This window comes from Temnothorax curvispinosus, unplaced genomic scaffold (genome assembly GCF_003070985.1).
Source record: "Temnothorax curvispinosus isolate PA1 unplaced genomic scaffold, ASM307098v1 QBEX01001628.1, whole genome shotgun sequence".
NCBI lineage: Eukaryota > Metazoa > Arthropoda > Insecta > Hymenoptera > Formicidae > Temnothorax > Temnothorax curvispinosus.
This window is the reverse complement of record NW_020211408.1, coordinates 167416-239504: the sequence shown is the minus strand read 5'-3', so window position 1 is coordinate 239504 and position 72089 is coordinate 167416. Positions and strand designations below refer to the sequence as shown.

The 72089-nt window shown below is 38.4% G+C and overlaps 3 protein-coding genes across 13 annotated transcripts; 1 reads left to right on the top strand and 2 right to left on the bottom strand.

The window, feature by feature from the left end:
• Window positions 1–768: 768 nt before the first annotated feature.
• LOC112466991 lies at window positions 769–8730 on the bottom strand. Its single transcript, XM_025035395.1, has 5 exons — window positions 8565–8730; window positions 3804–3958; window positions 3472–3597; window positions 2380–2483; window positions 769–2347 (listed from the first exon to the last, which is right to left on the bottom strand). Exons 2-5 carry the CDS (start codon window positions 3915–3917, stop codon window positions 1222–1224), a joined length of 1470 nt encoding a protein of 489 aa, XP_024891163.1. The 5' UTR covers window positions 3918–3958; window positions 8565–8730; the 3' UTR covers window positions 769–1221.
• A 3207-nt stretch (window positions 8731–11937) lies between these two features.
• Window positions 11938–47156, bottom strand: LOC112466925 (phosphatidylinositol 4-phosphate 5-kinase type-1 alpha). 11 transcript variants are annotated; one of them, XM_025035340.1, is made up of 19 exons: window positions 46375–47155; window positions 41294–41328; window positions 39738–39866; window positions 39068–39316; window positions 38820–38972; window positions 38564–38728; window positions 38261–38476; window positions 37938–38164; window positions 37717–37849; window positions 37481–37568; window positions 34217–34279; window positions 32062–32139; window positions 30484–30537; window positions 29327–29701; window positions 25317–25524; window positions 24925–24936; window positions 24619–24833; window positions 22735–22835; window positions 11938–14790 (listed from the first exon to the last, which is right to left on the bottom strand). In XM_025035340.1, the coding sequence occupies exons 1-19, from the start codon at window positions 46490–46492 to the stop codon at window positions 14779–14781; spliced, it is 2631 nt and encodes an 876-aa protein (XP_024891108.1). In that variant the 5' UTR covers window positions 46493–47155; the 3' UTR covers window positions 11938–14778. The 11 variants fall into 11 exon arrangements, with proteins under 11 accessions (XP_024891108.1, XP_024891057.1, XP_024891062.1 ...); XM_025035289.1 differs by having other exon boundaries at window positions 11950–17057; XM_025035294.1 differs by having other exon boundaries at window positions 11950–17057; window positions 29327–29698.
• Window positions 47157–50719: 3563 nt separating this feature from the next.
• On the top strand, window positions 50720–58873 carry LOC112466985 (synaptic vesicle glycoprotein 2B-like). The gene is made up of 12 exons (XM_025035383.1): window positions 50720–50837; window positions 52558–52753; window positions 53177–53401; window positions 53564–53726; window positions 53942–54063; window positions 54191–54435; window positions 54539–54714; window positions 56827–56992; window positions 57142–57256; window positions 57364–57523; window positions 57614–57741; window positions 57967–58873. Exons 2-12 carry the CDS (start codon window positions 52690–52692, stop codon window positions 58017–58019), a joined length of 1617 nt encoding a protein of 538 aa, XP_024891151.1. The 5' UTR covers window positions 50720–50837; window positions 52558–52689; the 3' UTR covers window positions 58020–58873.
• Window positions 58874–72089: the final 13216 nt, after the last annotated feature.

Here is a 72089-nt window from a genome sequence, read left to right as displayed (position 1 = left end):
TCAGACCGTTGATAGCTCGATAATTAAGGCTCAACAGAAGTGTTTAAAACTTTTTAATTTTTTTATACAAACCTGCGCAAGTTGGTAATCAGTTCTGGTTGTTAGAACCGTGAAAGAAAACAGTTATGTTACGTGAAAATAATAACGGATGTTATTAGACACACGTAAAGATAATCTATCAGTTTAACGTGATGTAAACTGATGTATTCTTGAAAATCTACATATATCAAACAATTCAGTAAGATCGCGCAATTATATAAATCTTTGCTCGGTACTTAATATCAAAAGCCGACTCGAGTTCATATCCTTCACGAGTGAAAATGACCGCGACGATTCTCGCGTGATTTTAATTGCAAATAAACGCCTATTGCACTCAATAACGCAACGAGCATGAAGTCCGTCCGTCTTTTTTTCTTCATTTAACGATCATGATATCGATTGATCGTCTGAAAAACGTGCGTTACACCAAGTGGTATCGATTGTCGTTAAAAGCTATTTTCTGATAATACGAAATTCGAGGTATCATCCAATCGTACGTATCTCCCGCGAATTTTCGGTGTCACATGCGATCTTGGTAATTCGTGCTACGTGTAATTTTTATTATTGCAACTAGAAGTGTGTACGTACACGTCATAGATAAGAAAAAATGAACTATAAAGTCAAAAGAGTTTTATTAGTGCTTATTACTTTTCAAGTCAACCAATCAATTTTAGAACCAAGCTTGAAATAATTTTGGATAACAGATTCATGTTACATTCTTGCGATATTTGAGTTATTAGAATCAGATAATAATTATTTCTTCCTATATCATGCAAGTCATTAATTTTGCAGCAACGTAATGCGCTAGTAATGTTTCGAGATGTTATCGCTATATAGAAATGGATAGCCCGATAACATTCAACATATACTACATCGATTATCGACTTCACTTTGAAGGCAATGATCTTAAAATATTACCGAGCATTATACAGGGTGTACCAGAAAGATGAGTACCCCGAATTAACTTGAACGGATGACATTTTTGAAAAAAATGTTAAATACAAAAGTTTTAGGGTTTGTAAATGGACATCTGGTGGTAAACATAAACCTTGATCTAGATTCAGGACCTAGGAGAGAAGGATGACCAAAACGTCCCATCTTTCCGGTACACCCTGTATACCGCTTTCATTCACGCTTCATTAACGTCGGTTCTTTGACTCGTTCATGAGTAATGCAATTTTATCAAATACTCAAGGATATCGTCATCGTTTTTCTCAATACCAAAAGTATCGAGGGAAGAAAACGCAAGTATTCAAAGAGTTGTGAGTTTAATAATTTCGTCGAGCCCGACGAAATAGCAGACGACCCCGAGGACCTCTTGACCGGCGCGGCGCGGCCCGGCGCCGGCGGCGTTATCAAGGTCTCGACGACCTTGAGACTGGACAGAGACCCGTCGCGAGTTTTACTTATCGCGGCCGCTATTTCGGCGGCGCGCGCGATACTAACCCGCTTCAGCTGATTGCCCATGATATTCTGGAGTTCGTTCTTTATCAGACTGAACTTCATCATCGTGTCGCTGGAGAATATGGAGCAGCCGAAGGCGAGACCGGGATAGTCGGCGCATCTCTTCCGTCTGCGGGCCTCCCGCTCGGCCTGGACCTCCGTGCGCTCGCTGGGGCAACGTAGCTTGGCGAGCTCCGCCAGCTCCGGGTCCTCCTCGACGTTGGCGGACTCGTCGTCGGAGTTGCCGTCGCCGCGGGCCCTCGCGACCGCGTGCTCGGGCTCGGGCGAGTTGCTCCCGCTCCGCGGATCGCTCTCGTCGCGATCCGCCGGAGTGCTCTTCCCACGTGGACTGGATCGGGGGGATCTCCTCTTCCTGCCCGCCCGATCCTGCGTCCCGCCGCGCTCGGCGGCGATGTCCTTACCATCGCCGAGAGCGGGAACGTCCGGGCTACACTGCGCGAGCCTTTGTCGGACGTCGTCGTCCCTATGGTCCCCCTCCGCCTCCGTCATCTCTTTCTTCTCCTCGAGAACCTGAGTTCTCGAGGAGGCCTTCGTCTCGATCATCTGGCTGATCCTCGTTGGCCATCTCGCGCCGAGTGTCACCTGCGGCACGGACGGACGCGGCTCCGTCGGGTCAAGTCGTTCGTCGACGGCCACGCTGGCGGGCAATGACGTCTCGTCGCCGGTGAACGTGGTGTTATTGTTCCTGACGGTGTCAGCAGGGCCACACTGCGCGGGTCCTCTGCTGGAGGCGTCGAGACGTCGTCGCGTGGTGTGCCGCGGATGGTGCTGGTGACCGCGGCGTCTCGCCGCCGCCGAGAACGTCCGCTCCATGTCACGTCCAGCTGTTGTCGCGTTGTCCAGGCTCCAGGGCTCTCTCTCGCCAGCGACCGTAACACCTCCCCTCCCCCCTGCGTTGGCGAACGCGCGCGTGACGCGGCGACCCGTGCGATATGCACCCGCGCTCTACTACCACTGCACCAGGCACTCCGCCATCTTGTCTGTCACTGATCGCGCGACGCACGTTTTCTCCCCCGCGCCAACGTCGTACTGTCCACCGGCTGTGTTGCACCGTCACACACACGCCGCGCCGCAGCCCGCGTATACGCGACGCGATACGGTGGTGGCGCGCGTACACAAAGAACAAAACCGCCGCCGTTCTGCGCCGTGCGCTGGGCACGCTGCGTCTGTCTCGCTCGCGCATACGGCGAGCGAGAGCGACATCCCCACCACGCGGTCGTGCGAAGCGCGAGTGGGGGCAGAGCCGAAGATACCCGAGCGAACAACGCGGAATACCGCGAAAGATACGCGTGTCGCGGACGCGCTGTTTGCGACTTTGCAAGTTCGCAGTGAACGGCGAACGAACGGACGCGCCGTTTGGCGGTACAGATTGCGCCTGCGCGAGCGAGTGGCGCCATCGATCGGCGCGCGCTCACGTCGCGCGCTGTCGGTAACTCGCACCGCCGCATTTCTTTGCGAATCTAATCAAGAGGTCCTCGGTTATGTCAAAATTTTCTTTGGCATTCGATTTATAAATTATCTGATACGAATGAAATTTAAATAATTCTGTAATGAAAAACCTTAGGACTTTTCTTTTTGTCTATATCAATATACACAAAAATTGCATATCATACTCATTGTTTCTATTGCGCGAATAAATGAGAAACACGAAAATCAAAATATTTTTTTTTTCACAATTTCGGATTTGGAACCCTTTGAATACTTTTCATTTTCGAATTTCGTATTTCGCTGAGTTGGCAGAGTTCGTTGGAGGCAATCGAAGTTCTGTATAGGTATGGAAAGCTTTTGAATGCTGCAGAAAATAAGGGGATAGGCGAACCAGTGTCCACAAAATACATAAATATTTGATCTTATTGATCAAACAATAAGTCAATATAATTACTAAATAAAAGTTCATTTCCCGCTTGATCGGGCAATAATGCTGAATACTTGGTTCGTCGAACAATAAAAAATATTTGCTTGACTTACGTTTTGCAGAGCCTTGTCTTTCTCCTCCAATTTTGCGTTGACCTGCATAAGAGCTTCCTGAGTTTGGTCAAGCTCGTTCTCGATGGTCTGGATCTTCTTTTGGAGAGCGCGAGCTTCTTCCTCAGCCTATTTAGATCGAGAAACGTCTCATTAGTTCTTCTTCAAAAACTATTTAGAAATGCATTATCATATAATTTAACTTAATACTTTTAACGCTATTTCGAAAGATAAATAAATTGTCATATGAGTTCAATCGTTTTTAAGTTCGTGATTATAAAATTCTTACATATTTCTGCGTAAACAATTATGATCGATGTCAGAAATTTTTATACCTTTTCAGCTCGCGCATTCGCGTCACGAGCTTGCTGTTCGCAGAGCAACGCGCGGTCCATCGCGTTGTCCTTCTCCAGCTTCATTCCCTGCATCTTCTTCTTGATCGCGTCCATGGTGGTGTTTTTATCTCCTCACTCGTCCAATGAAAGAAAACCTGCGACATCGAACAGGAATGCGATTAGAGACTGACATAAAAAATTCGCAGACGTCGATTAGGGAAACGTTCCGCTTTAATCTCCCCTTTCGTAACCAAATGAGATGAAATAATATGACGAAATAATATATCTTTCGTGTGTTTATGCAGGTCTAAATAAAAATATTTAGTATATTTCGATTGTATATTTCCTTGTCCGATCATAACTAGTTAAACGATGATCTGTGTATATAAAAATTGTAAAGAAAAAAAACTAAAGTATTGTTATAATTGCGATACACCGACTCGAAAAACGCGTTGTTGAGAATTATCAAAATTATGCGGGCGATCACAAAAACTAATGTTACAAATAATAATTTACTAATTTCTACCCGACAGCGATTGTCAGCCGCGAAAAATTCTCGTCAGTTAATTTACCGTGGCACAAAGCCGTTCAATTAGCGTCGAGGCTTTTTGCTTTCCCCGCTTTTTTTTTACGCTTTCGCTAACCGAATCCTAAATCGCTCCGTTGAGCAATTAATTATGCCCCGTTTTTTCTCCTCGCGCGCACAGCAATTTTCTTTGTTCGAGAAGGAATGCGCGGGCCTCTACAGCCTCCTCGCAACAATATAGGGTGGAAATAGCGTGTACCACACGATCGTTCGCGCGGTCGGTCCGTTATCCTTCCGCGGCAACTTACGACGTTTCAAGGATAAGAGGGAGGAGGAAAGGAAGAAACCCGTCGCGGCGCGGAAATGAGATTCTCCCGCGGCGCTCTCTCGAAAGCGAGAAAATTCCAGGCTGCTTTTGCGCGGATTAGCCATTCGGCGAACGGGCGTGCATAGGTGTATAATTAGCGAGCGACCGGATATTCCTATTTATAGAGCCGGCTCCTCCGCTGAGGAGAGGGCCCGGGCCGCGGAGGCAAGCGCGCGCGATATCAAACGTTCGCGCTTCGCTGCCTCTTTTCGTCTCGTGACGTCATGCCGCTCAGGTATGCGATTCCCGTGCATGCAGGGGGGGGGGCGATGGGGAGACAAAAATTCGTCGCGGCTGCATCCGCGGCCGTTTGTGCGAATCGTTCCTGAATCGACCGGACATTTCTACGGCGCGATCGAGGGGACGAAAACGTCCCAGGGACGCGCGCGCGGGGGGGGAGGTCGCCTCCCTCGTCGAAATCATCTTACGGGCAGCGAATGACTTTAAAGCGACTCCGTTTCCAGACGGTATCGCGCGACGTGTTGTGAAATTCAATGACGAGACTCGACTCGACATCGCGACGCGTCTCCCTCGCGTGTAAGGACAATAAATGACTTGGCTTTATCGATATCGCGATATAAGCTGAAGACTAAACCACGCGCTTTATTACGTGAAGAGCCGGCTGATGACGCTAATCACCGCAGAAACACGCTGCAATAATTTGATTTTATTTAACTTTTTTTGCAGAAATTGTTATTATTAGCCCTATATCGTTATATATTTTACATACAAATGTATTCGTGACTTCTAACTTGTTTTTTCCTCGCTCTTTTCTTTCGCTCATCAGAGACACGACAGCGTCTCGCGCGCCAAGTATATTTTTCGCGAGTTGGTAAGTTTTATACATTCTTCGCCAAGAAAAACGTACGATCTGCCAGGGTGTAAATCTGAAATTCGCAATTCGCCACTTGCGTTATTGAATATCCTGTTTAAAGGTCCTGGAAGAATCTTATGCCTGCGCCACTGCAATTGTACGGTGGTGGAACCGCGTTTCTGCCACAGCTTCCACCGAGCGAATATACGCGCGGATTCCAAGCTCGCCGGTAATCAGAGATGCCTGGTAAGCAGACTAGCGTTGAACGAAAGGGAAATGGAGTTTGCGCGATGTTCGTAGAAGTAAAAACATTAGCCGAAAGATTCTGCGAAGTTAGACGCGGCATATAATGCGCGGCGTGTGTGGCCCCCCGTCAGTCTCATAAACATTTCTGCATAATCCCGGCGAAACGGAATCGGTTTCTTCGTGTCGAGTAGGAAGTGGGAATGTTCCAGGCGCAAAGACTCCAAAGATCGCGGAGGGTGCGACGACAAAAATTATAGCTGCTATAATAAAATGGAATCTCGCGAGGGGAGGGGGGGGGGGAAAGTGCTATCGCACGAAATTCAATTTCGTCGGGGCGCGCGCGTTTCATCTCGGATCCAAAAACGCGCGTATCGCGACGGACGGGTTATTTTTACGCGTCAACGGGGGAGAGAGGGCGGCGAGAATGGTTGCCGCCTGGCCGAGCCATTTCGGGTTACGCATAGCGAACATCGCGCGCTGACTCCCAAACGCCACCGACCGAGTGACTTAACTCAGCGGTGTCCTGTTACGCGCACGGGAGGAAAACCAATTGCGAGAGAACCGTGTCGTCGGCTATCGTTTCTCACACCCACGAGATCGAGAATCGTTCACTTCTGCGATTGTAAAACGCGCGAAACAGGGAGAAAATAGAAATTCCGTGTCGTTAAATACGTATTAGCACGCGCGTAAATAATCTTTTTACGGAAAAAAATAACTGCCTTATTTCTCTTCCCATCAAAGTTCGTTGTACACTTCTTAAGAGATCGAAGAGGTATTTTCTGAAATTTTACTTCGACTATTAAATGCTATGGATAATTCTTCGTTAGATCACATATAACACGGAAATTATTTTTTATATTCCTACGTTTAAAGAATCTTAAACATTTTTCGAGTTACTCGATATATAGTTACTGAATACTACAACATAATTCTATATATATGTAATTTTAAAGTGGCATAACGCTGTTTCTTTTCTGCACGTTAGCATAAATCGTCGGTAACGTTAGCTTATTTTCCGAGCGAAGCGTGCTTAATTCAACGACTTGATGGAACGCGTGAAAGAAATTTGTCCCCGTACTACGAAAAGATCGGAAGTCCGTGCGATGTTTTTTTTTGTCACAGTGGTTACGCGCGAACGCAAAAAAAATCTATGTGAGTCATTGCACTCCGGAAGGTAGCGACCACTTTTTGTGACAACCCGTTATCGTGATGCACTTCTGTGAAATTCTTTCATTTTCGTCGATTACCGAAGCTGTTGGATTATTAAATATCACTTTATTAAATATAATATAAATTATAATAAATTGGAGCATTTCTTGGAGATTTAATATAATCATTCTTTTTATAGTAAATCTTTTTACTTTCGATATTTAAATAATTTAGCTCAATAAAATAGAGAAGATAAAACTGCGAGATTACAAACAGTTTATTTCCTAAGAATTTCTTCAAAATTCTTGTAATTTTTATTTTATATAGCTTTAAATTTGCCGATTGTGGCAATCTCGTTCGGCTTCTCCAAGATGAGAACTACGTAATCCTAATCGACGTCGACGTAACAATTGAGTTACTTCACTTTTTGCCATAGACACACGTCACTCATTGTTCAATGCCGATTAAATCATCTTCCTGGACATAATCGTTTACGTTATATCTATACGATATCTATACGACATAAAAAAGCATCATAAAACTGGACGATATCAGTTCTTCGAACGACATCGTAAAACGTTGCAAGCCTTCAATGTTCCAAATGTCCTTGCTAAAAGGTGCGGTTCCCAAATCGTCTTATCAGTTATCTTTGTAAAGAAAATCAGATTTGCAATCAACGCGATTTTGACGCGAGAATCTCATTTCTTTTTTATTTTTATTTTACATCTGTCTTAGAATTAATATGTCATAATTTTTAGTTTAAGATTATATTCTCAGCTTAAAATATTTCAGACGTTATTGCTTTATAGATTCGCCTAGCACACAGTACTGTTCCCGTCTTGAATAATTTTGGAAACTTACTCGCTCGATAGATCGTTTAAGCTCGATCTGTACAAAATATTATCAATTTAACTTTAAATAATATGATTTTTATTAACGTATATCAAATAGTTATCGAAACGACAATTATAAGACGACTGCTTTTCGAGAAATATACCGGAATATAGATTCCTAAAGGTAACAATCCTCAAAAATAAACAACAGTCGCACATTCCACATCGAATCAAAACGTTTATTCCTATGTGCACTGAAATTGAACCCGGTCAAGTTGAAGATTCACGTCCGTTTTTCATCGGCGACCAATCTCGTCGTACGTGGAATTCTTTTCGCGGAGAGAGAACAGTAATCTCCCCGTATAATACAAAGTCGAGAGCTATGTCTCCTCATATCGCGGAATCGCGAGGACCGGCCTCGCGACTCTCGTCCTTGACGAGCGTATTTACTCAAGTTCGTCGGAATTCGCTGAAACGAGGATGTGCGAGAATGCGTGTATGTGGGTAAATGACAAGTAAATGACATTTACATAAGGACCGGGCTATTTGTCGCGGCAAACAAACCGCGCGGGTCCTTGCGAAAGTGTCACTCGTCACTATTTACACGCAGACACACCACACTTCTTTTTTTTTCTTTTTCCATCTAGGAGAGAACTTCTTTCCTTTCTAGAGTGCAGGACGCACGATCGCGGGTGTCCTCGCGGATCCTCGTCGGCGACGTCGCGGGGTGCCGCGCTTCGGAGGACGGCCTCCCCTCGGAGGCTTTCCCTTGGCCTTCATATACGCACAGGGTGTACCACATGGTACTCGCGCGCAAAGTACTCACGTTCGTATCGGTCTGTCCGGGATGCGTCCGACCTGCGGGCTAAGTCACGACTGGGCGACGGAGAGGCACTCAGGGGCTCGCTTCGCCGTGGCTCCCACCTTCTCGCGATGCTCCTCGAGATCGTCGAGGACGACGTAGGCCGCCTGCGACCCCCTACCACGCGTGTGTGCCACACGCGCGGCGCTTTACTCCCCGTCCGGATCTTCTACGTACGGATCTGTGAAAACGTACACCGGCCGCCGCCCGCGGATTATCTTTAGATCGCGGACACGCGAACGACGGACGTGTACCTACGTGCGTGCTGAACGCTCTATTTCGACGACGGCTGACGACGGGGGAGGACCTCGTGCCGTCGCGAAAAACGGGGCGAGAGAAAAAAAAGCCTTCAAGCTCTGGGCGTCGCTCGGTTCGAAACTTGAGCAAAGTCAAAGTCACATCGCGATCTCCGAAGTGAGGCCTGTGCGCTTGCAAAGAAACCGTTCTTCGACGATTCCGACAAATCCGCTGAAAAATAGACCAGCGTAAGAAACGCGTATCTCTTTCAGCGAATCGTATAAAAAAGTACCGTATTTTTTTAATGGTACCCTGTTAAATATTAAAGGATGAAATTTAAATCAATACCTTGAGTTGAATAACTTTTTGTTACTTTTAACTACCATGTGTATGTCGCAATTATCATTTGAACACAAAACAGTATTATTTTAACTCCATTGGTTTAGTTAAATTAACAACATTTTGAGTAGGAGTCGTGGTGACCTATAAAAATGGTTAAGTATGACTCAACATGAGTTTGATTTGACGCTACGAATCAAGAGACACGGTAGTGTCTCGCGCCAAGTACTTACATGCACGCGGAGCGAGACCGACCGTGACTCTTTTTAACAGTACACCAAGACTTGCATCTGTATATTCTGTGACAACTTTGGAATCAATCTTTAAATAAGAGATTTATAAAACGTTATCACATATCGTGAGTTTTTACTGAGACAAAGTCCGGATAAACCTAATTGAAGAATTAGGTTCTTTATTTATATTCGCGCTCGCACTGGATTTAACTCATAACATCTGGCAAAAAAGTAACAGGACAAACATGAGATAATAATGAATAGACTTTTCCACTTTTTTATTAATACACTTTAACATATCTTTGTTAACACATCACTATTATTATTATCTTGATTTGCTGGTTTCAATTGTCAGGCGCGATCGATTATCTTGTGAGTCACTCGTTTGAGGAAGATTGTAGCGGCCACGAGAGTGACATTTGAAACGATCGTTCCGGGATTTGTCTATAAACGGAGTGAGAGTACAATAACGAGAGAGAAGGTTGACGTGGGACCGTCGAAAAACAACAACCTGTCCGTTTTCAATAAAAAAGCGCTAGGAATCAACCGCGCTGATAATTTTGGCATTGGGGTCAACGTATAGCCACCTCACCCGATCTCCTTGAGAGATCAACTCGTGTCACGGTCGGTCCGTTATGACTCGGATGGCGCTCTCAGTTTTTCCTCTCAGCTCGAAATAAACTCATAAGTAACGATAATTCGATCTACCTAGGGCCAATCGCCAGTTCGATTCCTCTCGAAATCGAGCGTTGTAAAAGCGTCAAGACTCAAGACGTTGCCTTATCGGGATAATTTTTTCTCGATAATCGACAGAATTGCGTAACGGAGGTCGCGCGTCAATAAATCAAATGTCCACGTGAAATTTGGACGAATTTCTGGTGGAAAAATCGTTACGCGCGCTTTGCGTAAGAGATCGGCCGTTATATCTCATCAGTTACAGTCATCGGTCCGTTTCAGTACCATATAAGGAAGAAGTAGGTAAGGGTCCCTCGGCAGCCTTGACTTATATACGGCCGGGTCTCTCCGAGAGCACTTGCTCGAGTATGCTCGCCCGAGTATATACGCTTTTTAAACACCGATCTCGTCCGAGATGGTCGATAAATACGACGCGTGCAGGCGTCCGCCTGTCGCGCTCGTCGAGGCGACCTAAACGCGGTGCATCGACACATTATTTTAATATATAAACTATATTTAAACTTTCACAGCTATAGGCGTCTTTCACTTAAAAGTAGGTAGGTAGCACCAAGCGATATCTCTTTTCTCGTTTTTGCTATCTATTTAAGCGATCGTACATAGCTTCGTAAATTCTTTATCCTTTATTTAAAATAAATACGATGGAAAAGCGTTCCAAACCGTTAGTCACAAATTTGTTACGCCGAATTTATTGCTTCCTTGTCAAAGAATCAGTCTATTTATATCTTCTTACATAACTCTTCGAGTTTTAAAACGTTTTTGGAGCTTGTCGTTTTGTAGCCACTGTGTATCGCTAGATTATAAGGCGAAACTAGCGCGAGCAGTTTGAGAAAGTACGCGATTACGGTCCGTTACAAATTAGGAAAACGCGATCGTCGTCTCGCTTGGCACAGAAAAAAACCGCTTACCTGTTACAATTCTGATAATTACTGATTCTAATTGGAGAATTATTCCTGGACAAAACTAATTAGTCACTTCCCAGATGCATCGCTTAATATCCACGTGTGAAACTCGAGAAGTGGGTCTTTCAGAATTTCCGAAGATACGTTTGACTGAGCGCTGCATAAATAACATAAGCAGTTATCTGAAATATCTCGAGCGAAAGGTAAGCCACTCGGTACAAATGTTTTAAATACCTCGAGCGTGATTGACCTCTTGCAAATCAACAGCCTCATCGAGATTTGTTTATGGATTAGCGTACGTATATTGCAAAATAACACTTACCGTATGCAGAATATGTTGCAGCCAGCCAGCCAGCAAGATAGAGGCCTAATTCGACCTCATCGACGCGAAGTCTTTATAGGGTAAGTTGAGTCACCGTCTCGTTAGCCCCTGCTTCGTCGTGCTTTGTCAATTTCGCCGACAGCTTCTTCTTCGACGTCGTTACATAGGATTATTCTAATTGAGATAATAGCAATAATGACCCGCGATGAAAATTGAAATTTGTCGGCTTTACACGGAATATTTAATGACGTAGATTATTAATTGCACTATTATCTTTTGAATAGACATAGATTTTAAGAAGCAAGTTGTGCCGGTGCGTTAGAACGTGAGTTGCATGACATAAATTTTTGTGTTCATGCGTTTGATCGTTTTAACGTGTCACTTCACATACTCACCTTCTTTTCCGGATAGTGACATTTTCACGTTACAATCTTTCGAGAGTAATCTGCGGCTGAGGATATCCATCGGTAGATACAATAAAAATAAATAGCGTAGGATTAGAAATGTTCATAAATAACGCTATATAAATTTATAATATAACAGCATTTTGTGACGGGACAGATTCGGGATTCTTCGATCACCAAGATCGAACGGAGAACATGTGAAATCAATTCCGTTATAAATAAATAGGACGCAACAATAATTTATTCTTCATTATCGTACATCAATACAGGCTGGACCAACGTATCCGCCTAATGAGGTATCGAGACATCGCGATGATGTCGCAAAAGAAAAAAAAAAAGAAATAAAATGCAAGACACCGCGCGCGATTGCGTGGCGTGTAAAGAGTGCTCGATAATAAGCATGTCTGTGATGAATCGAATGATACTTTATCGGAAATCAAAATCGCCGCAGATCTTTCGTTTTCTTAACTCGCTTACGACTAAAAGGATTGACACATCGACGCTTTCGTCAAGAAAGATCATTCCATTTTTCGATGAGGAATATTGTTCTGTTCACAAAGTACGCTAGTGTCGCCGAATATCCTGCCTGATATATCTACGTCTGAGTAAGTGCGCCATTTATATGTAATGTACATATATAAATACATATTTTTCATATCTCCAAATAATATCTTTCTGTGAATATGTACAGAACGAACGTCGAACGCGACACTTGAACGCGACTTCAAGCGTGCCGAGTCCTCACAATATAATATCACCCATATCGCAGAGATTACATTTTAACGATATGTGAAATCGTAATGAGATTCTTTGATATCCCCTATTATCTAATTTTTTATTAATATTTTACTATTATTTATTACTATTAAATTCGCTATATATATAATGCGCACAATTATTAACTTCTACATATTTTACACTCGCCTGTCATGCTGCTAATTGAACAATTAAGGCATCAGCATTGAATTCTTGAAATAACTTTCTAATTTTTATTCCATTTGTGAAGAAGGCTTCACGATATAATTTATAATTTATGTATTATTTTAATAAATATATATAAATATTTAATATTAATATTAATATAATGTACAATAGTATATTCTTTGTCATGTGTCGAATTAGTTTACTTGTTTGCGATTTCATGATTGTCTTCCTAGTCTTTAACTCATTATATTAGAGTATTTCAAATATAATTAACAGTAAATCAGAGGCGAAGGAAAATCATAGAAAGATCAGCATGACGCTATTAAGAAGTCAATAACCGTTCTCCGTTTATTTCTCTCGATTATTGCATTATGCTTATGCCTTAAGCGAGTTCATCTCTTTTTCCTATAATTCAAATCTATTTATTCAAACTATCTCCAAATTATTTTTGGAGATTTATTGCTGCCGCTGTCCTGAATTACATTACATTCGCACGGTCGCTTCTTGTTCCTCGAAAAAAAAAACATCTATTTTTAATACTGTACAAGAAACACGAAAGAACCGTATTCGGTTCCGACGAAAACCCGAATTGGAAAATCGGAACGTGCGAGATCGTAAGTGCGAAAAAGGAATGTTTTCCAAATTGATCTCTTTCGAGAATGTTGTTATTAATACTAGATTAGCGTATACGACACTTCGCTAAATTGCAAATGATTTAGGTAAGGTCGAAGCTGCTCAGATTTATGCGAGAATGTGTCTTCCGAGAAAGCATATTTACACATGTGGAATGATAACGCGATTATCGCGGCGAATTCGTTAGTTTCATTGGCAGATAAACGCAACGGAAACTTGTGCCTGTTATGACAATTAACTCGTGGGCAATTGAGGCAAGTTTCGCATTAAAATATCTATGCCAGGATCTATTGAGGTAATTGCTGGTTACCGCTAATATCTTTCAGTGCAATTTGTATCTCGGCACTCACGATCTCGGTTCGTCCACGTTTCGCGGATAAATAGCTTCCGGAAAACGCGCATTTATACACCAGACGTGTTAATCACGTCTAAATGTATCTAAATGCGCACGCTATCGAATGACACGACTATCTTCAGCAATCATAAAATCCGTGCCCTGATAAAATCGATCTGCGTATAAGTAAAACACCGCTGACCTCGACAGTTTATGCACACAATTGTACTCGAAAAGTGTAAAAGATCTAAAAGAGAGATTTTTGGGTGGAAGGTTCGTTAGAGGATCTACTCTCTAAGGTTGAATAAAAATGTGAAAGCAGTCTTCATGAATAGACTTCCGGAAGTGATGCTCGTTGCGTGTACTCGACTTAGCCACATAAGAATTCCTTAAATAGATATGTAAGGCAGCGCACGGTAGCAAAAAAAATAATAAATAACTTAAAAGTAGCGTACTCGTTGCCGAAAGCAGACCGAGGCGATCGACTCGAAAAACGTGTTTACGATTTTTTCCAGTCGACCGGTTCCCAGAAAAATCCAGAGAATTATTATGAACAAATGTAATTGCCTTAATTTTTATGCATTATTATGAAATTATGTGTGATATACACATATTTCCAGAAACATCTTCTGGACCATTTTTGAAAAATCTAAGATTTCTACTATGTTCATTCATTCATAATCTATGATATAATTCCACTAAACGATTAATATAAAAATCGACAGTTTCGAATAAATGAAGGTCTTCTCGGGGTTTTCACGTACAACAAATATAACAGAAGACACCGAGAGGAAAATATTTCTTCTCCAGCAAATAATCTACAATGATTCATCATTACCCAAGTTTAAAAAATATGATTTGTTTTTCATTTTAATTTCGTACCTTCTAACTGTCTTGTAAAAATTCTAAATGGAATCTAATTGCACTAATTTTTCTCTCGGTATAAAGGGATACATCGGGCGACATCCCATACAGTTCTGAGTACACTTGCTTATTACTATATATTTGGACTTACATTAATAATCCTAATGCCTTTTTCACACTAATTCCAGAGATTTCTAAATGCACCAACTGCCCGTCAGGCCAGTCATGTTCCGTAATCATTTCTGTCTCGCTCTTTTTTCACTTTTTTAACAATTATCCCCGTGTTCGCTTGTCTACAGGTGAGTCTGAAAGGGAGCAAATAAAGAAACCAGGATAAGAAACTCTCGATAAAATAAAACAAAAATAAAGCGTGGGCCGAGGGAGGATCATAAAAATACTACAGATAGTAATTCTTTTAAGACGATCGATTTAATATTTCATAACGATAAAATGTTTCAACAGTTTAGGCTTCTGCGTATCTAGCAGAGAGAGTTATTTTTGTTGATAATGCAATGTTTTTGCAATGGTTTAATGTCGAAAAACATGCGATTTCTTAGCAAAGAAAGAACATCGGTAATGAATATAACGATGTGCGAAGGGCCAATATTGTAAATTATTCGACGACGATAACAGCAGCAATCATAAGAATAATAATAATTACTTTATTTAAATAATATCAGTAATAATATATACGTATATTTATATATTGCCGAACATCTCGATCAAGTGACAATTCAATTCGTGACAACACAATTGAACGATCGCTCTGTTACTGAAATTAACTAATTATTATTAAGTAGTAATACCGGGCACAGAGATAGAAATGGACTAGGCGTCGTGAATTCGGTCGACAATATACTCCTTCTAACAACATTGACGTCGAAGATTATTTAACAATTAAGAGGGAAAAGCATCGAATATCTCGTTTAAATCTAATGCATGAGGTGTCAAGCTTTAAAGTCTGTACAGCTAGTCCATCGCTATCGATTGCCGTACGCACGTTTCTCAACCCAACCTTTCATCTCAAATTCTCCAAGTATAATACATGCTGTGTACATAACTTTATCTGGATATCTAACGAATGATTTTAGTTCGCAATGCGAACTGGTATCCCGGGGTAAATAATAAAAAAAATAGTAGAAAATACAAGAAACTTATACAAGGAACTACAGTTCCTACGACATTTTGTAGACATTAGAAACCCACAGACATAATAAATTATTATACAGAATAATACATTATTTTCGTTCGACAACAAGAGTTTCGTGAGTTTCGTGATGAAAACCAATTGGCTACTTTTTGTAAGTAATTTAGTCGGAAGGAGTAATATTAACCAATTGTGTGTAGAAACATAGAATTAAATTAAATTAAATTATAAAAAGAAATCTTATCAATAATCATTAAATACTACCACGAATTAAGTTCAAGCATCTCTATAGAGTTATATTATAGGAAAGTGATTGAGGAAAGTGGTAGTACTTAATGCTTGATTAAATTTCATTAATATGTTAATAAGTTAATTAAATGTATTACTGCTTTGTGACATAATTCAAGATAATACTAAAAAGTATCTTACTGAAACGATACAACATAACGAACAAATGCAGAAATGGAAGAGAGCGCGTGGATTAATAGATCATGAACAGACACGCGTCTACATCGAATCGTTTGCCTTTTGTCAAATTCTTGGCACATTTGCACAGTTAAAAACATCATGCATGTCTGCAACATAAATTTCTATTTGATTTTGATTCTCAGCGAGATTATCGTTCCTTCACCGATAAAATACATATAATTACAGCGCGCATTATTACGTATTGCACAGGATTATGCGAACTATACATGCGTGCAATGTTAGCCATAACTTTTTTTTTAAGCTGAGTATTTCGTTCATTAATTTTACATTATTATTGTTATTAAATTTACAAAGTACGTTAATATTAAATCACCAACCACAGAATATACAAACATCTTAAATATATAGATCTTTAATTTGTTTCTTGAATTTTGCTTCATTGAAATGCATTAATTGTATTATTGTTATTATACTTATTTACAAAAGAGCAATTAAAACAAACATAATTGTAAATTCCTCGTACATAATTGTTCAAAATATTTCATCTTTATATCACATTATTAAAGACATTATTGAAATATTCAGTTAATGTTCTTATCAATCGATATTGCGTTTTGCATTTAGAATTGTTTTCATCTAATCAGCTTTATGATAAAATTATCGATAATTCATTTTCAACGTCATGTGATTTGGCATAATCCGACCATATTTCAGATCCAAAGTTTTAAAAAGACTTGCTCGATTATGTGCATTTTATATGCTGTAGCGTCATCAGTTTCGCAAAATTTCAGACGGTTGCAAAGAAACAATTTAAATTTATTCTGATGGACTCTGCGTGCGTCATGGTGCCCGACGAATGTTTAATGCCCTTTGCATGTTCCTCATGATCGCGACGTGGTTCACGCTACCGCGCTTCAAGCTCGTCCTGATATGACGATATAACGAAAAGGTTGTGCTTTGCTCCAATTGATGCTGCCCGCCTTCGCTGGTTCGTCTCTGAATGATTCGAACACAGAAAGATACAGCTGTATCACTATTGTCTGCCCACATGTATAACAGTTCTCGAGTTCTCAAATAAGTTTTCAAAAACTTTATGCAATTTTATGCAATAAAATGCAATTAAATCGTATTAAAAATAACATGTAGAGATAATATCTTCGATCATTATTAGGAGTGATTTCTGTTGGAATCATAAAAAAAAACTAAGATTTACATATAGTACAGTTTGAGATACACACATTACTACTTTTGTGATTGTATCTGCTTGATATATAAAGCACGTAAAATCGCAAAAAGTGGTAATTGTATAAGTGTGCATTGGGGGGTCAATTAGGAGACGAGCCATAACCATGAGTCGCCAATAACGGCAAAAATATTGATATATCATAATCTTGCTATGGAAATAAAAATTAAGTGGGCATAAACTTTCAAACACTTTTATTATTGTCGTAAATTATGAGGAACGGCCCATAACGTATAATACGAATGTAACAGAAGACTGAATCGGAAGGTATAAGAGGAATGTAACGCAATATCATGCATATATGGCGTGTTAACTGGGCACAATTGGGTAGGCTTGGACAATTACGGGTAATAATAACAAAGAGACTGCTAAACCTGTAACTTGACAAAGCATTGATCTGTTTTGAATAATATGGTTGAAAAGTTACAGATGTTATTTCACGAGCGGCATCAATGTCAGTTTTGTGTAAGCACACACGAAACACACAGAGAAACATCTGCGTCCAACACAGGGCGCTTTGAAAGCGGGAAAGATTTATATTAATCGAGAAGGAACGTGCACACACATCACGATATACTTGAGCAATCGCTGAAAATCACATTAAAATGAAAAACTTTAAAGCGGAAAACAATTTCCTCTATCAATTTTTTTTTACAAAAGAGAGAAAATATGGACATACATTATGTTAGGACAATATCTCAGTTTCATAAGCGACACAGCAACCTTTTTCGCGCACGCATTGCATACTATTACGATGATTCTCATCCTCCCTGAATTTTCCGCGCGATTTAATAAGAATTATATACTTTGCGCCAACGTCAATCCGGATTCCAATATTTAAATTCCCGAGGATATGTTAAAAAAATATCACACTTTCGAAATTGCCAACGCTGTTAGTGGTACGTTCGCGCGGGGATCGGGATCCTAACAATTATTAGCAATACCCGCGAAGGGGTATTGATTTAACAAAGCTACCTGTGTGTCATGAAGCTATCTCGGCAGTAAAATCTGCATCCACGGTAAAACTTTAATAACTCTCGTGGATTCTCCGTCGATTCTCGACTTCGCTCGGTAAGGTGCAGTCGAGCTAGACCATAAAAATATCTGCAACACTAATACTCTCATTCGTCGTTGTACGCGTTCTGCTAAAAGACACAAATGAAAATTTCTCTCGCATTGCGGGAATGCGTCTCGAGGTGCCTCGGCAAAAATCCGGTTGAATGCTTCTTCAATTGGATAATACATCGTGGAAACACGTGACGGAATGTGCCGATGTACGAAATAAAAGGTAGGATACGTTAATAAAACGATGTCTCGAGATGATACTTTTAAAGATCCGTTACCGAGATGCGGTGAGATTTTACCGCCAATCATAAATGTGTTACACCGACATGTTCAGAAGCGTTTTATAATGATAATACGTTATAATTGAACAACATTCTGGCGTCTTCAAAACGTTCGCGATAAATCTCACGTACTATTATAGCAACGCGATTACATATCTGAATGCTCTGCTACTACGAAGTATTGTACGTACACGGCACTATAAGTCCTTCTTTCTTTCCTCGCCAAAATCGCATTGCGTCATATTATTTTATATTATACAGCATCGGCAAGAGGCAACATTTTCTTTTTCGTATATTCCGATTCTGATGAACGTCGGATACGTTGCGGAAAATTTTCAAGTAAGTCTATCTTTATTGCAGATTTGATCTATCTTCTACTGCGAATTCGCTATGTCTCTACAGTATTCGACACTTCTGTTAAATAGAATATGTATCTTTCTCTCGATCCTTCTCTCCCTCATCAGAAGATATCGTTTATTATCGTCTTTAATTTACTTTTACATTTTTTTAATTTCAAAATGTACACATTTTGTTAATTTCTATCCACAACTTTGATGTTTATCAGATAAACATATAATTTTATCTATACGTCGAAAAAAAGTTTCGGCAACATTATCGTGTTATGAAAAATTTAAAAAACTGTTACGTGGGAATAAATTTGACTTTAGGCGCTTTTGAGAAAGAGAAAACAGAGAAGGGATGATGTTTTGCAAAATATTAAATATTATTTCGTTTGAATCATCCTCTGATATGTTGCGGTCGATACGACCGTTGAAATACGCCGAGTATATTACAAGGGTATAACATCATACCCGCGGCGAAGATTTGACATATAAAAAATATGTCTCTTGTTTTCTCAGGCTGTTTTTAGCACGATCCGAGGCTCATCAGAATTCAGGAGGGAACAACTCGATACGTGTTACCTTTGCGAGTATACACAAGCACGTTGTATTTATAATATGTATACACGGTAATACACGCACACGGTTTATTGAGCGCGCGTATATGTATGTATTAGGTACATACAAAGACAGACAGAACGTGAGACACATATAGATACATAACACTAACTATATACCTCGCAATAAAACGAAAAATCGCGCGGGCTTTCTGCTAGCCGAACTATGCGCAAGCACACTTTATTTACAAAGCTCCCCCGTTCGCCGTGCGTCAATTACACGTCGACAACACCTGTCCCATGTTCGCACGGCCCCTCGGCGTGTTAGTGGAACCTACGGTATTAGTTTAGTCGACGGCGACGACTCGATTAGGAAAAAGAATTATGGACAGTGGGAACGCTTGAAAACGTCCGGAAGTAGACGAAATGCCATTTTGACAGCGCCTCATCCCTTAAGAAGGGATGTCGCCAACTCGCTACACAATCCTTGACACAATTCTCGTGATTATCTCTAAAATTCTTTTTCGACGCATTTACATTTATGTGTGTTCTATTGCCTTCTTATTTTCCTATGTTTCAAAATAAGCTTTCAGCTTTGAAAGATTATAAAAATATTTTATCTTTCTGACGTTGATTTTTGTAAAAATTAAAAAAAAAGGTATACAAAAATACACGAGAGAAAATTATAATTATATTTATTTATATTTTAAATCTACATGAAATGTCTTTGAAGACGTGTATTGCCCGCTGTGTCTTATTAAGCCAATTTTTGAAATTTTGTTGATGAATAAAGGAACAGAATAAAATAGACATATATTAAGAATTTTAATAGGTCGATACAACGTCAAAAGAATTGAAAACGCCATTTTCAGTCCTTTTTGAAAATAAGAAAATGACATCCCTCTCTGTGAAAATTTTCGCATTGGAAAAATGGCATTTCGTTCACTTCTTAAATTGATTTGGAACAATGTCAAAAGCTTTATCGAGTACTGTAGGCCGACGAGTATCACGTTCTTGTTAAATACGTAACCATAATGATATTGACTCTCCTATACCCAGGAAGATTTAAGGATGCCCATATAAGGATATCGAAAGTGCTCCCTTATCATATAGCGCGAGAAGCACACTCGAGATAATCGCCCATATGTTTATGTATACAGATATACATGTCGATAAATTAATGCTAGAAGTCGCGGATCGAGACGAATGTCTCTACCAAACGCACGTTAATGAAAAATCGCGTTAAGTACAGACGTTTCGTAACGAAACGTTTCATAGAGTGAATGAAACATGAACGCGCCATCAAAATGGAATGGTCCTTGCAATCTCGATCCAAAAACAGATCATATATTCGCCTCGATCCTCGATGAAGCTATTCGTATCATCTTCCATTTTTAACCCTTAAGTAGTCTTGCGATCAAGTGGCTTTTAAGATTAAAATAAAAAAGGTGAGTATTCTTACATAAATTCTAATTTGCAAATTGTTTTACGAGCCACTCTTAGCTCAAGGTAAAGAATGATTTAAGGTAGAGAGTGCAAGTATGAATAACTAACAAGCGGGAAGTTAAAACGAGGAGAATTAAGAGGAGTAGAAAAATCCGATAGAGACAGCGATGACAGAAGAGGGTGGGACGCGAAGAGAATAAAAGATCAGATGTCTAACGAATAAGGTGCTACATGTCCGGCGAGAAAAAATTCAAATACCAACACCGATACCACCGACACCAGCAGTAGCGAAAATTAAACGCGATTAAAAGCCTGAATTACACCGGGCATAGTAAGCAACCTACTCCAACGCGACCAATCAAGGGTTAAATCGTACTTCGCTACCCGCATTCACACGCTCATTCTCTCTTTTTTTCTCTCTCTCTCTCTCTCTCTCATTTTCTCGAAGATTTGTCGCTACGGCGGTGCAGATCACCCACAGAGCACGTTGCGCACGAGGTGACGAAGATTATTGGAGAAGGACGAGAGTCGTGCATTCACTCGCGCTGCAGTATCTCCTGATTCAGGAAAATAGACAAAGCGTTCAGACAGTCTGACTCTCTCGCATGGAGCGTTCCAAAGCGGCCGTTCGTTTCTGTCAGTGAATGAATTTAATGAGAGCTGAGACAGATCTGTGTTCTCAAAAGTAAAGGAGAGCATCAGCTCGTGGCCGTCTTTCCTCTCTTTCTCTCAGAATTGATGAATACTTTTGAACTATTCTGGCTACCGACGAAGCTAGACGATTATGCGAGATACTTCGCTTCCTTCGCGATCTCCAAGCGAATCTATAATATTCTCCTGTTATTTAAAATAAAGTTACGTCAGAATTGTATTTAACATTTAAACCAATATATTCGACGTGATTCTTCGGGAAGCGAAAACGCGTGTCGCGCAACGTAAATCATGCTGACGTGTACGCTTCACGCGCATATTTTTGCGTTTCGTCAGTCCTGATAAAGCGTTTGTTTACTTTTCAATAAAAACGCGCGGCACGGCGTAAGAGAGAATACGCATCGTCGACGCGTTTGTCACGCGAGCAATCTCCGCGTGAAACATCTTGGATAATATCGACAGTCGTTTTCGAACGCGTGTTTCTATTCTCATTTTTAGAAGTGAAATTCGCGGCTTAGGACGCTCCATGCGGATTGTGATTAATCGATTCATCCTGGAAAATCCTGCAATACTTGAGGGAGCGTTAAAGGAGGCTTGAAGACGACGTAATTACCGTTCGATAGGCTTTTATGTGACACGTCACCGTCTATATTTAATAGTTACAGTAATCTTCGGGTCACTCGGGGGGGAACACGTTTAAATAATTTGATCAATCAACCACTGACGATAACAAACTTACCATCTCGTATAAACCGTCTGTTCATGGAAATATACAACGGCGGCAATGGACAATCATGATATCATTATTATTATAACAACGAAATAAAAGACGCATGTACTATCACTGGTAATAAAATTATAAATTAAATAAAATTGCCTTGTAAGTAAAAATTTAAAAAGGGATATTCTTTCAAAATTAATATTTTTATTCAAAGACTCAATTTCGTAATCCGCGTTGTTGGTTTTATGAATGTATATTTAAATGTAAAAGGATGCATATATAATTTTATATGATGTTAGCATGATTCTCCATTGCTTCAGCTGTAATTTCTTGTGTCCGATCGGTCAATGAAATGAATTGAGACTTACCATCTCAGTCGTGAGACTCGCTAGGGCCTCCTCCACAGTGGCCGCGATCCTTCCACCGTCATCCTGACGTTGATTACCCTTGATTGGCGTCGTCGGGCAACCTAAAATTATCGTTAATCGTCATCGTGCAAAAAGTAAATCGTTGGTCCTCGCAGATTACCATTAACGGAAGGTAAGAGGTATTCCCGAGCGATAGTGCGATCTCCAAATTAGCTCTATATTCGGAAAAAAGCGGTCGCAATTGTGAGAGATTAAGAAATCTTCAGATATATATTTATCGCAGTGCGAAATGTTACACGACAGCATATGCGTATAGCATCTGTATAAATGTTTTGTATAAATAATTTTAAACGGAAAGTGATTCAAGTCTGTGCCTCTTTCTCCAGGTTTTTCTAATCTTTGAGCGAAACATGAAACCTTGTGCATTCGAGAAATTGTGTTGTTTACGCATGAGAAGAAGCGTGTAATTTAGTTACTTGCGTGAGCCAACAATAGAGAAAGATAAAAAAATATAGACAAAGGTCGAAACTTATCGGCCAGCGGTCTTAAACAATTCTTAAAACTCAGAAAACGTATACAGATAAAAATAGAAAAATAAAATCAACATATAGACAGGATTCGATGAAGAATAATCAAAGAGTGAAGTTTCGCGTTTTCCTTTATTGTCCCTTTCATAACTTTCAGGTATTTTAACAAAGCTTCATTTAAATTAGCTAGACAGGGCTTGACAGAACAATGTTGATTGATTATAGCTGTTCTATTCGACTCCGCGCTTCGATATAATTAATTCTGTCATAACTGGTGCACGAAATAGGATATGCAAAGCGACTACCGGAGAATTACAATTTCGCGCAAAATGCATCGAATTGTATGTGTGCTCGTTTTCACGGCAATTGCCGTAAACGATATCTAAATAATATCTGAAACGGTTTCTGCTTAGAATCAAAATCGATTCTTAGATTGAAAATAGTTTTGTCACATGTCATTTGATTAATAGCACAATCGACTATACACACAACAATAACATTAGTTATAATAACATTAAAGTTATACACGTTTACCTTTTAATTCACATTCATACATTTTGTATGCGTAATATTTCAAGACAATTAAATCATAAATTTTTAATTAAAAAAAAATCTTCTTTGCTCTCAAAAAAGGTTATAACAATAAATAAAGATCATAATAAAAAATCAACAAAGATAAAATTCTTTTTACATTAAAAAATTTTTTGCCGAATTGACATTTTGTGGAATATAATAATCTAATAATTGCCTGTGATATATAGTTTGAAAATTGATGAAAAAATGTACGTGTACACAATATATTTGAAGAATAATGTTTAATGTTAGAAAGATTAAAGTTTTTTATAAACTGAATATTCAATATACAAACTATTCAAGGTTCAACAGTTCTACGATGTTAACAATTAATGAGATACAAAAACCTATCGCCAACATGATTGTCGATATTATTAATTCGATTGTCGATATTACTAACTCTGTTACATCATTCGATTTATATCAAACAAAAATATAAAATACTCATAAAAAAGCTTGGAATTTATAGAATCAGCCTGGCTATAGTTCTGGAAAAGTATAATGAGTCGACTTTCTAATATATATTCTCCTCGTAAGAAGGTAACAATCTAGAAAATAATTTAAAAAATCTAGAAGATCTATGTTACTCGGCAATTAAACAACGATCAACGGCGAGAATCACGGTCTATAACGTCTACGTTTGTTTTCGCACGGCGTCTCCTCGTTGGAGCGTTCAGAGGAGATAGAAGAGAGGGGGAGGTATATCAGCAGGAGAAGCCGAGAAGTCCTCGTGGCAGTATCCTTCAGGAGCCATAGTAGATGTTGAGCGCGTAGAGCAACTTACCTATGTCGCCGCTGCTGGAGCTCTCGGTGAAGGACGGCGTGCCCTCGGTCCACGTGGGCGTCGAGCCCTCGGCACTTCCGGCCGGTGGGGTCCACGTGAGACCGCCGCCACCTCGGCTACTGCTGCCGCCGCTCTCGACGCTCAGCGACGACCTGGTTTCCCTGCCGCCGCTGCCGCTGCCGCTACCGCTACTCTCCAAATGCACGTCCGATATGCTGAGAATAAATTCGTTCGAATGACGTTTAACGCCGACAAACTGAAGGGATCGAGTAATCATGTGTGATTAAATTAAAATCAAATACTAACATTCTCCTTTTCCTGAGGTTGCCGTGATAAAGCAAAGAAAAGAATGTTTTCGTTTAGATGCGTGCGAAGTGCGAAGACAAGCGTAAAATATATCTCAAGCTAAATATATGTAACATCGAAAAAAATGTTCAAGCGGTGTAAGGACGTATCTCTCTGTGTACGTGTCTTATCAATTGCATATCTGGTCAAACAGTAACATCTATTTCTAAAAGCTGTATGGTTTACTAAAAATTTCGCAATTATTATTCTACATTTTTATTGGCGAATTTTCTTGTGTCAATGTAAATATACAAAATAATGATAAATATTCTTCTGTTGATTTTGTTACTGGTTGAGGATTGAGTTACTCTAAAATTGTCAATGATTAACGATTAGCAAAAAAATGTACTCACCTTACAGTGTCGTGATACGTCTTGGTGAGGGTAACGTGATGAACAACCTTATTTTGTTTGGAATGAGCAGAGGAGAGACTGCTCGCGAGGATGGTGGTCGCGCCGCCTTGCTGAAGGTGACCACCGGAAGCCAGGGTTTGGTCGTTCGAGCGGACTGCATCGTCAAAGGGCGGGGGCGGGGTGGAGCAGGTGGAAGGAAGGGTGCCACCTACAAAAAGCGCGCTACAATTAGCCCTAATTAATACCACGGGCATCGAAGGCTAGGGGTAAATAGTAGGCAGAGGATGGATGAGAGAGATTCGTTTACACTAATAATCACACTCATATATGATGTTACGAAGACGACACATGTGTTTACAGAAAATTACGATTTACTTCTCAAATAGTGACAGTATAGTATTCTAGAATAAATATAGTTTTTATCAAAGACTTTTTGAAATTTGGATATAGAGTTAAAAAATTTGGAAACGTTTCTTATAAGACGGTATTTACCATTGTATCAAGTTGCATACATTAATTTATTGATAGCTTGATTATCATTGTAAAAAAATTCGCGATTTTATCGATACAAGATGATTTAAAGTTTAATATCTATCACTTGTTGATTTTGTATATTTGCGCAGATTCAAAAATTAAATCAACAAAAGCTCTAAACTATTTTATATGTGAATCTAATTGTACTGCACGCGGAATTTTTAACGTGTACATTTAAAATATATTTTAATTGTATTAAAATAATTTATATTATTACAATAATGATATATATCTCTTCTAATTCTGTAAAAAATCAATTTTTCTGTCCGTCTATATGTACATACATGGTTAATAAAGCTTAGAATAAACAATTATTGATATTTATATAAGAAGGAAGATAATTATGTGAAGTTTCCAAGCGCGATTGTGTACGCAGCGAGAAAACTACGCAGAGCAAAATTACATTTCCAACATTTTTAAGAAGGCAAGCTAGCGATAATTTGGCAAACCAAATTTTATGCCGCGATAATATTTTATTATTTACTAAAATTATTGCATTTTTAAAAATGCTGGAAATGTCAATAAAGCATCTATATTCAAAATTGATAGAAGCAACTTTGAACGAGTATTATATTATTCACTAATATATGTCTACGTAAGTGCAACAGCAAATAAATTATTTAGTTAAAATATGTACGATAGGTTCAGTTTTATACGATACGATTGCTATGCCATTAACGTATTCGTATGAATATCCTCTTGTGTTGCGAGATAATAACTACTAATTCATTAACAAAGCTTCAGATTGACTCGATATACGATTAATGTAGCACAGTACGCGACTAGGAGATAAATAAACGCAATTGATTAAGTGGACGGATATCGGATTACACAAAGTAAATTAGCAACAAAAGAGAGATTGTTCAGAAAATAATAACACGATACAAGCAAAATTTCATTTCACGTGAAACGTTGCGTTTATTCACTCGGTTTTGCTCTCGCTGAGGGCAATGAAATTCTATGCATGCAGTTGCTATAATAAGACTCGAACGCTACTTAAGCTAACAGGGACATCAATTACACAACGTAACGATCGATAACTTTACACAATAAGCAGGGAAAACTCGAGAACGATTTTTGCTATACATAAACGATATACCTCGTCGATGTCTTAAATCGACTGACATTGAAACGTCGCAGATGTGGGAAAGATCATCAGAAAGATATTAGTTCAACACAGATTATTCTCTCCGGTCTATTAATAATGACAATCGCACATTTAACAGTAAACATATCATTTTACGATAATTTTAGTGATTACCGAAAATACTGTTATCACGATCTGTGATATGAGATCGGGTGATGATGCGCAGAAAATAACAATTATAAAAAACGCGTGCTTGTCATGCAGCAATAATAGAAAGAGGTCAAAAAACATTTTATGTGATAAGCATTCAGCCGAGAAACATGAAAGCTGTAGTTCTTCACTTCTTCCTTAAAAGGCTGGAAGCTGCGATTCTTTTTTATAAGATTGCAAGATTGCATTTAAGAGATTGGAAAAAGATCTGATACTATCGTTTACGCAATTGAAAATCGTATCAACTCGATGATATCAAAACTCTCATCGTTATAAATATCTTTTTAGATCGCCTTCTCTTTCTTGTTTATATATATTGATGACTAAGTTTCGTATAATAATCTAAAATTAACCAAGAAACTTCATGTAAACGATCGCGTCTTTCGATAAGTATGTAAGAAAGAAACATTCGGCTTCAGCATTCCAAATTCTCGATTAAACGATAAATCATCGCAGTGGACGCTCGAAAGCGATTTAAATTTTTGCCTCTCGTATTCAGCACCGATATTTAATAATCCCGCTTTCAACACGACTTCCTTCTTCTCCCGATTTAGTCCAATTTCATTGACCGACAATGTAAACGATTGTTTAACGGCGCTAATTTCCTTTCCGTAATTCAAGTAATCCAAATGTGTATCTTCTCGTCGAGCATTCTTCGTTTCGTCTCTCCCTTTAGTCTTAATCTTCTCGAAGGTCTTCACTTTTTTGGAAACGGAAGATTTTATAACATCGCTGTTCCTATTTCGAATATCGTCAAAACTAGAAGGTATACATTCTTCTCTCTTGGTTATGTTCAGCAACTTATCTCGATTCGCATCTTTCAGATCATTCTTCCTAATATCGTCGAACAAAGATCCTTCTTCGTGAAAAGTAGAACTTCCATCGCAGCTCTTAAAGTCAGGTTTCGAAGATTTATATCTGTTTAATCTCTTATTAGTATGTCGATCAAATTTTGTTTTGCGGACTATCGTATCTTCCGTGTATTCATCTTCAGCACCGTAACTGTTTGGAAAGATTTCTTTGAATCCGCCTCTGTTATTTCCTTCATCATCTATATTCTTAGAGATTTTCTTCTCTTTATAAAGACAGCTATTATCTCTGCCAGAAGAACAATTCTGTTTCATTTCATCATATCTGATTGCTGATTGCTTCTTTCCGCTTGTAAAATCTGTGTCATTCTTAATACTTTTCTCCTGAATCTGATAATTACCATTCTTATTTCTTAGAGAATTCATTTTCGAAGACAATTTTTCACCTTCTCTCTTCGTATTAGTTTTCTCATTTTCGAATACATTTCCATTAAAAGTTCCCACGACAGATGTTCGTTTCTTCGACGGTTTCGGCGCAAGTCGCTTCTTTCTCCTAGATTTTTCTCGAATCTTCTGCAGCAAAATGCTGTCTTTTTTGATCGATGTAAATTTTAAGATCTTTTGCCTAGCCCATTCTTCAGCAGGTTTATCCTCCGCGCGAGATGTGCCTGTATGATACGGTCTCGCATCTTCCACTGGCTTACAACGGTTCGACATTGTTGTGATCGTTAAAATAGACGTTTCAAGGTCCTTTCGCTTCCTCTTTACCATTTCATAATACGTCTCAGAGTGTTTCTTGTCCTTTCTCGACATTTTGTAATTCATCAGATCAGCTCGAGAGCCTGGATTCAAAAAGTACGTAAACTTCGCTAGATGATCCATCTTGGTGTCATTTCTCCTCTCTTTGTCCCTCTTCGGAACTTTACCATTATCAGTTTCGGTAATTCGATTGGAATTTTCCGAGCGATCGGATCGGCGAATTCCTCTATCTGGTCTGAGGGGGTGCAAACTAGTCTTAATAAAGTAAGCGTCCTCAACCTTCTCCACGCTGACAAACTCTTCCTCGTCCTCGTCGAGTTCTTGGGTACGCCAATGCTGAATCGAGCCCATCTGCCGAACCCGCTCGGCTTCTCGGTCGAAACGGCCGCGATGCGTGACGCGATAAGTGTCGGATGTCGATGTACGGGCATGCAATGCATTCGAGGTCGCGGAGGTAGCTTTAGTAGAAGTAGCAGCAGTGATAGTAGAGGCCACAGTTTTAGCGGTGGTGATAAAAGTAGAGATGGAGGAATGGTCAGGTAGGAGCGAGTGGTGCAGGTCGCACGAACTGTCATGCAAGCGGTATCTCGTGATTATGGCTGCTTCATCACCTCGGCTGGAGGAAGACACCGACGACGTCGTCGAGGCGGCGGTGCCGGCCGCCCGGTGATCCTCGGAGGATCTGCCGGTCCTCGAGGCGCCCGTGCCCCGCGGCGGCACCGGCGGTGGGACCTTGCCGGACGGTACCAGGTTCGGGTTCGGCGGACTGGCCGCGCTTCTACCCTTCAGCACGGCCGGATAGCTTGCGACCTTGACCGTTGGTGCGGTCCCGGGCGGATGCTCGTGATGCGGACCTTGACCGGCGGCTAAGGTCAACGGGGGCGGGCTCAGCGGACCGGCAGCAAGGTTAACCGGGGTGGAGGTGGCGATCGGCACCGAAGCCGCCGCGTTCGCCGCGCTGATCGCAGGATCGGGCGGGCTAACTGCTGCGTAGTCATTCGAGGTCGTTCGAGGCCATCCAGGGGTTCAACGGCGGAAGTCGCGGGTGCAGCGGCGCGGGATAGGAAGACAGACAGAGAGAGAGAGAGAGAGAGAGAGAGGCGAAAAGAAAGAAACAGAGAAGCCGGATGAGAGAGAGAAGTCGAATGATCGGAGAACCGTGCAACGTTGATTCTTCTCTGGTTGGTTCACTTTACAAAAGTGGTTTGCGCGCGCGAGTGCAACCACAAAAATTTTTTAAATCCCATAATTTATTATAATACGTATATACATTTGTATTTGTAATTACTTTAATTAAAGGTAGGTTCGTGACCAGTGCGACACGTAAAGATTATTTCGCTATAACTATTACATAACAAATCCCTTGCGCAACATTCTTGAGTCACAAAAAGTAGAATTTACGTTGCACAGTCCGTTTTAAAAATTCTAATTAAAGCGATAAATGATACATGATTGATAATTTATAATAAATATTGTCGTAACACGGAGTCGGAGTAACACGGATTAAATTCTTTTCAACTTAATAACTTTCATCTTTAATTTTAGATAGACTCAATATGTTACAGAAAACAATTTATACACGGCTCCCAAAAATTTTTCTCACAGCCATTGCTTTTACTTCTTGAATGAGGACGTCATGTTTTCTGAGTGTAACACTATTTCGAAAGATAACGGTACATTTTCGCGATATCACGACGCAATTTTGAGAATAGTTTCATGGCAATGAATAACTGTACGTTACGAGAGTAAGTGATCGTATGAGACTCACCGGCCTTCGTAGGTGACGTAGCATGCATTGCCGAACCTCCAGTCGCCGCCACCGCTAAACCACCATATAACACCATGTACCAATTACCGTACTGCGGTATACGTGTCTAGCTCTTAATCGGACAGAGAAACTCACCACGGATTTCGAGGATGTCCGAAAACGCGAAAGCCATTCAGTGCCGAAAGCGCGTTACAAGCACAAGACGATCTCGTATTCGGCATCACGAAATCTCTTTGTCGTAGGGTTTGAAACAGATTTGTGACAGCAATGACAGGATTATCGATGCTACGCAGATATGCTACGCGAGAATATGCTCTTTGTTCTTTCCGATCCCGCAGATGATTCCCGCCAAATAAAATTGCAGGAGTCATTCTCGCGGGATCAAACGACTCGTCTGCGATTATCATTCAAACCCTGCTTCATCATCAAATATGCTACGTTCCTTCAAGCGTTTCATTCGCAGCGAAGCACGATAAAAAAAAAGCGAACCCCGCCGAAATCGCCTGGTATCAGTTTCTCTGTCGTATCTCGTCGGCCGAAAGAGTCCCGAAATAAAAACCGAGGATTCGAGTAAGGAACGTTCGTGTGACAGGATAACAGAACGATTGACGAACATTCACGATGTAAAGCTGTACACATAGGACGGTGAACGGTAATACAAGGACAAATGAAGTCTTGAAAAAGGATTGAGGTGCAGAAGTGTTTATCAATGGAATCACTTTTTGCCAGGTAAAATATAAAAAATTTAACATGATATAAATCACAGCGATTTCCCGCTTTCTCTCTGTTATATACAATGTACAATTTTGCATTTAATATTTACAACGATTTTACCATTTCGTTCGTCACTGACTTGTGACTCGAGTCCGTGGGAGATGTACAGACTTACATTTCTGATGATTAAAATTCTCTAAACTTTCGGTTCACCAGTAAGAAAGAAATGTGAGATTGATCATATCGTTTTTCTTTACAACGTGCGCCTTTACGGTGCGGATTAAGATCTACTAAACAATTAGAGATTATAATAGATGTACATACGCTTCTCATATGTGTAGTGGAGTATCCACAGGGAGCCAACGTGGAACAAGGGACTGGGAGATCGGATAGGATCGGACGGAACTTCACCTAGAACTCTCCACGTCTTCGCATATCGGTATTGTCGTGAATGCTTTAGAAGCGGGTAACGTGGGAATGCCGCAACTAAGTTTATTGCATTGATCGCTGTGCCTGGCTACGGTGAAATCCAGCGCAAAGCCAATGATAGAACCGTGAAAGAAACGATTTTATCGAAATCATCGGCACGATTTTCGGAATTCACGTTTCTAACGTCCAGGGCGCCAAATTCGCGGTACGCTTGAAATCGGACGTTATTTTAATCAATTCTTTCGGCACGATTTATTATCTTAGACGCGCTGAAGATAAACATTAAAAACGTGAAAAAAACTATTTTACAGTCGGTTACCGATGACGTTCCGAAAACCGATCAATTTCTCGCGTGAACAAGCGTAAAAAACTTTTTAAATGACAGAAAGTTGGAAAAAAAATCGTTTGAGTTTGAAAGAAATACATTTGACTCACCGGTTGAATCGAAGTCACCCTCCAACGGCCTCAGTGGTCTGCTTATACTTTTCCTCTTCGACGGGGAATGTTTCAAGGCTGCAACATAAAACCACCGATGCCATAATTTCTTGCTCGAGCTGTGCGAACTTAACATCAAGTTATTTTTAAAAACCGCTGTCAAAATTACGCGTATTAAGTACGCTTATTAAAAGGGCTCAAAACGCTACAATAGCCATTAGTACCGTGGCAAGGGTCGAAGGGCATATTATTGGCTTCTTCTCGTTAATACTGTTTTAGTTTGCAGAAATTATCATGGAAGTTATTATCCAATTGTTAGTAAAATATCGTAAATTGAGTTGCTAAATTTTTACCATAATTATGCATGTAAAATACTTTCTGCTTTTTGGTGCATCGCGATATAATTACGGTAAGTTTTAAAGACAATTATGAAAAGATATGAAATTTTCTTAGCTCTATAAAACTAAAATTGTAATCTAGCTTAATACGTAATTTATCTTAATCATTTTAAATAAACGCGTTTACGTTACATAATTTATCTATTTATTAATCTCATCAAGTAACAGATAAAGTTTTATATATCGCGATAATTTGTTTTATCCATAATTTTAATTTTGGACATTTAAATTTTCTGCTTGAATGACAAATCTCACTATAACACTAGACTTGCCATGGCCATGTATAAATATAGTTCTTTTCTCAGTCTATGATTATACTATTCTACTGTCTGTTAACAAACTCTAAACTATGCTATACGTACTTATTGTGTAAAATTAGTATAATTAAAATACTTATATTTTAATTAAATTATACTTATAATTTAATTATACTAATCGCAGGCATAGAATATCTAAAACATATATTGTGAATAAACGAGAATATAGTCAAGCGGACAACATCTATTGGCCTCGCTTGCTTTTAAGCTTTTCTTTGTGATTAGCAATTGTCACTTGTATACGTACTACGTTTTAATCCATGCCTACGTAGTTAATCACACAGAAAAAAATATGTACGTACATGAGAGAACTGTGCTGGAGTTTGCAGAAATACATTTTATGCATACGTAACAACTAGATCTCATTGTAACTTGCGCAGACGTCCATTAATCTATCGGTCCGTGCTGTGATTATAGGGTATGTCTAGGCTAAACTAATTGCTGCACGATACCGAATGTGACAAGGAAATTTCAGGATTGTAGAGTTTGTAGAGAAAGAAATTGAGTGGCACGTTGAGTAAAATACAATTATCGAAATCTTGGTTAATCTTTTTGCGAGATGCTGTGGAAAAATATAATGTAGGGAAAGTATCTATAACTAGTATCGCGGTTGTTATTCTTGGATATATTGAAAGACGAATGACCTAGATTTATAAAAAAAAATTCTTAGGCTGTGTTGCAAAATGTGTGTCAGAAAAACAGTGGACGGAAATATGTGAAGAGTATGTAAAGAGTGATAAAAAAGAGTACACGTATCACAATTTTCACAGACAATGGTTGCAGGAGCAATGGAAATAGAAACAAAAAGCACACTCACAAAGATGTCCGAAAAATTCACGTATAATTCCGCTGTTTAAATTCGCTTTAAAAATTCGCTTAAAAAGATCTTTTTAGTAGGAACATCAAGTGTGAAAGAATCGTATGTGTTAGTAAAGACATAAAAAAATTGTGCTTAAGGTTTTATTGTGTAAAAAATATATTTATATTGTGAGATGTAAAACAAGCTTTATGTGCATATAATTGATTTTTCCAAGTAGATTAATTTACTGTATCTTTTTCAGTTCAAATTCAGCAAATGAAAAAACAAAGATATAAAAATAAACATGTGACATTCCAATAAGTTAAATATCATATCTTTGAGTATCACATGCAGAAAAATCTAATATTAATTCCGTAAGTTATTTTTGCAATAATTATTTTAGAATCTCATTAATATTATCATTCAGATTCTTCGAAAAAATCGTAAAAGACGTTTTATGCAAAAATGCAAAATTGGAAATGAGAGGTGAGATAAATCCACACACTGTAAAATCAAAGAACACAGCATGAAAAACAGATTATTCATAAAAATACATATACAGGCAGAGAATTATGTGAAAACAAACGTTACATACATTCGTACAAAAATGGACAGATGGACGCACACATAGACAGAGTTACCTATATAGCTGGTGACGAGGTTACGGAATTTGCGGTGATTCCCCTTAATCTCAGGCAGGTCCACTTTTGGTATTCAATTTTCGAGTTTCGATCGGTAGCAGGTCAGATGAGGTCATTGGGGGTCGACACGAAAAGAAGTGCACGGGACACAGAAACATCAATATTTAGCTAATTTCGCTTATAATATGATTATGTATACCGGATTATTGAACGAACGACAAAATCATAGGGACTGCCGAGAATAGATAGAAACATTAAAGAAAAGCCAGGGTACATCAAACTTCCAAACGTATTGAAAGTTGAAACACAAAGCGAGTTTAGGCTTGTATTTCCTTTCTGTAGTCGGATAGGGAAAATTGATATCGTGGATACTGTTGCAAATTATTATCCGAGCAGATCAATTAAGCCTTGTTGCATTCGAAGATTTATGCGACTTAAGCTACTGCTGCTTCAACGACGCTTTCACGCATAGTAATTAAAAAAAAAAATATTACATTAATTATACGACTTTTCCTAAAGTGTTTGGGCTGTCAATTGTAATCTGTTTATTCATATGAAAAGTATAACTGATAGGTGATCAACAAAACGCAAACGTACGTAACACAACAAACACATTGTACACGATACAATATGAAGACAATATACAAAGTGTAACGCGCTGATGATGCGAGAAACTTAATATGAATAACGACTACGAGGGGATGTTAGTCACATAAGTGGAGCAATGTCAATAATGATGATAGTATACATGACGGTAGTAACAGTAGTAGAATGCTAGCAAAATAATGACAGTAACAGTAACAGCTTTGGTAGTAGTAATAGTAACAGTAGTAGTAACAGTAGTAATAGTAGCAGTATAAAAGTAGTAGTAGTAGTAATAGTACAGTAACGGTAAGTTATAAGTGTACGGGTGGGCTCATAAATGAAATGAAGTTGTAAACAGCGAAAATGTTTATTGTAAAATATATAAATATGTACAATGGTGCCCACGTTCAGTCGATAGCTGAATATTTTCACAATAAAAAAAATTCTACTTCTACCGATTATTCTCGCTCTCACACTCTCGCACTCTTTCTCGAATTAATCTCGTACACTCACGCGGTTCTACATTTGCTATTATTGCCAAAAATATATACGTTCAACATTATTTATATCGCAGAGATTCTTCTACAGATATATAGATCGCACAAAATTAATTAGCATCTCTATAAAGAGCCTTTGTCGAGAAAATTATGGCATGCATACTTTTTTCTCTTTAAAACAGTCATGTTAAACAAGCTACTTGAATGCTCGGATGTATTTCGTGCGTTCTACTACATCTTTTCTTTACTAATATGCTCTGATGGATGAAAATATCAATGATTGCTTTGGCGCATCGATAAGATAGAAATTTTTGCCATCCAAATTTCATATTTATATATTTATATATTTATATAATCGATATTAAGGGAATTTTCATAGAACTTTGGCACATGATATTATTGATAAAAAAATCTAAATGATAGAAATCATTTTGATTGTGACAATCTGTACACTAACAAGTGCACATATATCCTCAACTATATTATAGACTACTATCAAGAAAAAATTATTAACAAGCGAAGAATATTTAATTCCTTTTACTTATGTATTATTTTATAGAAACTTGTTGTAAAGACGATCGTTTTTCTCAAACATGACTCTAAATAAAGTTCAATATTAAGTAAAAATGCTAATGGAAGTCAAGATGAACAATATCGATATATAAAAAATACTCAGCTATACCTGTGGACACCAGTGATTGGTAATTCGCTATTTCTTTTTTTAATAAATATATCGAAACAAAATTGTGTATCAAAAATATGTAAAGGAAAGAAAATATGCAATGCACAATGAAGTTGAATTTGCAAAATAAAGTTATAAAAAAATAGGAAAATTATATATATAATAAAATATACATAAGTGTATTGTGTTAGCAATTAGTTACACCAAAACAAAACCCAAAAATGATCAATTGACACTCATAAACCCAAAATATATCTTATTCACAGCATTGATTCGAAACGAATGCAGGTATCCGAAAAGTTCTATTTTGGATCGGATTAAATTATAAATATCGCATTCGTTAAGATAAAAAAGCGCGTTATTCTTATTTTACAACAAACAATTCTTAATTTATGCATGATATTTCATTAACTTACGCAAGGCACTGATAGATCAATAAAATTCGAATATAACCATGATATTGATGTAAGCATCGCGTCTATAATTTTCGGATATCCGCACAGTATATTTGTCGCATTCTCTGCAGTCACTCAAATATCTTATAATGCTATTATAATCATTAGAACATTTCTCTGGACGGCTAAATCTGTGATAAAATCTATTAAGACAAAATTGAGTCGCTGTGACCTGCGCTTTCAACACTCTTAAAAATATAAATCTAGATAAAGTCTATTAAAACTGGCATCGCTTGTGTTAATCCTGATAATAATTACGAGTAAAATATTTATGGAAGCTAGTATTTTGTTGGCTTTCCTAAATATTCCAGCTCTTTGTGACGAGTTTGTTACACGCCGAACAAAAAAATATGTAATTATACAAGTAAATTGAGGCTGCGTTTCGATATTCACTGAAAATCTATAGTACGAAAAATCTATAGTATTGTATAAGTGACGTAAACTATAGATTTTCAGTACTGGCAGTGAATATCGAAACGCAGCCTAAGTGAACGAGTTTCGTAGCAAAATGTAACAGGAAGAAAAATATATGTTTCTAGCTTACGGCTTACTGCTGTCTATGAGAATTGGTATATGCTTTTTAAGTAACATTATAAGTACCCTTACTAATTATATCATCGTAATACTATATGCATATTGTAAGTACCAGTTTTGAGCTTTATTTATAACTTTCGTTCTACTCTCGTTTTTCGTCTCGCGTTAAGTGTTTAAAATATATCTCAAAAGCGTCAATAAAAGGTACTATTCGATAGCATTGTATATGGCTGAATCACAATACTGATATTATTATAAACCGAGGTTTCAATTTTTGTAATTTAAACATCTTGCATTGACTAGTTCCCCTAGTTAAAACTAATATTTATTTTTGCCTTCGTAAGAAGTCAATTATCCCTTGTAAAATGCACTGGATTAATGTGATCAACCAGAAAACAATGGCGCTACCGGTAGGTAAGTAAGCGTGAAATTACTCATAAATTAGCGAGTTTTGCTGAGTGTAATCTTGTAGTCAAACTTGTTAGGACAGGTTGATTCGGATGGTACTTACGTGATGGTATTTTCTTAAATACTGTCTTGGCCATGAAATCCTGAAAGCGTTGCGCATAAAATCCTGGCCGATGTACTGATACAGTGTCCTTAGAAAATAAAAAACATTTCTTCTATATTAACAATAGGACGTTGAGACCATCTCAAAAGAAAGTTAAAGACTAATATAAAAATTAGATTATAAAGAAAATCTATAAACTCGCGCACACGCATGTGCATTATGTATATGTCACTTACCCCGTCATGTATCATTGATTTCCACGTATGTTCCAGTTTCTTTTTTAACCTGTAGCTTTGCAAAATGTCGATAACGCCAAGGAACAATAAAAGACGTTCACCACGCGCGTTTCTGGCAGGAATTCCACCTGAACTGTTAAAAACATAAAATAGAATTAATTATAATTAAATAACATATTAGTACACATTCATTTAAAGGATTTGATATATATTATGCTTACGGTACATCATCCTCTTCATCTATTGGTTCGCTCTCAGCCTGAATACTCTCCATCGCTGTACTATGAGCAACCAACCGTTGACGATTTATACTGCGTGATCGATTTAAAGCGGCAGCGCCTATTCTATCCTCTCTCTGTTTCTCTCTCTCAGATTGAATGAATCCATCACTTTCGCCACCCGTTTCATCAATTTCTTCATCGGCACTTGCCGATAATCTTTGTTCTTGCTGTAATATATCATATATATGTATAGTATGTGATGTATGCAAAGACGAATATATATTGACATTTACGTGATATGAAAAATGTCACATGATATTTACAGCTTTTTCTTTTGCAGCCTGGTCAAGATTATGGATTCCAACAAGTAAAGAATAATCCATAATTTTGAAACTTTCTAATACACGACAATCCCGTTGAATAGTTTTTACTAATGCACCATATGTATCGGCTTCTAAAAAGATACCCTCTGGATGATGCTCTATGAAATCTAGGTCTTTATACGTTGGTGAAGACTTCGAACGTTCTCCTTTTGATGCCTAAAATTTTTAACATATAATGTAATAAAAAAAATTATATGTATATTAATACACAATACTTATGAATATTCACATAATATTACAAACCTTTCTCTTGTATGTAGACCCTTTCAAATCATATTTTTGATGTAATTTTACAGATGAAGGTAAAAGATTATTCATAGCAACTAATCTAACATTTTTACTATTACACCGATAGCAATACAATCCAAAAAACTTTGGCAATAACGTTCTTGGATTCTGATTTAAATTCTGCAAAAAATAACATTGTTGTTACCAAAAAGAAGTTTTTTGTATGTTTTGTAAAATAATAATTTTAATTAAGTCTATTTCTAAAACATACCATATAATATCCTGGAAGTAGAGTTTGCAAAAACTCTCCTTCTTTATGTTGTACAGTCTTTATGATAAATTCATCATCATCCGTTAGATAAAAGATACTCCCACTAGCGCCAGGATTTGATAACTCGCGCAGTGGTGCACTACACATTGACATCTAAATGCATACATGTATTTTATTATTAGTACAAGACTAACATTATAATTTAGGAAAAAAATTCTAAGAGAGAAGGAAACAGAGATTTATCTCACCAAAAAATCATCTGGTTGAATGCCAAAGAGATCTCTAAAGTAACGAAATGCAATGGGTGCATAGTTTTTAAATTTAAACTCCGAGAAATGATGGGCCGGAGTGTGATTTGATCCTTCATGGGGAAAGTTCGTTGTCTCCACCGTCATAAAGTCTTGCATTAATAAATCGCGTTCCGGTTTACTCGCAAGACCACCAACAGCATGCTGTATACCCAATTGAATAGATCCCATAATTTGTGTCGTTTGGATCTGTATAAAATAAATAAAAAATATATAATTAATCATAAAGATATAATTACAGGTATTATTAATCTTAATACTATAAAGTGATCATGCCTATAATATTAATAAAGAAAAGACACTAATGTCTCAAGCTATTAAATGAAGAAAGTGTAATCTCTCCTTGCAATAAGCTTGCACGAAGTGATTGAATCAGTAAATACAACATGTGTAGCTAATCATCACTCTCATTGATAGCTGAATAAGAAAAGTAGCTTATCTCTTTAACATCATAAGACCTTACCACTCATACTGTTCAACATGATATAATATAAGCTTATTAAGTCTTTCTCTTTCATTTAATAATACCCTTTAACTTTGATTACAAAGCACAAAATCTGATCTGAACAAACTATCTATTAGAAGTGCTACACTGGAATTCTTTCCATACCTTCTTATATGTGATTTCACCTCCCACTCCAACTCTTCGATGCCCAATCTTTCTCTCTCGTTCCGATTTGTTTCTCGATACCCCCGCGGGGGCCTTGCCACCTGTCGTACCATGTTGTACTATTGAGCTCTGCAAAGATAATTGATAGTACATAAAACATTCTTGTTAACACCGAACATATACTTAAGGAAAATAGTTTCACACTTGTACTTTGAATAATTATTTAATGCAATCTGAAATGCGCGCGCAGAGAGGATTTAACTATAGTTATAGGTTCCAACTAACTCGCATTACGCAATGCCTCATAATACATACTACATAACATCTCCTGTGGCATTTAGCGCTATATAGAGAAAATACCGAAGGTGTCCCTGGCTACGCGTTATTCGGATGAATAATTATATATTAACAAGGAAGAAAAAGGGGTTCACATAGACGCTGCTTTGTTGTGACTGATATTGCCGAGCTCGATCTCGTACATTTCGCAAAAATATATGATTATCGAAGCATGATATCCGCGATAATCTTTCACGTGCAACGGTGATTTATAATGTATACTTCTCTTCTCTGTGTTTCTGCGCGCGTTTCCCGAGCCGTAATAACAAGAGCAAGTCGCAAATTCGAGAACCTGTTTCGTGCGCAATTTGAACTCCTCGCGAACTTCGCAAGCGTGCAAGAATCGATCCTGGACGCTCGAGCGTAAATTACCGATGACGGGCAGATTTGTACGTCGTACAAAAATAGAAATGATTTCGCGAGTAAACGTAGGATATATCTGGCGCGACTGGCTGTAAATAGAAGATTAAAGAAAGATGTTATGATCGGTGTTAAATCTATTTCGAATTAATTCAAAAGGTAAAACAATTTGTTTGTTCCAGATTATTATCCGCATTCCTATCTTATCTTACGCGCTTGGTGTAAAATTCTATTTGGAATGTAATAATGCACACATTCGGATTAAATATATTTCTATAGAATAAAAATCAAATGGAAAGCATATAAGCGATTAGCAATAAGTACAATATGAACGTGGATCCGCGCAAAAGTGGAGCAAGCGTTAATGGAGAAAAATTAAAAGATGATTAAATCAGCACATTACGAATCGGAACGACTTTTTCATCGATGCTTTCTTTTTAAAATTATTTAAGAAGTAAAAACTAGGCGAGTCTGGTGTATAAAACATTACGAGTTATTTACTCAAAAACCAAGGGAGATATGCAATGCTTGGTATACAAGGTTAAGAAAGGCATAACAAGTATAAAAAATTCTCTCTGAAACTCCAAGTGAACGAACATGGTTGATAGTCGTTTTCATTTGAATTGTTAATACCAACAATAAAATTATTATTTATAAGTTGGCTTCTAACACGCGCGCACATATCGAAGATGTGTCTCCATTTATATGATTGCATTAATTGCTAATAATTATTTAAACGGGTCATTGGAGTGTTTATAAAATACCCAAATAAAATCAATTTTGCCGTTTAACAAAATGGGACACACGCGTTTTTTTCCGTATATTTTAAGAATAATATTTAAAGAAAGATCGATACTTACGTCAAATGCTGTTATTTTCTCTCCGGTCGATTTATCTGCAAAAGAGACGAAGACATTTTAATTACGTCGCATGGTGTAATGTATGTATTTTGATAACAAATAACGCGCTAGTTAGATAACGTGATATAGTTTCGTAAAAATAAGCAATATGTGAAATTGTTTGTAGAATAATTCAGTATTATAATCCTTATAAAATTATGAAAAATAATTAAGAAGATCCATTAAAAAGATCATATACCTAATAGTCATATATGTATATCATACGATCTGCATAAAAACGTAAAAGCCATCAAACCATAATTTCAAAAATTACGTAAAATTGATATTTTGATAATAGTTATATTTATTACTAAAATTTTACGTAAATTTTATCAAATAATTAAGTAAGGACTATGTGCTATTTTATATTAACATCCTGGTGTAATCAATTAAGAAATCCATCATTTCTTTTTGTTTTAAAAATAATGTTTTATTTATAATATGATCTGTTAATAGAAATGTATATATGAATACATGCAGTAATGATACATGTAAATTTGAAAGTCTATGTCTATGAAGTCAGCAATTTTTAAAATATGCTTCAAAAAAAATAAATATTAGGTATAAGAAATAGTGTAGACTCAGCGGCATTTTTTTGCGCGATCAATTCACCAAAGCGAAATTGCTTCTTTTATAATGCAAACACGTGTGTGCTTTAATAACGAATAGACAACAGACTTTCGAAAAATATTAATTGCTTATTAACATTTCATAGTCCATATTTCTAGTGCACACTTACTATTGAACGCAAAAGTTCGAATTTACTGCAAACCTGATTTTCTAGATTTACTGAAGATGGCAACATTATCTGTATGAATTACGTAATTATACATTATCTACATTACATATTTTCGTATTTATATACTATTCACAAATAAATGCGAAATAAACAAAATATGTATGTGTGTGTGAGAGAACGTGTTAAATGACATAATAATAATTCTCATATTTTTTTAAAAATAATTTTTTAAAATGAAAATCGAAATTAGAAAATCGCTTTTAATGCTAAACACAAGTCCAGAGAAATCTGTTAGTTACGATAGATTTATCGATAACGAATGACAAATCGTTTATTATCTCGAGAAAGAGAGAGAATCTTAGATTAGCAAATTACTGCGAGCAATATCGAGTTTGATATTGCAGAAAAAGCGGCACGTGTAACGTGCCGGGAAATAGCGATTTGCGATATCGAGTAAAAAAGGCCCCTGGGATGACAGTAGAATAAGGGTACACAACGAGTCAAGATGTCCTTACTTAGCCTTCTATTTTTAACCCCTCGTCTTCCGTTGCGAGCTCGTGACTCAAACGCGCGCGGTGGTCTTTGTTCGTCATATTTTTTTTTCCTCCAACAATGAAAACAAGGAAAAAGCAGGAAAAGCACCGTCGCCGAAACGTCGTCAATGAATTTCTGAAAACTACTAGGCGCGATAAGCGATAAGCGATGTTTGCACAGAAGAGAGTTCACGTCGTGAACTGGTGACGTTTCTCGCGCATTGCGAAAAAACGTGTGAAACTATTTCCATTCGAAGCAGAATGAATTGCGTTATGTAAATGCAGGCTCTCATCCTTGAGATAATAAAGACATTCTTCAGCGAGATAATGTTCACTTGTTCTTTCTTGCTCGGCACAATCGAAAACTCAGAACGTAGTAGGTTCCGATTATAACTACGTCGTGTAATGCTCGAGAGAGAAAACATGAACAAAGAAATCTCACAACAGTTGAAATGTCAGGCCACTGAAGGAAGTCACTGAATAGTATGTAACATAACATTTTATGTCGCAAACTTTAAAATTGTAAGAATAAAATATAACAAGAGTATACAATTTTCTTCATCTTTCTAAAAGATGAGGTGAAAAGGTAATCCAAAGTTTCTATCGAAAACTCAGAAAATGATACGTTTCGAGTATTATGTCGCGTGTATAGAGCTCTCTCTCTCTCTCTTTCTCTCTCTCTCTCTCTCTCTCGAGAGAGAGAGAGAATACGTGACAAACAAAGAAATCTCAGCTGAAATGTCTAGACGGAAGGAAGAGGGGATTAAAGTCAGTGAATATATAATATGACATTTTACATTAAAAACTTTACAAAGGATAAAACGCGATGACAAAATATAACTTTCTCCATTCTCTATGGATAAGAATGGAGGAAAAAAACGATAGTCCATGAAGTGTTCGACAAAATTCCCATATCTATTCATACAAAAATACGACTCGTACGAATAAACCGATATAGCGCGGGAAGATTTTTCTAGGCGGAAAGATAAGAGGGAAGCTGCTATCTTTCGAAAAAGAGGAACAGTTCGGGCGAGAAGCAGTATTACGCGCGCGCGTTCCACTTTTCTCCGACGCTGTTTTCCCGGGCGACGGGGGAAAAATCCATTTCTCGGATGGCACGGGTCCGATAACGGCGGTGTTATCGCGATCGCGCGGCGCAGATCGCGCGAATCCCGGGAGCACAAGGTTTCCACGTGCCGCGGCTGGCCCGACGCCCTATCAGCTGTCAAACGCCGCGAGTTGTCACCTCGGCTGGTCGCGGCGAACGAATCGCGGCACGTCCAGCGATCGCGTCGCGCGACGACGATTCTTCCCGGTCGCTTCTCGCGCGCGGATCGAACACGCAGTGAAAATCAATTCGCGAACTCTGGGCGGCAGTGTGGTCTAGTGGTAGAGCGCCAGACTTGTAATCTGAGGAACCAGGTTCGAGTCCACTAGAGCCGTGGAATGTTTTTCCGAAAGCTGCGCCCCTCCGTGCAAGATTCAGGCCCTTGTGCGGAGCAAACTGGGCTCCGTCTTTCGGAAAGAGACGTTAAGCCGTTAGTCCAAAGGGTTAAAGTGAGAGGAGGATAGTTATTGGTGGTAGATTGCGAAAACCCTACGGGAATATACAATAAATTGAGAACAGTAGGTTCACCGACAGGTTCTCTGGGATTGAGTCTATTGTACCCAAAATAATCCCTCTCCAATATCTTTATAAATTCACTCTTAAATAAAGTCCATTCTTTTTCTATATCATACATGCTGGAACTCTGTGAAAACAGAATGTTTATAACTCATGTTATCAGAGATTTATATCAGCTCTTTGCAGTTATTCTGAATAATTTAATACTTAATTAAGAACTCGATCGAAGTCGCAATGAGTGAAGTTTAGCCTCCTTTTTGTAAAAATATTTTTTTTGAAAATTGCACCGGGTTGTTCCAACTTTGTCGTACCACATTGTTCCAAATCAATATTATTTTACGGTTTATTAATTCAAACGGTTCATTAATTAAACAAAAAAAAATCTTTTTCTTTTAGCTGACATTCCTTTTTTCAAAAATCAAACATTTGTTTATCGTTACAGGTTGTTCGAGATTGGCGACGGCAAGGACGAAACTCGCTAAACAGCGTTCGGTCGATGACTCCGATACTCGAACGTGTCCCGAATTTTCTCTTCCGGACTCTCTTCGTACTTATTAAAATTGCACGTACGCATGGGCCGCATGGGGATTCCGCAAGAGCCTGTGTAAAACTTTAATTAGCGAGTACACTTCAACCGTCTTCTATGATGAACCGAGAGACGATCCCCCGGCTCGTCGGGGAAAGATCTCAACGGGACCCATCCGTTCGAACGAGGGCATCCAGCTCCCCGAAATCCCAATAGAATAGAATCCAATGAATCCGAGAAGTAAGAAACTACTCGTCGAGCTTCGCTCTTTCAGTTTTCAATGCCAGATATCTCTGTAATTACGTAACGCGAAGTCGCGCGGAAGGAAAGTGTGTCATGCGTGGAACGCGTGGTGTTTTCAACGAGGATGCACGAGCCTTCGGGAGTGACCGAAGACGTTCCACTCCTTAATACTCCGCATTTTGTTAAATGCGTGTGCGCACCAATCACCTCTACAATGGCAGATTGTCGTGATGGAACGAGTTTCTCGGCTGTGTCGCTCGTTGTATATCGTCATTTTAGCGGAGCTAAAAATTTCCATTAGTCCCGGTCTGCAATAGGTGTAAGCCTTGGTGTAAGCCTTAAGAAATTGTTCAATCACAGTTGAATTTGAGGACAATAATTGACTGTGATTGGTCAATTTCTTAGGGCTTAGGGGTTAAAACATTTATTGTAGACCGGGACTTGGTCCCCATCTACAATAGGTGCTTTAAGCCCTAGTCTTTGTTTTAGAGAGAAATTACATAGGTTCTAAGCCTTAAGCTCTAAGCTTTTAAAGATGGGAGTTGGTCAACTCGCTTCGGTTAGAGATTAGGGCTTAGAGCAGCGCGAGGAACGCTCAAGGCCAAAAATACGTCACAGTTTAGAGCATAAAGCACAAGGCTTAGGGCTTAAAACACCTATTGTAGACCGGGACTTAGACGTTCACTGTTACTCGACATCGACAGCTATCAGCTGTCCAACTGGCGAGCGATCAAACGTAAGAGAAATCGCGACACGCAGCTTTTAGTAATCGCGGTCGCACATACCTCTGCTGTCTCGTGAGACGAGCAAAGTGATATCCCGTCGGGAGATTTTATTACAATTTACATCGCGACGACAGGAGGGCCGACGGCCGACGGCTCGAACCGTCAAACAAATTTATCCATCGATCGATCGCAGGAGGAGCCACGTCGTCGGCACGCGGAGCGCATTTCGAACGAACGTCCCTCGGAACTCGGACGACAATACGAGGTCTCACGTTCGCGCTTTGTAGGTCGGGTGACACCCATTAGCTGTCAAACGGTCGACTAACTCCAACATTGAACGACTAAGTCGATCGACCGCGACGAGCCGTAGGCGCGTGGAACGCGAAGACCCGAGGATCGATCGTACGAGCGATCGACGGGCATCGAGCTGATCGAGCGTCAACGATTTGCGCCTCGCGAACGCCGAGAAGATCGTCGTCGAGCAAGGAAACGACGCCCAACGCGGCGTCCGGGCTCCCGGTATAGGTTAGGTCACAACGGTGAGTCCGGGCACGCGGCAGGGGGGCGGCAAGAGGGGGGGGGGGAAGAAAGAGAGAGAGAGAGAGAGAGAGAGGCAGAAACGGAGCACGGGTGTCACAGGTTTCGCACTCACAGTCCTCCTCGACGATGGATTGCTCCGGCCTGAGGTGATCCACCGCGGGCTGCGCCGGCACGGGGAAGCTCGTCGTCTCGACCACCTCGATCACGTCCACATTGTCGCCCGAAGCCATTTTGCGTGCGTCGCCTCCGTCCGATCCCGCACTGACTCACGCGTAACGGCGGTGGTGGTGGTGGTGGCGGCGTCGGCGGCGATGGTGGTGGCGATGACGGTCCCCCTGACAATCCTGACAGTTGTTCCTCGAAGGAGCCTCCTCGGTTGTCGCTCGGTCCCCGTCGCCCCGCAACCGACGCATGTCGTTCGACGCTCGCCGCTGTGCCGCGGACCGCGGGCGGCGGTCCACCCGTAACGTTCGCGGCGACGCTACGCTCCGCGCGCGCGGCGAGACCGATCGCGATTGATTACGCGACCCGTCGTCGTCGTCGTCGTCGGAGTAGCGCCGTCCCGCGCGACATATCCGTCGTCCGCCGCGGACAGATATACCCACCGACGGTTTCCTCGAATCGCCGCGCGGAGGAAGAGGCGAACTCACGTCAGCCACGCGTCGCGATTGTCGCGAATCGAATCTTCTCCGGCCTCGACCCGACACTCCCGACTGCTCCCGACAGAACGGCACTGACGGCAGACGGCACTCACCGCACTCACGTCTCCACGAGAGCTATCGAGACTCGAGAGAGCGCCTCCGGACCTCCGGAGAGCCCTTCCGTCCCGCCGTTTATCGACCGAACGTCGTTCGCCGCGATTTCTTCGCGACACTGGCGCCGCCGGGCGGCCGCGCGGCGAATCCCGACGCGGCAGGCGCGTTTGAATTCGCCGCGCGGTTTCGCGCGCTCCAGCACGCGTACCGACCGGAAGACGCGATTTGTGGGAGCGGAAGGCGCGATTGCGGAACGAGCAAGAGAGCCGACGTTCCGGAATGATCGGGGAAATTAAATTGAGAGTTGTACGGGGAGAATTTGAGAATCTTTTTTTTAGAGGAGATTATCGATTGAGAACGTATACACCAGTAATGCTTGATGAGTCTTGAATATGACTCGATGATCGCTTCCGGTTGTGAGAACGTTTCTCCGTTTGGCGCTAATTAATATAAATATCGATACCAAAACTTTAGATTGGATTAACTTTCTCGAGGTTACATTAAATATTTATACTTGGTAATTAATTAAAGAAAGAGAAAAATGATTTATTATACTTCATAATGCAATGGTAATGTATCGATATATCTCGTGTGTAATATGCTTACAAACATTCTGTTTGTAATTAACTTCTCTGTAAATAATTATATAATAATGAAAAAGATTATGAATAGGCTTTTTTAATACGCGATGCGTGTTTCGAAATAAATACGATCCGAAATGTACTTTGTATTCTGTATGTCTAAATGATTAATGTATCTACGTATAAGAAATAATATGCGTCAAAATGAACCTAGAGCTTATTTCTACATTTTATCTTAAATAAAAATTGCATTTAAATATATTATACATTTCATTCTTACTATTTATTTGCATATCAAATAAATCTTATTAAATATGAAGTTCGTTGCTAATCAAGATCTGCTACAATTTCGATAAATTTTTGTGTTCATCCTCGCTAGGAAATAAAAATATTTAGTACTATAACATGTAGGATATATTTGTTTAACAAATAATGTTTCAACGTATAAATGTACGAAACGTCCGGTGCACTAATTGTAAGTAAAAGATCTAAATTGATTGACATAATAAGTACAGTTTCACATATGTGTTTATATATTTTAGCTACGTCATGGTTAAGTTTCAGTGGCTTCTGAACAAGACATTACTGCAAAGAATATTCCTTCTAAGCGTTAACGGCATAATTGCACGTGAAATATTAATGGGCTACCTCGATTACAATAATAAGGTTATCATTTAAACATTTTTCGATATATAATTAATATGTGCGCGCACAATTACAAAAAAAATTAATTTTAGTAGTAATAACGAATAAATGAGTTAGAAATCAGGTTGCTTTAAATTTTTCTACAACCAAATTAACATTTTTTTAAATATAAATTTTCTTTTAATATAAATGTTTACAAATTATTATTATATTTGCCTCTAAAAATAAGGTAAAAAGTTTCTTTTATTGAATAGTTCACGTTTCAATAATTATATTTATCATTCTGAATAGATATCCGTTTTGTTTGCCAGAAAACGAAGCATGCTCAATGGTCAGTCACGAACGTCGTATATCATGTATCATTAATTAATTATGTCGACTGCATTCATTATGGAGCACACTGATCGCGCAAGACAGTCCATATAAAACGTTTCGCTTAATGTGCACATAGACAGACGAGATTTATACGGTGGAACATATTATTAATTATCAAACTGCTCCGTAATTCTATCATGGGGTTGTCCGTCTCCTGTTCGGATACTTCCGCGTGCAATAACACATTAATTATAATACATTTAATAAAATTTTTCATGTTGATTTTGCTTCGCCTATTAATGGCGATAATGTCGTCACAAACCACAACTAGGTACATACATATAAATTCACTTTTCTCACGGTTTTATAAAATTTGTTAATTTATAGACTCAATCTCTCGCTTGAAATTATTAAAATTAGCTTTACTAAATTGTTATTTATTTTTCATGGCATTTTTAGCCGAAGACTTAAATGTCTGTTCCGTTTAATCACAACATATAATCAAATAACAGAACACATTTATAACATTATAAAGTCGAGCGGAACGTGTAGCTCGCCGCTGGAAATATTTCCAACTTCCTGTTATTGGAAACCATTCCGTACTCGGGTCAGCTATCTGATTTAATTAATCATTTATTTAGCCGATACATCCATTGTTAACGATTTTTATCAGCTCCAAGCATCCTTAGCGTTGACCTTCGGCATAACAAACGTTAGATCATACGCTCCGTACTATCTGTTCGACGCTGACCCTAATTCATTTAGTAAAAGGACGCCGGATTTTTTATTTCTCCTTGTTCGACAAAAGTACCGCCAGTCGAAAAGCAGGCCACTTGCCACGCAACGTCGATTCCGCGGCTCAAATGCAGGAAACTTTAATTACTCCGGTGAAACGAACTTCGCTCTCTTGCGATACGCTGACCTTGCGTATACCTTTTCTCTTTCTCTTTTTCTCCGAAGGTGGTTGAGTATATGGAGTCGATGTCGTACCGACAAGCCCGGGAAGCTAGCAGAATGAAAAGTAGTCGAGGACGCTTTCATTTGGATGGTGCCAAATCATCCGCGAAGGATCAATGCGTAACTAACGCAGAGAACGAGTAGATCTCTGCGATTCTGTAATGAAACGCGCTTAAATTAAATCGAACATCAATATAAATCGACTGTAAGCTTATTTCTTAAATTAATATTGGTGGTACTTTTTCATTTATGGTTTTTGATGTATGCGAAAGTATCTTATATTTTAAATATCTTATGTATTTTTTAAATGTCTCAAGACAAAATTGTATTCACGATTTTTAATAAATTTTTCAGGAACGTTTATTTAGATTTAGAGTGTTCGGAAAATTACTACTGTTGCAATAATTTTCCGGTGCTATCTGTGTATCATAATGTCAATCGTACATGCATATAGTCATTGGGCACGTGGTTAATATGTGCTCAGAGGTCGTCTAGTACAGCCTTCTCGCAATCCTCCAAGCATTTAAATAGATATCGCGAGCGTAAAGTCAGAAAGTATATGTAGTATTTCCTGCATAGGACGCAACAAAGGAACAAAGATATACCGATGAGCGGTATAATTTAAGGCTTACATGCAAAATGATATAATCTCGAGAAAACCATTGTGAGATCAATCTTCTGCCCAAATCTGTCGAACTTATTACGCGAGAAGGAATTTTTAGGCAAACAATGGCTCATTTTGATTAGTATACAAATTGAAGGAAAGACGATTTTAGAATTATTATTGGATATTAAAAATGTTGAAATATTGTTAAATTATTAGAGATTTTGAATGTTGAATTATTGCTAAATTATTAGATATTTAGAATGTTGATAATAATTGATGTGCTCTTGAAATAACAATCGAAAATTGTTTGAATCTTCACGAATACCTCACAATCAGCAAAACACATCATGTACCTACTATTGTGCTTCAATATGTATTTCTGTCTCTATTGTCTGGTCTATGTATTATTAGTGTATTTATCTAGTCTGATACGTCATACACATGTGTTTCATTGCGTCGCGAGTGGAATGTCTTGTGATCAAGAGACACGGTAGCGTCTCGCGCCAAGTATACGCGAAGCGAGACGCACCGTGACTCTTTTACGCGACGCAACGAGTTGCGAGTACTCGAGATTTTGAGATCTCAATAACGAGTGAACGGATCAAGTTCTAAAAGTAGGCTTGATCGATAGCTTGGGGTCGATTTATAAATAAAAGTATTCTTATTTTTCCCTTACGTGCCCTATGAGCAGAGGTTTTGTGATGTAAAGTCCGAAGTGAGTAAATTTTTATTAAGACACGTCATCGTCGTCAGATAAAGCAAACTGTATTGTAGTTATCGGTCTGTCTCACAATAAGACATTTTGATAAGCGAAATCACACAGAAATATCATTGTCAAAAATTTAAAGAAACTTAAATTTCCGTTTTAACGTTGAATAATATAGTTTAAATATTTGTTATAATAAATTATTATTAAAAATGTTTGTCGATACATTTTAGTAATGCGAGATTAAAAGATTTGGTAAATATCTATAAAAAATCGAACCTTACCGATGACCTTGACCTTGACATATGTTGGCAAGGTCACCCTCCTGAGTGACCTTATTCAGAAGGTTTTAGCCGGCGGTCATTGTTTATTAAAAAGTTACAAACAAAAAAAGGTTGAAAAATATAGCAGTTATTTTGAGTACTAATAGAGATAAATAATTGATATTTATGTAGAAATAGATATTTACCAAAGATTTTTACAATAATACTTATAAACTAATTATAGTAGATTTATGAGTATTGTAAATAGAAAAAATGAAAAAGAAAATTGAGAGTATGTAAAGATTATAAGTGGTAAAGTAACAATAAAATTTTCAGTAAGATTTAGGTCGGTATATTCATAGTTAGATCTTTAATCTAGATCGTCTTAAGTCTAATTAAAGGCAGTCTTAAGACTCCATCCAATCAATAAAATGACCGTATTAACATCTTAAAACATTACTTAAGACGATCTTGAAATAAGATCCGACTATAAATACCGGCCTTAGTCTCCTTTACAATTTCTTATCAAATGAATTATGAATTTACAGAGCGCCAGTTATAATTCATTCGGGAAATATACTTTGTTAAGATATGTATATTATTTATACAAGACTAATATTTGGTAAAATAATTTATGAGTATAGGTGACAAAATGTAAAAACAATTCCCATAAGATATCCCTGTTGTTGTTTTTCTGAACATTATGAAAAGTTTGATTTACAAAGTAAACAAAGATAGTAGATATCTGTCTTGAAAAATTTTCGGCAGAGCTTCGAGAAACTTTAAGATGGAATTTTATACAAACTATATAATGTAATATACTTTATATTGATTTTATCAATTTTTTAGCCGATAAAATCATCGTAATAAACTCAGAAGAATCTATCTCGTGCAGTATTTGCCGCACAAAACAATAAAAAAAGAACTCTCCTCTTTTCTTAGAATATTACAACTTACGTGAAAATACAGAGTATTAAACGGAGCTATTACGTTATGGTTCCTTTGACGCTGGTTCTTGGTAGAACAAAATGGAATGTCTTTTGGAATGATTCAGTTTGCCCATTTCGCGTTCATATACATTCTGGGAGAAGCAAAAGAATATTTTTCTTTAGATGAATTATATAAATAAGAATTACGTAGTTCTTGTAATTCTTATATAAAATGTAGATCATCAGACACATGGACATCTTATATATAGTTAAGTTGTGTCGATTCCCGTCGACAAAAATCAGAATCGTACGTCATCGTGATGCTGCGCATAGTAAATCAACGGTAGAGTTTACTCAAGTGATAAAGTTGTTTAAGTGATATTAGGCGATGAGCTTGAAAAGGTGACAGGGAGAGGAAATGTCTTCGAAAGCGGAGTGGTTTCATCAGCTTGCGCGAGAAAGATTACCCTGCAGAATCTATGCGTGCCGCATATATGCCGTATAAACATTGTTATCGAAACTTCATTTACTCCACAGAAGCCGCTTGAACGCGATTCCGTTTCGACGCGCGCGCAACCAAAATTAGGAAAATCGCACCGATCGGTCAGCTCGTGGATTATGTGTTGTGTAATCACCGTTTGATATTTTTCGTAAAATAAGTACTCCGTGATGTCTAACAAACCTAACGTAATTGACGTATCTGAGAAGAAACAAATTGAACAGCGAGATTCAAGTAAGTACACGATATTTATAAACTAAAAGAGATTTTGCTGAAGAGTAATATTTTTTGTGTGAAAATTTTTGAAATACTCTTACTAAAGCTACGAGAAATAATTCGGATATTTCAGGCACGATAGTATCTATTGTTAATAATAATTATTTAGCTTTTATTAATTACTTATATATTTGGTACAAGTGTGTATATAAGATAAGGAGGACCTATTTGAGTCAGTTAAAGAAAAATCGGATAAAAAATTTTCAAGACAAAAAGCCAAAAAGGCCCTTCTTAATTACCCTGAAAATTGAATAGCTCATAGCTGTTTCTCTTGAAAACTTTTTACTCCATTTTTTTCTTTAACTGACTCAAGCACAGCCTCTCCTTGTCCTATACAACGTGTGCGTGCATGTAATAATTTAAATTATATGATACTTCTAGTTATAATCGAAGATGTGCCAAATGCAAAAATTGCGGATTTCGAGACGGCGATCAATGTCGCCGGGACCGGGAAATTTCAATATCTCCTCATCCTTGCGATTATCCCGGCCTCCTGGGCATCAAGTATAGATACGGCTAATATGTCAATGATACTCGCATCGGCGGAGTGCGATTTAGGATTGTCACTGGTTGACAAAGGACTTTTGAATGCTATTACCTACGTAGGTGAGTGCACAATACGGTATTCGCGAAATTATTTTTAATACATTCAGATTATTTCAGGTAACGCTAAAGCTATTTCAGGCTATACTAAAAGAATACTAAAGTAATATAAACAATATAAGAAAACAATATAAGAAATTTATCTGTATTAAAACTCGTACTTAGGTATGGTGACCAGTGGTTTTATATGGGGATTCCTCGCTGATGTTAGCGGAAGAAAGAAGATTATATTATACGGCTACATGGCCGATGGTATTTGCAATATATTATTAGGATTTTCGCAGAACTTTGGGATGCTTTTATTCTTCAAATTACTTAGTGGCCTTATGTGAGAAAAATATCACATTAATTATTAAATTCGCTAATACACAAGCACACACACACACACACACACACACACACACACACGCACAAAACTATTTGAAAGGAAACAAAGAACTAGTCTATTTTAATCTTAAAAATATAATTCCAAATTTTTATATATTTATTGTATATTTATCACTCAAAAGAAGTCAACAATTGATTAAACTTTAATCACGATAGCGTGAGCGGCCCATATTCCTCTCTTATGGCATACTGCTCGGAATTTTATGGTGCCAACGGTAGAACAAAGATACCAATTCTCGTTGGCTTCTCAGTTTCTTTCGGATGTTTAGTGAATGCAGGTAGAATATATTGGCGTTTATTTATCATAAAAAATAAATTATATAAACAATTATATTATCAACGACAGTCTTAACATAAATTTAATTTTGCATAAAAATAATATTTAATGCGTACAATTGTTGTTAGGATTGGCTTGGCTAGTGGTTCCTCAATCGTGGTCAATTACCCTTTGGGATGGTGCCTTTGTCTATAATTCATGGAGGCTCTATCTGTCCCTCTGTGGAGTACCGACATTGATAGGCGTCATTGGCCTCTCTTTCTTCCCAGAGAGTCCTAAATTTTTGATGACGCAAAATCGTAATGAAGATGCCCTTGAAGTTTTTAAGAGAATCTACAGTATGAACACTGGTTTACCGAAAGATAATTATCCTGTAAGTATTACGATTACAATAAGAATCATGTTATATAAAATTACTTAGGTGGTTTATAAACAAAGATGCCTGCAAGTATTTCTATATATTTTTTCATCGTTAGATACGCGCCTTGGTTGATGTGAATTTGAACAGTAAAACTGCAGAGCAATCAAAATGTCAAAACGGTGTGAAAGCAAGCTTAAAAAGCGGAATACAACAGATGAAGCCTATTTTCTTAACTCCATATGTGTCGCGTGTTTTATTATTTGTTACTATACAATTTTGTGGAATGTTAAGGTAAGCATTTTATTATTTAGGGTAACTCGGGGGAATATGCCAGTGTGGGGAATATGCCACTCGTTATATTTAACAAAGCGACGACTAAAGGCCATCACACACAAAATTGCATAGGCTGCATAAGCGTAGCATAAGAACGCTGGACCAATGAGCATCTTATGTAAATTAATATACCGACTTTATGCTGGATGCTCATTGGTTTAGCGGTTTTATGTTACGCTTATGCTAAGCTATGCATTTTGTGTGCGATGGCCTTAAAAACGCTCTTGTAAATACCATGAAATTGTTCATAGTTCTGTATCTGATGTTTTGCACAAGTTTTGTTTCTTTCCTGGCAGTATTATAGTTTTTATTTTAATAATATTATTAAAATTCAAAGAAAGTAATAGAAACACATTTTTTACACGTTTTAAAACACATGTTTTAAACAATAATGCCTCAAATGTATACGAAGAAAACTAAAAAAAAAAAAAAAATGTAATTGAAAAAAGTGTAGCTGACAGTTATAAAATTTAAAGTTATATTTACAAAGTTTTAAGATTTCAAGGTTTATAAGGTTTTAAAATTTGTAAGAGCTTTAAGGTTTTAAAGTTTTTAAGATTTATCTTTCATTTTAATTTCAATTGTTGCAATCCAATATTACATTAATTTTAATAATACAATTTAATTTTAAAATTATATTTTTTATGTTAAAAACTATTTGTTCTGACTTATTTTAAAGACTATTTGTACTGTTTTTATGCATAAAATAACTTTTGAAGTTAAATTACTACATATTTGTATGTAGTAATTATTTTAGTAGTATATTATTTTATACTATGTGGCATATAATTTTTTTTAAGTGTGGCATATTCCCCCGAGTTACCCTATATACAAACTATATGTAATTGTTTTTCAATAAAACGTAATATTATTCTCGTGCATTTAATTACTCTAAAACTTTTGGTTAAAATTTAATATAAAAGTGTATGAAAAAATGTATTCGCCTATTAAATAGACTGTGAAAAGCTTTCTAATATGGATAGCCTTATAGAAACGATTAATTTTAATTTTATTATTAGCTGCATAGTAATTCGCCGCAAATAACAGTGAGGTTTGTAATTGTCGTGGTTGTAAATCTCGGAGTTATCAGAATGGCGAGTAACACGGTAATAGCGATAATGTTCATGCGAATATCCGTATAACGCTCCCGAATCATGCTTTTTTACAAGATACAATAAGGTAGATGACTCGTAAAAACGCAGAATCTCGGTTAGTCATATAAATGCCGCGTTGATGATTGAATGACAGAGAATTTACAACCTTATCAGTGCGGAAGATATCACACACATCTGTATCTTCATGTTTCGCTGTTAGCTGAGATATATCCCATTATCTGTGGATACATATCGCCCTGGGATACTGTGTACTTGCATATCACGTGTTCTACTAAATTCTTCTACTAAATTGAAGGATGTCAGCCGAGGAGACAAACGTAAATTGAATACACATCGTCTTCGGTTCAGAAGTCTAAAATCTTCTGCTGAATCTTCTACTAAATCTTCTACTAAATCTTCAAGCAAGATCTTCTACTAAATTAACGGACGTCAACCCAACAGCAGTAACAAAAATAAAAATACGTTGTTTATCGGTTTAATTGTGCAGTTTGCGATTAAATTGCATCCTCTCTTTATACTCAGAGGCATTATCGAACTCAGTGAAAATTTTCCATTGATGTAGAGCGTTGCATTGATAACGACCAAAATAAGCGAGACAATTTTCAGATTAAACAATCAATTTTTTGTAGCATATATTATGACGAGCTCATTTTATGTCTGTGCGAACGAAAGGCATACATATGGAAACGTTTTATCTTTGCATTTAAATAAAATACAAAGCTAAATTATATTAACGCAACTACAGTTTAACGCAATTGGATTGCAAAATGATAAAAGAAGAGATGCCGTTAATAAATTATTTAAAAAAGTTTCAGAATTATATGCTGCGCGTACTTTAATTTATTCACAGTCTATTTAAACGGTTTATTTAACATATATTAAATGGTTTACCAGACTTTGCTGTGACAATTATATATTGATATATGTGTTTGTATTGATTTATTTTTTTTTACAGCGTAAATACTTTTCGCCTCTGGCAGCCACAACTTTTTGCGACAATCAACCATTTTTATAGTCTTAATACGAATATAACTAATCCTACTTTTTGCGAAATATTGGACTTTTCGACGTCTATTAATGCAAATAAAACTGTATTGGAAGGAACATCAAGTTGTGAAAATGTAAGATAAAATAATTTTAAAATATAAATTAATTAATGTTATGTATAATAATAAATTAATGTTATGCATTTAGCTGCTATTAATATTTTGCTACATGATAACTCTTTTTATTATTTTCTTACATTTTTTAAATAAGTTAATTTTTTCAGATTGTTGTATCCGATTCAATGTACATCGACACTATTATTGTATCGGCCAGTGCTAGTATTTGTATATTATCTGCCAGCATTTTTGTTAACTATCTGAAACACAGATATCTATTACGTAAGTTTCTGTTAGCGTTTTCTTGTTTCTTAAACTAAAAGTGTTTTACTGAAGAAAAAAGTAGAAAGTACTAATACTTTATATCTTTCTATCTCTTTCGGATATAGTTATCAGTTATGGATGCTCGCTTTTATGTCTGATCGCTCTAATCTGGTCTACAAGTACGTTAACCACCCTTGTACTCACGTGTTTATACATTGGATTATTGAGTACGAGTTTCAACGTTGTGGTTGGTGCAACTGTTTTGCTTTTTCCCACGTCTTTGAGGTTTGTTACTTAAACTTACAAAACGCGCGATTACTATTGACTTGCAAGAAAGATAATTAATACATGCACGTTTTACTTTTTATTTGTCAGAGCCATGGCAGTAAGCATGGAATTGATAATAGGAAGAATGGGAGCCATGTCCGGTAATCTCATATTCCCCGTTTTACTTGAGTATGGCTGTACAATGCCGATAATTAGTCTGGCATGCTTCACTTCGCGTAAGTATGCTGTTTTATTCCAAAATAAAATCTTAAACATGTTATTAATGTAACATTGAAAAATCGTGATGGCAAATAATTTCATAGTAGGATAATCAATCTATTTTGAAAGATTGAAGATATGTTTTACTTACCTATATTCAATACTACATTGCGTTATCCTAATAGCTTTCTATTTATTTTACATATTTTATTTTATTATCTCCTACTAATTTAATTTTTTAGTATGCATGCTTCTTACGTGTTTCCTACCAAATACGCGCAAGCATGTGGTGTAAGTTACGCTAGAAGACCGAAGAGGGATATAAGCACAAGACAAGTTTCATTTCTTACGATCATCTCTGTAATAACATCTCCATCTTTGAGGATTCACGATCGCTTAGCAGAGCCGAACCGGAGGCTCCAAAGGCCTGAATCGAAGCTTATCGCGAGCTATGATCGAGCCCATACGAGGGCGGACAATGGCCATGCATATACATGCACCACACAACGAAAGACTGCATGAGACCTTGAGTTTCACTTTCGACACATCCTGGAGAGCCCTCCAGCCTTCACCCACATGCTCATCCCCCTCTATCCCGCGCTCCTCCTCGTGTGGACGCAGCTTTATCGCAGATCTCAGGACCTCGCCACCTCCGTCGATCGGTGCAATAATATGTACCGACGTAAGTAAACTTGCACGCCCGTAAATCTTCACCTCGAAAAAAAATCAGAGGAAAACATGCGAATATAGCGTGAATGTTTATGACTGTAATAATTAAATGTATTGTTATCATGTTTTGCCTCCGAATGTTGACGACTAACTCAGAAATGATTTAAATGCTTTTAAACATATGTGAATTAGGAGAAAAACTATAAAGCGTATCGCGCGTTTATATATAACTGCTTCATGATATTTAATTTATATAAACATAATGTGTAAACTTTTCTTTGATAATAAAATGGATGATTCTCGAGAATTATCACATAGTTAGCGATTATAAGATTTGTAAATTGCTTATACATTTTTTATTGTATTTGCAAATTGGTTTAGGATTTGTAAATTGCTCACGTTCTTTATTTGTATGGCGAAAAACTGTGATACAATTTATAAAAACTATTATTTTCAGACAAATATACTAATGGCAATATACTTGATATGTGTATATTTTACGTACAATGGTTACAATAGTAATTTAGTTACTTCAGAAAATGATTAATCGCATACACACAGTTGTAGTTTATGCAAGTATAATATAATTAATATTTATATTACAAATACATAACTATTATATTATATAAGTGTACACGTATGTACATACGCATAACAAGAAATATGTAATTATTCTCTTCTTGATAATATTCTTCATTTGGAATTAGCGCAATAGCAAAACAGCATAAAGAATCCTGTTTACCACATTGCGTTCGCGCAACAATTAGACAGTTAAAAGATTCGACGGTTAAATGCCTATTATACGATCAAATCGCACGCTCATTTAGCTGTTAATGAAACCACGTAGGGTCGCGGTTTCTTCGGCGTTTCTCATTGTAATAAGGGCTCCGTGCTCCGTGGCGCCTGAGACTGCATTCCGCATAAATTGCGGAAGAGAACTATGCATTGCACACACGTGTACCCGTCAGTGGAAAAACGCGTCTGCATTTCTTCTATCCGCGCAACTCAATGTCTGCATTAAAAGGCGGCACGTATCTGCAAAGTCTTATAAGCATGCGTTGTATCCCAACAACGATCTGCGCCTCCGACAACTTCATCAACAACCTCATTTAACACCTTCCTGACCGCATCCTATTTGCGTGATCGAAGGTGTTATAAAGGTCTCTTCGGAAATATTTTCTTGACATAGCGATATTTTCAACGATATATATTGAAATACAACGCACTCTATTAACATTAACAGAATTTGTGTGCGAATATTTTCTATGATATATAAATACTCTGTTTATGTTAATTAATTATCTTCGCCAATGATCCATTCCGTTTAACAACGAGACTAACAATAAGTAAGGTACTTACAATTAGAAATCTCAATGCGCAAATTGGCTTCGAAATGAACTTATTAAATAATATTGACATCCTTCGACAGACCGCCTCCGTTCTTAACATCAAATCAAGCTTTTGATAAGAAAGTTCATCGACATTGTACCAAATTTAATTGCCAGAATTGATGGCTAAAATAATGAAAATTGAATTGCTCCGGACATGTCCACAGCTCCGAATGGGACCGAAGAAAGAAAGCTGGTAAGAACAGAGCCGTTGATGAAGCGAGTCTCGTGAGAATCACTTCTTTTCGTTCTCTAATCATTCTGTACGGACACGAAGTATCGTCGTATCGCGATTTCACGGCCGCTACTCGCTCGATCGTTCCTCCGCGCCGGCCGCGCCGTGGGTACCGCCACGGTAAGATAGTCGCATCGGTATCGTATCGGTATGATACTGTTAACTCTTCCCGTGAATACCTCTCTCGAGGGGAATATCCACGCGGCTTCCGTTGCCCCTCGTCCGCGACGTTCCTGGCGAGTCAGCGAGAAAGCCGCACGTTGATCGTTTATCATTATTATTTATCTCCATTCGACGGTACGCGGTCCGCATGGTGATGAAGTTCTCGAGGTCTGTCGTCGACGTCGGCGTTCTTGTCACCGTTATATTTCTCGGCCATTGGTCTTACGCGGCGGGAGTAAAGAAAGCACAACGGATATTTGTATCTGTCGCGCAGGTGCATTCAAGTTTTCATCGTTATTTATTATTATTTTATAGCGTTTTACGTAGTTATCCTACGTGTAATACAAGAATCTCTCTCGACACTCGGTTCGATCAATCAATCAAATATTAAGAAAATAGTAACGATCTGTGTTAAGTACGCACGATCGTAGAATGACGGCGAAATTACAAGGTATCCAACATTTGCGGCGGTTTCCGTTGCGGGAAGGTTTAATTGAACCGGCCACGAAAACCGAGAGTGAGAAAGGGGAGAAGGAGAACGAGGAGGCTGAACGTGTCGAAGGCTATTGAAAGAATAGACCGACCAAGGTTGAAGAGTAGACGTCAACCTTGCGGCAAGTTCGCCGTCTGCGGTTATTTCTTTCGCGCGGGGGGAGGACGAAACAATCGGTGCAAAATTAATTAACAACAGCTATCGACGCAGCGTAGCGATAAGAGTCACGGCGAGCGTTCGTGCTAATTGTAGACGTTTCTTCTTCTTCGTCTACCCCTCTCTTTTCTTTTAGTCGCACGGACATCGCGTTTTTCTATAATGACATGCTGCCCGAGGTCGGTGACAAGCTAGACGAGTGGCTCGGAGGCGGCCCCGGCTGCCGTCAAAGCCAATCGGCTCCAGGGTGGCCGCTCGGAGCGGAATAGATGAGTCACTTTCGGCGTGGTTCATCGTGGGTTTCCTCCATTGTCCGTTCCGTTGGCAGGTGAACTTGGAAGCATACGATTTCGGTATAAGGACGCTCGATTGCGAGTTTATTACACGCCAAAGAGATCTTATCGACTTTGATATATTGACGTCCTCGTTACGAACGAGTCAAATTTTAATTACACGATGTAACTCCACGGTCAAATGTTACTTTCAGTTTTGGAAAGGTTAGAATAAGTCAATTAACACAGCAGATTAATATAATAATGTCCCACTAGCTGGGTACTTCAATATAAATGGCTTTTATTTTCTAAACTAGAAGTAAAGAAGTAATAAATCGAATTCAAATTTAACGCTTCGAATTGAACTCAATCGCGAATATAGTACGCGTTTGTTTGTAGATCATTTAACCCGATATTATTTCGATCGCATCGTTATACAACCGGATAACGGCAACAATCGCCTATAGCGTGACGCTCGTTAATTCTCCTCTTCTTCCACGGATTTTCTCGCGATTGCTAACAAGCAGTCCCACGATCCCCGTTATCGGCATTCCACCGAGCTGATAAAACAATAGCGAAGTCGCTTCCATTTCTCCCATTTGCATGGAACTTCGACCGCGATAGTGTCGAGTGCTTAACCAGCCGTATCGGATGAATTGACGTACGTTCAAACAGTTTCCGATAATTGTCCCCGCCTAAAAAAAAGGAACAATTTTTTAATCCGCTCTATCAAATACACTAATGTGTATAAAACTGTAGTAATTATAATAAAAAATAATTATTAAATAAATTATATTTAAAAAATACTATATATGTATAATGTACTAGAATATGTGCATGTAATTATGTAAAAATAATAAGTATAGAGTGATGGAGCCTTTCTGGAGTTTCTGGAAAAAATATTTCTTATATTTTTTTTATTACATTAATATTTATAATATAATATAATAAAATAATAATATAATATTAAAAAAATAACAATATTTCTTTTTTTATTATATATTACATATATATATAATATAGAGTTATTGAATTAAAAGCTATACGTTTTACTTAGTTTTTAGTCTTTAATTGCGCATAAATGGATTTCCGATGTTAGATCGCAACACACATCTCGGTCCCCAATTCTCAGCCCCCAGAAAGAGGATCAATCCGCCACGAGAAGAGCTCGCGTACGTTTCTTCACCTACATACCCTCGCGCGGATTACATGCGTTACGCACGCAATTCATTAACGTCACGTTGCTTTGCACTTATGCGCCTGCCTATGCAAATGAGCGCGTTATCTGTGGGTATCTACCGCTATAGGACCGCTATGCCCATAACACACACCGTGCGACTCCTTGCTCCTTACCGTTCCTTGCCGTCCATTCTTTCGCCCTCCCCGTATGCATAGGCGCCTTCGTTACGCTTCCTTTCTCCTCGCCGCGCTTGTTCGCCGCAGGTGGTTCTCTCACAGGCCGGCTGATCCTCGCGCGAAACTGGGGATATATCGGGGGGCGGAAGGGCTCGCGCGCGAGCTTCGGCACCCGATTATCTCGGATCCGTAATGCGACTCACGGCTTCCCATTTTAATTTCATGCAACGATCCGCATTCACTGCAAGCGAGCGAGCGAACGGCCGTCTCTTCTCCATTTCCGCGTGTGTGGAGCGAACATCGCGAGAACCGGCAGTCGAATAACCTTAACTGTTTGACGTAAACGGATAAGCATCTTCGATAATTATTGCAAACTGCACATGCCTTTTTATAGATACTTTATTATTTATTTCAAACGATCAGATCTTGAAGATCTTCGAGATACAACGTTAAGATCGTTATCGAGCGTATACGGAATAAAAGTAAGACTTCCGTGACGGACAGCGTGTATTACAAATCAAATATATAATTATGAAGTAAATTATATATGCCAGGATAAAGATAAACATTTTATTGCATTTTATTAAGTGTTAGAATCATGTTTACGCCTACACTAAGAACAGTTAATTCTGTAGAAACTTCTTTTTCATAACGTCAACGTCATTCGCGAGAGAGAGATATATACTGGTATCCAATCAAGCCCACGTATAATTTAACGAGACGAGATTATAGTTTCAAATTCATTTCGATAGAAAGACGAGTGTCAAGCAGAGAAAGGGTCAATATCGTGCAACTATTCGGGGGAAACCCGCTCTTTGTCCTTACGGTGTTCCTTAACGCGTCCAATGCGACCAGCTGTCCATGTCAAATCCGGTGGTGCCAAGTGCCAAGTGCCCCGTGACTTCTAGCGTCTCAATTCCGCCACGGAGGTGGGAAAGCCACTTCCGCGCGAGTCAGCGAAATTGAAAATTGCCCGCTGCCAGAGTTACAGCACCATTAAGCTCGTTCTTGCCGTTCGTCTTGTCGTTCTACGTCGCAGAACCTCCCCATCCCCGTTTCTTTTTACCGCAATTGAACAGCCAAAGAACGTGGACGCGGATTTCTTCTATGCTCCTCGTGTATCGCGCATGACGAAGGTCACTGGAAGGGAGACTTTCCTGTTGGATTTACGAGGGGACAATCCTTTGTAAATCAAGAGCGTGACAGCTATGGGTTGGCTTATAGTTGCTTTGAGTTATTATGTTACTTTCAATGAATTTTAAGACCATAAAAATAGGATTTTAGCATATCGATTTTCGTTACTGACGCGTTGGTATTTCAGTGTAATATTTAATTTTTTCATAGAACTTTAAAAAAACGTCATGATAAGACAATCGGATTTTCCATCAGCTCTTACGTAAAAAATATGTAAAAAACGTAAAAAATTTAAATAATTACTAAAGTATTTTTTTTCCTGTAACGTTAAATTTTTGAATTTGTCTAATTTACATCTTTAAAAAAAGTAATGTATGTAAATGGTTTTTTAAATCAATATATTAATGTTTATGTAAGATGTATGTAAAATTTAGAGGCGGTCGAATGTATCAGGAACAGTATCGGAAATATGCAAAAAAGCGAGGAGAATTTCGAAGAAGTTCGTAGTTTGTCGCCCATTGAAGAAGAATCTGAATCCACGCTATGCTTCAAGGAAGCATCTACCAATTGTAGCGAACCGGAAGAAAGTGGCTATCGGATGACATCTCCCTATAAAGATTATCAAAGGATACTGAGAAAATCGGAAGGTAATAGAAACTTGCATTGTGAATTGAGAATGAGATTCGATGACAATCCGATGTATGACTTTAAAGTACGCGACACTTTAAAGTACAAGAAGAGTGATTCGGCAGGGGATAGCAGTTCCGATGACGGACGAATGGAGCAAGATTATTATCAGCTTAGAAGAGTTGCCGGTAGCTATTGCTGTTTCGAGCCAGCTTTTAAAGGTTTCTTTGGGCGTTCTTAAAATCCTACAGAAAAATTAATAAAGATAAGCAGCGCGTAAAATATAATTTAAAGTTGAAAGCATAAAGAGATAAAAATACAAAGCAAAATAATTTAAAGTGTCACAAAACGTGCGAGAGACTTCTCAGTTTTTCTATTGCATTATTAACATTCCGCGTTATCATTGCATAAAGTAAAACGGAATATGTGTACCTGTTATGTCACACAAGAATGCGTGTTCCAGAGGCGGAAGCTTCCGGCGACAATGACGAGGCAGAAATCGGTCTCCGTGACAAGTCCTTGAAGACCATCGTGGAACAGCTTAAGTGTAGATTGTCCCGGGCCGAGAGGGAGATCGTCGCCCTGAAGAGGTACCAGAATCCGCAGAAATACCAGAGTTACGAGAGATGCAAAATTCTTCAGAGAGATCTGCTGACTTGGCGGGATGACCACGAAAAGAGAATCTCCTCTCAAATAGTCAGATGGCAATTGGCGGCGAGCAGGAGGATATACGACGAGATGGGAAACATGAGAAAAGTATACGATAACATCGAACGACATCTGGAAACCTTGGAGAGGCAAAGCGCGAAATCTTACTTTGATTTTCAAAGGCAGATCGATGTGTGGGAGAAGCGACTTAAAGAGGATGTTATTAGTTTACACGAAAGCAATTTGATCGAGCTACGCGAGCAGTTTAGAGCATGGTGATTGAGCTTTTCGGTCTCTCAGAAACCAAACTGATCAAAACTTCATGTATACATCTATAGATTCCTTACTTTTAGTTCTTAATTAAAGTATATTACATGCAATGTCTGCCTCAGTGTCGAATTGGTACGACCCCCTATACGGAGTGAGGGAGGTTCCAGGTTCGAATCCTGGCTGAGGTAATATTTTTCGCAAAAAATTTAATTATTTAAATTACGATGCTTATATGTATAAGCTTCAAATTACATCAATTTATAATGACCAAAACCAATGGTCGAATTGTCACGACACTGATAGCCAATCGTTGTCGATTATAAAATAGAGTTTTTCTTATTACAATCTCATTTATTTCTTATAAAATTGATCAGTTTGGTTTCTGACAGGCTCATTTAGTTGCCACTTTTCTATGATGATAGGCCTGTTCGTTCTTGCTGCACTTCTAAACTAATAAATAAGTTAGAATGAAAGAAAATATATTTGTTTCATTCTAACTTATTGCACTAGTTCAGAAGTGCAGCAAAAACAAACAGGCCTAATATTATTCATACGTGAGATACGATCTGTGCGATTTGCTTTACAAATCTAAATACGATGATTGCAGGTCTGAAATGCAAAACGTAATCAATACGTCGGATGTTCGAAAAGAGGAGTGCGAAGCGTACGACTGTGACGATACAATTATAAAAAATCAAGATGTATCTCACAAATCAACTAATTCCGAAATGACAGCGTCATATGAGAACGACGCTAAGTTTCTGCGTAGGATAGAGCATATTGTTAAAGTCGAAGTCCAGCAGCATCGTGATAATTTAATAAGGCGAATAGATCAGAAGATTGCAGAATTGTGGTCGGCTTTTGAAAATTTCAAGCACAATTTCCATCTAGATCGCGATTATCGTCAACATAATTATATTGAAGTGAATACCGATGAAACGGAATCGAATACAACGGAAGGCTTGTGCGATTCTACTTGTCAAGAAACTGCGAGATCATATTTAAATACAGATTTCGAAGAGAGATGTACAATGTGAAGTTGAACCATACATCTTACGAATTACGTTCCGAAAACTGTATTGCACGAGTTACGTGCGTGTGTAAGAACAGTTATTTATTTTATTATAACAATTTTCTGCATTTTTTGAAATAACTTTTAAGTCGCATTATATTTGATACGTTTGCATGAAGAAATTCATTTCTTTCATAAGGAATATATGATTTAGATTTGACAAAAATTACACGACAATTTATTGCATATGCAGCATGTTATATTTTAGTACAAAGAAATGTAACAGCCTGTTGTGGTATAACCCGACAAAATTAGAAAAGGATCCCAGCAAACGCCAAATTAGTTATATTACAATTTCCTACTCAACAATGTGTTATATTGCATTTACATTGTTGAGTAGGAAATTATAAGTGAAATGTAAGTTACATGTTGCTTGGGGTTTGCTGAGATATCATTGTAACGTCTTCCGGTCTTCTAAAGGTTAATGACGGAAGATAAGGTCTCCAACTTTCTTGAAAATAGTTCACCTCGTTACCTCACCGTTCTAGATCACGGTGTTTTAGATACATCTGTGCGACTGTGCGACATCCTTCTTTACGTTACGCGTACAATGCCGGGCTGTATTATCAGCCATTATATTCTCTCAACAGTCATAGATCATGTAATATCGCAATAATCCCCGCTTCTTTCGTACGTGCATCCCCGAGGAGCACGTATTACGGAAACATGTACTCTCGATCTTTATCGTCATGGGCGCGGAGAGGGGCGACGGGAGGGCGACGGGACCTTATATGCCCATATAATGCGTGGCCGCGAGCGTGACCTACGGTACACCGGCGCTGGCACGGGGTAATTCGAATCTGCGATTCAGAGATGCTGCTTTACATAATCACTTTCATGAACCGGCCCTCTTCGGGGATATTACCGCTTATAGGTAGGTCAACGATGGACGAGATGTCGTCGTGCTGCCTGTGTATCGCGATTTACAACCGGGGCCTCCGGCGGGGCAAGCGTGTCCGATCGGATTCTTCGTGGGAAGAAGCCTGACGGTCGCCTATAATACCGGTGGCACAATGCCACGCGGAGGAATCCGCCGCCTCCGTCGACAAATCCATATCACCGCGGACGGATTCAGGGCTAATTATCGGCCATCTGCATATATATCACTTCTCGAGCGGTAGGTCGACGTTCCGCGGTTCAACGCTCCCCTTTCCTTCGGGCGAGCATGTAGGAAGCCTCGCCTCGTTTTTCGTTTTCCGGATCGTAGATCCGCGTCCTCTGGAAGCCTCAGCAATTTCGCCGTGACGCACGCGGCTTCCGCCAGTCGCAGCTTTTGCCGGCGATGTGTTTGCATGCAAGATTCGAAAGAACGTGAGTTATGACGTAACGTAATTGACGTATAGCAAATAACATAGTGCAACGAGAATTTTTAAAATTCCGTAATTTTATGTCTTCTGAACTCTCTCGATCAACTGTTATTCTTGAAAGTTAAACAAATCTTTATTTCTTACAATTAAAAGAAGCTACAATTATATAGATAATATTAACGAATAATTGTGCATATATCTATTAGATATTATCAGACGTTGACATATTCCACAGTATTTGGAGCAAATAAAATGAAAGTATTAGCAGCTTTAAAATCAAATTCTAAAATGGGATAATATAAATATACGCATATAGTCTTTAATGCTTTGCGCATGAACTTATTAAACATTGCGTGTTACATGGGAATTCATTCGTGTAATTCGTGCAATTAGCTTTGCAATCACGTGATTTTATTGCGACACACTACATCAATATATTGCGGGATTAGCTGAGAAATTGAAGTGATTATGCGAGGCATCTCGATTATCTATGCGAAAATCAGATCTTTAAAATGTTAACATCTTGTTGTCAGGAGCGAATATCTTTGACACGCACGCACGACACAGATAAACTGTGTCATTTAATTAGGTCGATACGACCACACAAAGCAAATATATTAACAAACGTGATTTCCGTAAAAATTAGAGAATATTCGGAATTATTTTATTCACACGTTTACTACTTTATTTAAAAAGTTACTTCCCACAGGGAAATAAATGATTAGTATACATATAGTATTATACATATTTCCCCATTATATTTCCACATACATTAGCTATTAATATTAATACTAATTATTTTTTATTAGTTATTGTTACGATGATATAAACATGCGCGTTTATGGCCTATTAATAATTTCATTAATAAGTTGGAGCATCCTAACTGTACCTACGTATATTGCGCTTACGTAGGTAGATTCTTCATCAAGATTGATCAATTTCCAATTATAATCACTTAATTAGAGACGTCCTCATCTCGATATCCGTGCGTTACGAATTCGCTAATACACTCGGAGAATTGAGGAAGTCCTCGACGCGGGAAAAAAGCGTTCGGCAAGCTCGCCGATAATTAATCCGTTCAACCGCGATATCTAAATCTTATTCCGCTATATTGGGGTACCCCACTGAGAGAGTGAGGCATTTCTTCTCACGCCTATTCCGTACAGTCGACCGGCCACGACGGTAACAGAGATAGATCGAGTGGGGTTGAATTCTCGAGAGCGAGAGAAGCGGGGAAAGAGAAAGAGGAAGAAGAGAGAGAGAGAGAGAGAGAGAGAGAGAGAGAGAGAGAGAGAGAGAGAGAGAGGGAGAGAGACTATAAGGAAAAAGAAGAGTACGTCACCCTGAACTTTCTTCCCCGCAAGATCATCGGCAATTTAAAGGGTAATTGTCGTGCTATGAGCTAAGCCGTGCGCTCACACGCGTATACGTGCACACGCGTTTACGCACGCTTGGCATAGTGAAGGGCACGGCAACCCGGAGGCGCGCGGCAGACTTAATTGCCCGAGACACCGTTAACGTTAGGGTACCGCTCGGCAACTTTCAATGTCGACTAATCGGCCCGATTCTCCCGGGGGACACGCGGTCGAGTCGCGCGAGAATTTATGGCGTTTTACGCGAGACACACGTGTGGTGACTGGTGAGCGCTTCCGTGCGTCGCGTCGCGTCGCGTCGCCCGACGTCGTGACGAATCCGCGGCGGATACGGTTGATTTTATCCGACGTGGATCGTGCGAGAGTTGCATCTGCCATGTCCGGATATGCGGAACTCCTTGAGAGACGTCCTTTTGTTGGAGAAGCTAACGGGCGCGTAGATCAAGCCGGCGTTTAGAGATTCAGGAGAATGTAAATAGCGATATAAACCCGATAAAATTCCTGGATGCCATGCTCTCGTGACGATGGTTAGCTCGCAGATGGTTGCACGCGGACGTACGGGTGCACGCTTATATATTATTACTTTATGATAAAATTTAGATAGCCAAATTCTTATTCTAGTAGTGAGGAAATAAAAAATTCATTTCGTGCAATTTATTTATTTATTTTTTTAAGTCAAAGCGTTAAATTTATGTAGATTGATATTTCGTCAGCCTTTAGATACCATGTGTGAAGCAACCTGTTATTTTACGTAATAAGGAAAAACGGCTAGGGCCTGCTATCGCAGCTAGTTAATTCATCGCGCAGCGATCGGCCCGTGTATCTACAGTCTACATTATCTAATCGGCCTAATCGCATTCCTTGCTACACCATTATTTATGAGGCATCGTACGTAAACGCGTAAAACTCTTCAGCCGGTGACCTCACCGAAATACAAAACGGCCAGTTTGCGAAATAATTGGTGTACGTAATTGGATCAAGGTTACCAAGCACCGTTGCTTCCAGTCATAGACATAATGAGGCCCCGCGTACGTTTACGTCGCGTAACATTTATATATATATTTTTTTTTGCGTATGCATATAAATGAGTACTTAGAACAATTTTAATTAGAAAAAATGCTTCGGTGTAATTAACAAGACTCGAGATGACAGCCTCCATCTGTTTGAGGGATCTGGTCGAGAGGAACGCGATTTATGGGCACAGGATAGATAAACGACGTCGTCAAAATGACGAAAATTACCGCGAAACGGCCGAAAAATGGGAACAAACAGAGTGTCACAGATTAAAATCAATGATTCATGTAATCCCGTTAAAACAGTTTACGTACCCCGTAATGAGAGGGATTTGTTAGCTTAACGGCACACTATCGCTTGAGTAACGTGCGTTAACAGGATAAAATCCTGTTAACAACTTTTAATTAAAAAAAAATATATTTCTAATTTTATCTTGACAACACGGCGTACAATTAACTATCGTTCAGCATATTACATACGCGCTTATATTCATATACATTATATGTATATAATCAATGCTTTCTCACGTAAGAAAGACATTTATCATCTAATACAATCGTCTGATGACATTATCTCCCTCATTCACTATCACCAGAAAATGATAAACCAACAAGTACACGAGAGAAGTTACTTCCATTCTATTTGTTCTCGTATTGAGGCCTCGTTAGACTTCAGGTAATATTAATAGTATAAACTGTCCCTCATCCTTAATCTCCTTCTTATAACGTTGCAGACTATAATAGCGCGGTTATTATATTCTACAACGTGATGAGACAACTGTAGTACAACCGGCGGGATGTTGTCGTCGCAAAGAAACTTGATGCGCTTGCGTTCGTGTGTGTGCGTTCGCGTTACATTCATAAAAGAATTCCCATTGCCGGTGTCGGTGCGCCGGATCATGCAGAATCGTTGTGAAGCATCAAATCATGCTACGTTGGCAGCGCGGCGAAAATACGGTCGCGATTGTTCGCGCGGATCCGATCGGAACTATCGATACGGCGAAGGGTTAATTGAAGAGTACGCAAGTTGCACACCTTCGACCTGATAACCCGTCTTCGTGACACCACAATTCCCGCGTAGAAATAAGTGGGGTACGGATAAAAGCGAAAGTTCGAGTAAATGTTTCTGCGATGATGGCGTCTAGACATTATGTGATAAAAAAAATAAGCTTCCACACACAATTTTCTTCAAATTTCACTTAAGAAAAATTATCGATTTATTAATTTCTATAATAAAAACAGAACTAATTGCTAGAACTATTGAACGTCGGTGGAACAGTAATTGTATTCGAATAATTATGAAAACGTTGATATTATCTATTTTGTCACAAAATCAGTAGCAATCACATCCAATGTGAAAAAATATCTTTACACGTAATTTGTCGTATTATAAGGTGTAAATATAAAGATTCTTGGCATTTCTTTAAATATACAAGTACAATAGAATAATGACGTTAAAGCTTTAAATTGTTTGAATTTTTGTTCGAGCTCAATTAATATATTAAATACAATATGATACAAATTTTTTATTAGCGGCTACAAAATGTATCGGACATAATAACATATCTAATGATTATAAAATTATATCATTTTGCCAGTACTGAAAATCTATAGTATACGTAATTAATGTAAAGTCAGTTGGTCAAATAATACCGCTTATTAAATTTCACTGACAAAGAAAAGAAGTTTTTAATCTATAGTATACGTGTTGTAAACTATAGGATTTTCAATACTGGCAATGAATATCGAAACGCAACCTAACAAGCGTCTCTAAATTCAAATGACGGTCATGAGTGTCATGACGATTAATGAATTGTGTTGTATTTTTGTATACTCTTAGAAAATTATATTACGCTAATCAATATAATCTTGCGCAATTGTTTGCTTGTAATTTTTCGCTCGAGCAGATGCAGAAGATTGACACTGAAGCGTGACGCTGAAGCGCGACTTGCCTGGATAATTACTTACTTTTGCGTAAATTGAGCGCTCAGGCAGAGATTCTTCTCTTTACCAGGAATACGCCAGTGCGTTTCTCACAATTAACAAAGGCGAACATTGACGCGACGCGAGGCAACTTTTGCGACTATTCGACGTGAACGCAAAAAAATAGAATGCGGCTTATTAAGCAGAAGCATTCTATTGGTCGCCGAGAATCAATCTCTGCCAGTGTAAAGACTTTCCGCAGATCGT

Coding starts and splice junctions, on each gene's coding strand:
- LOC112466991 (XM_025035395.1), bottom strand. CDS start 3,917: ATGGACGCGATCAAGAAGAAGATGCAGGGAATGAAGCTGGAGAAGGAC. Junction 3,598..3,803: donor CGAATGCGCGAGCTGAAAAG/GTATAAAAATTT, acceptor CGATCTAAATAG/GCTGAGGAAGAAGCTCGCGC. Junction 2,348..2,379: donor ACGCAGGGGGGAGGGGAGGT/GTTACGGTCGCT, acceptor AGAGCCCTGGAG/CCTGGACAACGCGACAACAG.
- LOC112466925 (XM_025035289.1), bottom strand. CDS start 46,492: ATGGCTTCGGGCGACAATGTGGACGTGATCGAGGTGGTCGAGACGACG. Junction 38,165..38,260: donor AGGCTGCAAAAGAAAAAGCT/GTAAATATCATG, acceptor GATATATTACAG/CAAGAACAAAGATTATCGGC. Junction 37,850..37,937: donor GATGAAGAGGATGATGTACC/GTAAGCATAATA, acceptor TGTTTTTAACAG/TTCAGGTGGAATTCCTGCCA.
- LOC112466985 (XM_025035383.1), top strand. CDS start 52,690: ATGTCTAACAAACCTAACGTAATTGACGTATCTGAGAAGAAACAAATT. Junction 53,727..53,941: donor AAATTACTTAGTGGCCTTAT/GTGAGAAAAATA, acceptor TAATCACGATAG/CGTGAGCGGCCCATATTCCT. Junction 54,064..54,190: donor CGGATGTTTAGTGAATGCAG/GTAGAATATATT, acceptor AATTGTTGTTAG/GATTGGCTTGGCTAGTGGTT.